Here is a 72,089-nt window from a genome sequence, read left to right as displayed (position 1 = left end):
AAATTGTCTCACATGACCATAATCACATGTGATCACAAATTTGATTCAAGTCCTCGGTTCCTTAGTTGTGCTCAGTTTTCCCCAGCCCCTTAGTTTTTCCTCAGTTTTCCCCAAGTCCTTGTTTGAAACCCGCAGAAGCAGCTCAGACGGCAGGATTCCCGTTAAGTTGACCGTTCCGTGCTGTGCTGACGTGTGGGGCCGCGTCGTGTGGGCCCTCGTCGCGTGGAGCTGGTAGAAAGGGACCGCGTGGGACAGGACAAGATAGCGTTTGGTTGCACGTGAGCAGGAGCTCAGTTTTGTCTCTCTCGGCCCAAATTGGCATTTTCCCTTTTAAGAGCACCTTTTCGCCTCTTTCTCTCTCTGTCTTTTTCACCAAATTAGTATCAAATCTAGAGAAGCTTCTCTATTTCTGCCTTTTGACCCTCGTTTTTTGCCCAATATGGCAGCAAATCTAGAAGCTAGTATATGATAAATTCACAGCAGCATAATCAGAAAACGTATAATACATAAACTGCATACAGCAGCCAAAAGCAGCTAATAACATTGTTAATGTTCACGACAAACTAAGATGAAAAAAAATACAAGACGCACGCAATGTATGGCCAGCTAGAAGATTCCTCATTGCTCATATATTTCTTCGTCGTCCCATCCGTGCATTATCCCAAGGAAATATTCATTGAACTCCTTCCGTCTGCAGTATGCGGCCAATACATCCTCCAGACGGTATGGCCTGTGTTCATTTCTCAGACCGTAGTTTCCCATTCTATTCACATATCGTGGCCACTCATCCCAGGCCTTTGTATCATGAATGTACTCTCTGATATAACCCAAATCGGCGTAGTAGATGCAGCCAGGTAGAAGTGTCGGGTGCACTGTGGTGTCGATGGAGATACACCGGATATAATGCACGAAGAAGGCATGACTGCCAATGTTACTGACCGGATGGAGAGAGCGGCTACGAGTGTCCACACGGTACACCAATGGTTGGTCCTCCAAAAGCATGTTGTCCAACAACACAAGCAGCAGATCACCATCCGACTTCACAAGATAGAACTTGTCATTTCCAAGTTGTGGAAATGAAATTAGTGTCTCCATCTTGACAGTGCTCGCGCGCTGCTGCAACTGTACATTGGTGCACACTATTCTTCCGGACTCAAAATTATCCACAACTATTGCATACAGTTCACCATTGAACGGGGTAATGCAACGCAAACTATGGTTCTCCATCGAAAAACTACCATCTCCCCAATCTTCAAATATATCCTTAGTTGGAGTGCTCTCATCGACCCAACTAATTTCGTTCGGGTAATGTGAGCAAACTAAAACCATAGTCGGGGATTTGATCACAGCGACTGAATTCACAAAAACAGATGGCATCTGCGCCTCAAACATAGTGTTCGATGCCTTTGTGAGTGGGTTCAGAAGCCGTATCTTGTGCGGCGGGTTCTTCTGGGCAAGCACGATGACACCACGGCAAAAGCCGACGAAGTAGTATCTAAAATATATTGATGAAGATAACATTCAACACTAAGATTGAAAATAAGAATATATTAACCCTATAGATATGGAGGAATTTGGAGGAATTTGAACCTTGCACGAACTTCCGATAGATCTATGGTGACATAGCGGGATGTGCCGAGTTGGAGGAAGGTGAACTCAGCGGCGCGTGGAAGGGCGTGGTCTACCATGATCCATTCGTGCAGGTGCACGTCGGGCTCAGGTAAACCTGAGCGCCAATTTCTACAGACTTGCCTCATAGCAGAGTAGGCGTCCACGTACTCCTCATTCGCCAGTAAGCATTCACCGATCTTGTGAAGTGGTCCGTCACCCACGAGAGAGGCCCAGCTCACGGAGGCGCCGCGCTTGGATGCGCCGCCCTCGGAGGCGACGGGCTCGGCGGCGACGGGTTCTGAGGCGTCGGGCTCGGCGGTGACGGGCTCGGCGGCGATGGGCTCGGCGGCGACGGGCTTGGAGGCGACGGGCTCGGCGGCTGATACGTCTCCGACGTATCGATAATTTCTTATGTTCCATGCCACATTATTGATGTTATCTACATGTTTTATGCACACTTTATGTCATATTCGTGCATTTTCTGGAACTAACCTATTAACAAGATGCCGAAGTGCCAGTTGCTGTTTTCTGCTGTTTTTGGTTTCAGAAATCCTAGTAAGGAAATATTCTCGGAATTAGACGAAATCAAAGCCCAGGGGCCTATTTTTCCACGAAGCTTCCAGAAGTCCGAAGACGAAACGACGAGGGGCCACGGGGGGGCCAAACCCTAGGGCGGCGCGGCCCCACCCCGGGCCGCGCCGGTCTGTGGTTTGGGCCCCCCGTGCCGCCTCTTGACTTGCCCTTCCGCCTACTTAAAGCCTCCGTGACGAAACCCCCTGCACCGAGAGCCACGATACGGAAAACCTTCCAGAGACGCCGCCAACGCCGATCCCATCTCGGGGGATCCAGGAGATCGCCTCCGGCACCCTGCCGGAGAGGGGAATCATCTCCCGGAGGACTCTACACCGCCATGGTCGCCTCCGGAGTGATGTGTGAGTAGTCTACCCCTGGACTATGGGTCCATAGCAGTAGCTAGATGGTTGTCTTCTCCCCATTGTGCTATCATTGTCGGATCTTGTGAGCTGCCTAACATGATCAAGATCATCTATCTGTAATTCTATATGTTGCGTTTGTTGGGATCCGATGAATAGAGAATACTTGTTATGTTGATTATCAAAGTTATATCTACGTGTTGTTTATGATCTTGCATGCTTTCCGTTACTAGTAGATGCTCTGGCCAAGTAGATGCTTGTAACTCCAAGAGGGAGTATTTATGCTCGATAGTGGGTTCATGCCTGCATTGACACCGGGACGATGTGAGAAAGTTCTAAGGTTGTGTTGTGCTGTTGCCACTAGGGATAAAACATTGATGCTATGTCTAAGGATGTAGTTGTTGATTACATTACGCACCATACTTAATGCAATTGTCTGTTGCTTTGCAACTTAATACTGGAAGGGGTTCGGATGATAACCTGAAGGTGGACTTTTTAGGCATAGATGCAGTTGGATGGCGGTCTATGTACTTTGTCGTAATGCCCAATTAAATCTCACTATACTCATCATGATATGTATGTGCATGGTCATGCCCTCTCTATTTGTCAATTGCCCAACTGTAATTTGTTCACCCAACATGCTATTTGTCTTATGGGAGAGACACCTCTAGTGAACTGTGGACCCCGGTCCAATTCTCTTTACTGAAATACAATCTACTGCAATACTTGTTTTACTGTTTTCTGCAAACAATCATCTTCCACACAATACGGTTAATCCTTTGTTACAGCAAGCCGGTGAGATTGACAACCTCACTATTTCGTTGGGGCAAAGTACTTTGGTTGTGTTGTGCAGGTTCCACGTTGGCGCCGGAATCCCTGGTGTTGCGCCGCACTACATCCCGCCGCCATCAACCTTCAACGTGCTTCTTGACTCCTACTGGTCCGATTAAACCTTGGTTTCTTACTGAGGGAAACTTGCCGCTGTGCGCATCACACCTTTCCCTTGGGGTTCCCAACGGACGTGCCAACCACACGCATCAAGCAAATTTCTGGCGCCGTTGCCGGGGAGATCAAGACACGCTGCAAGGGGAGTCTCCACTTCTCAATCTCTTTACTTTGTTTTTGTCTTGCTTAGTTTTATTTACTACTTTGTTTGCTGCACTAAATCAAAATACAAAAAAATTAGTTGCTAGTTTTACTTTATTTGCTATCTTGTTTGCTATATCAAAAACACAAAAAAATTAGTTTACTTGCATTTACTTTATCTAGTTTGCTTTATTTACTGTTGCTAAAATGGCCAACGCTGAAAATACTAAGTTGTGTGACTTCACAACCACAAATAATAATGATTTCTTATGCACACCTATTGCTCCACCTGCTACTACAGCAGAATTCTTTGAAATTAAACCTGCTTTACTGAATCTTGTTATGCGAGAGCAATTTTCTGGTGTTAGTTCTGATGATGCTGCTGCCCATCTTAATAATTTTGTTGAACTATGTGAAATGCAAAAATATAAAGATGTAGATGGTGACATTATAAAATTAAAATTGTTCCCTTTCTCATTAAGAGGAAGAGCTAAAGATTGGTTGCTATCTCTGCCTAAGAATAGTATTGATTCATGGACTAAATGCAAGGATGCTTTTATTGGTAGATATTATCCCCCTGCTAAAATTATATCTTTGAGGAGTAGCATAATGAATTTTAAACAATTAGATACTGAACATGTTGCTCAAGCTTGGGAAAGAATGAAATCTCTGGTTAAAAATTGCCCAACCCATGGACTGACTACTTGGATGATCATCCAAACCTTCTATGCAGGACTAAATTTTTCTTCGCAGAATTTATTGGATTCAGCTGCTGGAGGTACCTTTATGTCCATCACTCTTGGTGAAGCAACAAAGCTTCTTGATAATATGATGATCAATTACTCTGAATGGCACACGGAAAGAGCTCCACGAGGTAAGAAGGTAAATTCTGTCGAAGAAACCTCTTCCTTGAGTGATAAGATTGATGCTATTATGTCTATGCTTGTGAATGATAGGACTAATATTGATCCTAATAATGTTCCATTAGCTTCATTGGTTGCACAAGAAGAACATGTTGATGTAAACTTCATTAAAAATAATAATTTCAACAACAATGCTTACTGGAACAATTCTAGTAACAACTATAGGCCATATCCTTATAATAATGGCAACGGCTATGGTAATTCTTATGGGAATTCTTACAACAATAATAGGAATTCACCCCGTGGACTTGAAGCCATGCTTAAAGAATTTATTAGTACACAAACTACTTTTAACAAATCTGTTGAAGAAAAGCTCGGGAAAATTGATATACTTGCTTCTAAAGTCGATAGTCTTGCTGCTGATGTTGATCTTTTGAAATCGAAAGTTATGCCTAATGAAAATCATCATAATAAAATTGTTACTACAGCAAATGCCATCCAAGTTAGAATTAATGAGAATATAAGATTAATGGCTGAACTGTGTGCTAGGTGGGATAGAGAAGAAAATGAAAAACTAGCTAAAGAGAAGAATGTAGCTAAAGTTTGGACTATTACCACCACTAGTAATGCTAATGCTACACATGTTGCTGCACCTCCTACTAATACTAATAAAAGAATTGGTGTTAGCAATGTTTCCACTTCTAATGCAAAGCGCGAGAAACTGCCTGAAACTGCTAAACCTGCTGAAACTGCCTGTGATAAAGCTGCTGAAATTTTTTCCAACATTGGGGATGATGATCCCATTGCTTTAGATTATAATGGTTTGAATTTTGATGATTGTCACATCTCTGAAGTTATAAAGTTCTTGCAAAAACTTGCTAAAAGTCCTAATGCTAGTGCTATAAATTTGGCTTTCACGCATCATATTACAAATGCTCTCATAAAAGCTAGAGAAGAGAAACTAGAGCGTGAAGCCTCAATTCCTAAAAAGCTAGAGGATGGTTGGGAGCCCATCATTAAGATGAAGGTTAAAGATTTTGATTGTAATGCTTTATGTGATCTTGGTGCAAGTATTTCTGTTATGCCTAAGAAAATTTATAATATGCTTGACTTGCCACCGCTGAAAAATTGTTATTTGGATGTTAATCTTGCTGATCATTCTACAAAGAAACCTTTGGGTAAAGTTGATAATGTTCGCATTACCATTAACAATAATCTTGTCCCCGTTGATTTTGTTGTCTTGGATATTGAATGCAATGCATCTTGTCCCATTATATTGGGAAGACCTTTTTTTCGAACTGTTGGTGCTATCATTGATATGAAGGAAGGTAATATAAAATATCAATTTCCTCTCAAGAAAGGTATGGAACACTTCCCTAGAAAGAGAATGAAGGTACCTTTTGATTCTATTATGAGAACAAATTATGATGTTGACACTTCGTCTCTTGATAATACTTGATACACACTTTCTGCGCCTAGCTGAAAGGCGTTAAAGAAAAGCGCTTATGGGAGACAACCCATGTTTTTACCTACAGTACTTTGTTTTCATTTTGTGTCTTGGAAGTTGTTTACTACTGTAGCAACCTCTCCTTATCTTAGTTTTGTGTTTTGTTGTGCCAAGTTAAGCCGTTGATAGAAAAGTAAGTACTAGATTTGGATTACTGCGCAGTTCCAGATTTCTTTGCTGTCACGAATCTGGGTCCACCTCCCTGTAGGTAGCTCAGAAAATTAAGCCAATTTACGTGCATGATCCTCAGATATGTACGCAACTTTCATTCAATTTGAGTATTTTCATTTGAGCAAGTCTGGTGCCATTTTAAAATTCGTCAATACGAACTGTTCTGTTTTGACAGATTCTGCCTTTTATTTCGCATTGCCTCTTTTGCTATGTTGGATGAATTTCTTTGATCCACTAATGTCCAGTAGCATTATGCAATGTCCAGAAGTGTTAAGAATGATTGTGTCACCTCTGAATATATTAATTTATATTGTGCACTAACCCTCTAATGAGTTGTTTCGAGTTTGGTGTGGAGGAAGTTTTCAAGGATCAAGAGAGGAGTATGATGCAACATGATCAAGGAGAGTGAAAGCTCTAAGCTTGGGGATGCCCCGGTGGTTCACCCCTGCATATATTAAGAAGACTCAAGCGTCTAAGCTTGGGGATGCCCAAGGCATCCCCTTCTTCATCGACAACATTATCAGGTTCCTCCCCTGAAACTATATTTTTATTCCATCACATCTTATGTGCTTTTTCTTGGAGCGTCGGTTTGTTTTTGTTTTTTGTTTTGTTTGAATAAAATGGATCCTAGCATTCACTTTATGGGAGAGAGACACGCTCCGCTGTATCATATGGACAAGTATGTCCTTGGTTTCTACTCATAGTATTCATGGCGAAGTTTCTCCTTCGTTAAATTGTTATATGGTTGGAATTGGAAAATGATACATGTAGTAATTGCTATAAATGTCTTGGGTAATGTGATACTTGGCAATTGTTGTGCTCATGTTTAAGCTCTTGCATCATATGCTTTGCACCCATTAATGAAGAAATACATAGAGCATGCTAAAATTTGGTTTGCATATTTGGTTTCTCTAAGGTCTAGATAATTTCTAGTATTGAGTTTGAACAACAAGGAAGACGGTGTAGAGTCTTATAATGTTTTCAATATGTCTTTTATGTGAGTTTTGCTGCACCGGTTCATCCTTGTGTTTGTTTCAAATAAGCCTTGCTAGCCTAAACCTTGTATCGAGAGGGAATACTTCTCATGCATCCAAAATACTTGAGCCAACCACTATGCCATTTGTGTCCACCATACCTACCTACTACATGGTATTTTCCGCCATTCCAAAGTATATTGCTTGAGTGCTACCTTTAAAAATTCCATCATTCACCTTTGCAATATATAGCTCATGGGACAAATAGCTTAAAAACTATTGTGGTATTGAATATGTAATTATGCACTTTATCTCTTATTAAGTTGCTTGTTGTGCGATAACCATGTTTACTGGGGACGCCATCAACTTTTCATTGTTGAATTTCATGTGAGTTGCTATGCATGTTCGTCTTGTCTGAAGTAAGGGCGATCTACACTGATTTGAATGGTTTGAGCATGCATATTGTTAGAGAAGAACATTGGGCCGCTAACTAAAGCCATGATCCATGGTGGAAGTTTCAGTTTTGGACAAACATCCTCAAATATCTAATGAGAAAAGAATTAATTGTTGTTGAATGCTTAAAGCATTAAAAGAGGAGTCCATTATCTGTTGTCTATGTTGTCCCGGTATGGATGTCTAAGTTGAGAATAATCAAAAGCGAGAAATCCAAATGCGAGCTTTCTCCTTAGACCTTTGTACAGGCGACATAGAGGTACCCCTTTGTGATACTTGGTTAAAGCATATGTATTGCGGTGATAATCCAGGTAGTCCAAGCTAATTAGGACAAGGTGCGGGCACTATTAGTACACTATGCATGAGGCTTGCAACTTATAAGAAATAATTTACATGATGCATATGCTTTATTACTACCGTTGACAAAATTGTTTCATGTTTTCAAAATCAAAGCTCTAGCACAAATATAGCAATCGATGCTTTTCCTCTATGGAGGACCTTTCTTTTACTTTCAATGTTGAGTCAGTTCACCTATTTCTCTCCACCTCAAGAAGCAAACACTTGTGTGAACTGTGCATTGATTCCTACATACTTGCTTATTGCACTTATTATATTACTCTATGTTGACAATATCCATGAGATATACATGTTACAAGTTGAAAGCAACCGCTGAAACTTAATCTTCTTTTGTGTTGCTTCAATACCTTTACTTTGAATTATTGCTTTATGAGTTAACTCTTATGCAAGACTTATTGATGCTTGTCTTGAAGTGCTATTCATGAAAAGTCTTTGCTTTATGATTCACTTGTTTACTCATGTCATATACATTGTTTTGATCGCTGCATTCACTACATATGCTTTACAAATAGTATGATCAAGATTATGATGGCATGTCACTCCAGAAATTATCTGTGTTATCGTTTTACCTGCTCGGGACGAGCAGAACTAAGCTTGGGGATGCTGATACGTCTCCGACGTATCGATAATTTCTTATGTTCCATGCCACATTATTGATGTTATCTACATGTTTTATGCACACTTTATGTCATATTCGTGCATTTTCTGGAACTAACCTATTAACAAGATGCCGAAGTGCAGATTCTGTTTTACGCTGTTTTTGGTTTCAGAAATCCTAGTAAGGAAATATTCTCGGAATTGGACAAAATCAAAGCCCAGGGGCCTATTTTTCCACGAAGCTTCCAGAAGTCCGAAGACGAAACGAAGAGGGGCCACGGGGTGGCCAAACCCTAGGGCGGCACGGCCCCACCCCTGGCCACGCCGGCCTGTGGTTTGGGCCCCCCGTGCCGCCTCTTGACTTGCCCTTCCGCCTACTTAAAGCCTCTGTGACGAAACCCCCAGTACCGAGAGCCACGATACGGAAAACCTTCCAGAGACGCCGCCAACGCCGATCCCATCTCGGGGGATCCAGGAGATCGCCTCCGGCACCCTGCCGGAGATGGGAATCATCTCCCGGAGGACTCTACACCGCCATGGTCGCCTCCAGAGTGATGTGTGAGTAGTCTACCCCTGGACTATGGGTCCATAGCAGTAGCTAGATGGTTGTCTTCTCCCCATTGTGCTATCATTGTCGGATCTTGTGAGCTGCCTAACATGATCAAGATCATCTATCTGTAATTCTATATGTTGCGTTTGTTGGGATCCGATGAATAGAGAATACTTGTTATGTTGATTATCAAAGTTATATCTACGTGTTGTTTATGATCTTGCATGCTTTCCGTTACTAGTAGATGCTCTGGCCAAGTAGATGCTTGTAACTCCAAGAGGGAGTATTTATGCTCGATAGTGGGTTCATGCCTGCATTGACACCTGGGACAGTGACAGAAAGTTCTAAGATTGTGTTGTGCTGTTGCCACTAGGGATAAAACATTGATGCTATGTCTAAGGATGTAGTTGTTGATTACATTACGCACCATACTTAATGCAATTGTCTGTTGCTTTGCAACTTAATACTGGAAGGGGTTCGGATGATAACCTGAAGGTGGACTTTTTAGGCATAGATGCAGTTGGATGGCGGTCTATGTACTTTGTCGTAATGCCCAATTAAATCTCACTATACTCATCATGATATGTATGTGCATGGTCATGCCCTCTCTATTTGTCAATTGCCCAACTGTAATTTGTTCACCCAACATGCTATTTGTCTTATGGGAGAGACACCTCTAGTGAACTGTGGACCCCGGTCCAATTCTCTTTACTGAAATACAATCTACTGCAATACTTGTTTCTTGTTTCTGCAAACAATCATCTTCCACACAATACGGTTAATCCTTTGTTACAGCAAGCCGGTGAGATTGACAACCTCACTGTTTCGTTGGGGCAAAGTACTTTGGTTGTGTTGTGCAGGTTCCACGTTGGCGCCGGAATCCCTGGTGTTGCGCCGCACTACATCCCGCCGCCATCAACCTTCAACGTGCTTCTTGACTCCTACTGGTCCGATTAAACCTTGGTTTCTTACTGAGGGAAACTTGCCGCTGTGCGCATCACACCTTCCTCTTGGGGTTCCCAACGGACGTGCCAACCACACGCATCAGCGGCGACGGGCTCGGATGCGACGGGCTCAGATGCGACGGGCTCGGCGGCGACGGGCTCGGATGCGACGGGCTCGGAGGCGACGGGCTCGGGGCGATGGCCGCCGGCGCATTCTTCTTCTCCATCGCCGGCAGGGCTCGTACGGCGGTTGGGGTTTTTCCTTCGATTTGGAGAAGTTGATGGGACGTGAGAGGCGTGGTTTCGTGCGTGAGCGAGAATGAGACGTACTGTGTGCAGAGGGAGGGAGAGAGGGGCTTACGCGTCCTAAATGCGACCTGCGTCCACTAGTGCACGTTTGCACCGCGACACGCGTCAACAATGGCACGTCTTCCACTTCTGCACCGCAACACGTCCTCGAGTCTAACCTTGGAAATTTAGATATACTCAGGTATACCCTCGAGTCATATACAAGCATTTTTTGTGTGCTCAGTTTTCCCCTTGGGTGCTAATACTGGCTAGTGCAATATACTCAGTTTTACCCTCAAGTGGCTGGTCAACAGAGAGTCAACAAATGGGATTAACCAGTTAAATGAGTTATTTAATGTGCAAAAATTTACGAAAAAGAGTGGAACTTACTCATGGAGTCTTTACCACAAGTTGCCACTTCTCAAATCATAGATAAATCATAGATAATCAAGTTTTACCACAAATTGCCACTTCTCAAATCACCTAGTAGCTATGAAGGTGCATGGTTTTCCACAATAAGCCCTACCCAAAACAGCTTTCCCCAAAACATACTTTGTCTGAATGAGGCCATAATTTTCACACTCAGGTATATTTGTATTGCAAATAGTTTGAGGTAGGCCAAGATGGGTTTCATTGTACAAAACATGCATTTTTCATTTTTTAAATCTCATATTTGAATTCCTTAGTCTGTTTACTACTCACTTGCCCTTGGTTTCTTGATACTACTCAGTTTTGCCCTCTCCCTTCACAAATTCTCGCGTACGCCCAACATTGCCCTAATTGGTCTAGCCCATGTCACGCGGATCGTGCCCGCCGACCGTTGATCGTATGATTTAACGGGCAGGATAACCCCTATCTCTCTCTAGTCGGGGCCACCATCCTCTCTCTCTCTGTCGGCGGTTAGCTTCCACCCTCTATGTATGCTAAAGGGCGGTTACCCAGTACGCTAAAGTTTGGTTTTCTGTATTATTTTTCACGAGATAAATTATAAACTCTTTTAGGTATTATTTTTCACGCAAAAAAATGATAAACCATCACCGATTTGTACTTTTCACGCAAAAAATGATACACCATCACCCATTTGTTGTAGCCATTACTTTTCACGCAAAAAATGATACACCATCACCCATTTATTGTAGCCATTACTTTCCACGCAAAAAATGATACACCATCACCCATTTCTTGTAGCCATTACTTTCCACACAAAAAATGATGAACAATCACCGATTTCTTGTAGCCATTACGGTAAAATGATAAACTATCATGAATTACCATTTCTTTTAGCCATTACTTTTCACGGTAAAATGATGAACAATCACCCATTTCTTGTAACCATTACGGTAAAATGATAAACTATCATGAATTACCATTTCTTTTAGGCATTACTTTTCACGGTAAAATGATGAACAATCACCCATTTCTTGTAGCCATTATGGTAAAATGATAAACTATCATGAATTACCATTTGAAGGGATCTCGGGATACTAAATTAGTGTCATAAATGCTACTACTTTTTCCTATATATGTGGTCAAAGTTTAAAGGGAAGTTTGACTAAACACAAAACCTAGATGACTACCCCCACAACGATCATGTCCTCCTTAGGCTGGCCATAGTGCTAGTATCTAAATAGATCTTGTACACACATTTTGTATTGAGATTCTACAAAACAATAAATTTAGAAGATTATGATATTACCCTATAATACCACCCACTATAGTGATAGTATCATAGGAAAATATCATATGCATGATACAACAATATGATACTATGCACTATGACTAGCCTTAATTTATTGTGTAAACCCCCACAAGGCCACAACGGTCACCTCCTCCTTAATTTATTGTGTAAACCCCTACAACGGTCATCTCTCCCTTATAAACACCCACAACGGCCATCCCTTGTGTCAATAGGTTCTGCCTCTCTCTTCTTCGTTCACATACACTTGATCCATTGCCATGGCTTCCACGTGGATTATCATCATTGCCACCACCACCGTCAACACTGCCATTGATCATAGAGGAGTTCTCACATATATGATGCATGTGATTAATTATGGGGGCTACATGTATTTCGCCCTCCGTTTCGTTTCCAGACTATGTTACTATTGCATAATATCAGTGGCGGAGCTAATAACTAATATCTTGCATGAAAATTCCACCTAAATTTTTCCATGAAAGAATTAGGCAATAAATGGACTCTATTAATATTACATGTACTACTACTCGGACGACGAAGATACTGACGATGAAAGCGACGACGACGTGAAGCCATGCATCCATCCCCTTTAGATAAGGGAATTATGACCAAGAATATATATGTAGCTTCATATGCATCGATTTAGAGATCTAGCTATATATTATGCATTTAAAAAATTATATCGCAATTTCCACCATGATTCGAGCACCACAGCCTCCAAACGATGCCGATATCGGCATGGTCAGAACGGCTATGCTCGCCGCCACTGCTAGGTCACCGTCGGGAAGCACCATGTTTAGCATAAGATTCACTTTAGATTAAGCTGCGAAAATAGTCACTGCCATTACCGAGGCGGCCCCACAGAGCGGCTCTATATGATATTCTCTAAATAAATAGACGACCCCAGCGGTCATTGGCTGCGGAGGTCCCACAGAGCGGGAATATATAATTTTCTCTAAATAAATAGAAGACCCCACTGGTCATTGGCTACGGCAGCCCCACAGAGCGGTAATATATGTCTTTTCCTGAAAAATAGACGACCCCACTGGTCATTGGCTGCGGCAGCCACACAGAGCGGTTATATATGTATTTTCTTGAAAAATAGACGACCCCACTGGTCATTGGCTGCGGCAGCCCTATAGAGCGGCCCCATTTGTCATTGGCAGCACCGCGTATACAATCAGGAAATAAAACGGCCCACGCGTCAGCGACAAATGGATGGCTACCCGTCAGCACGAGACGGTCAGAGAGGAACTGCCCTCTGTGCAGCCCCACCTCGATCTGTGCAGCCCCACCCGTCAGATTAACGGTAACGGTAAGGCCTCTGACCTGACGGCAACCCTCCCGTCCGAGGGGTTTCAAACTAGAGGGAGGAGAAAACTGAGGAAAAGTTAAGAGGCTGGGGAAAACTGAGCACAACTAAGGAACCAGGGGCACGAAAATAGAAATCCCTTGATATAATGCCCGAAAGAAATTTATTTTTAAATTTTGCAATTCTTTTTGGTGGGTTGTAATCATATATTAAATGGAGTATAATGGTGGTGGTTTGGTTCAATTTGGAGTTGGTTTGCAAAATCTCAAAATGCACATAATCTTGGTTTTGTTTCAATGTCTCATCTTGGCTTGCTTGTAATTTGAAAACTAGGTAGAGTTTGAGGTGGGTGTCTTGAGCAAAGTTGTAGTCCTTGATGAGATCTTGGAAGAGGTACAAAGAGTTGGCCAAGTGTAGAAAGAGAAAATTGAAAACCAGGGGCTCAAAGTGGGTATCTTGCTGAAATTGTCTCACATGACCATAATCACATGTGATCACAAATTTGATTCAAATTTGATTTGAATTGAGTTTGATTGTTTCCGAAAGTGTTAATAAGTGTTTAGTATCCATTTACAACTAATGGTGTAAACCAAATTGGTCTAGATTAAAGATTTGTAAAAATGGCCTAGGCCATATGTGTGTGTGAATTTGATTTTTATAATTTCTTTTCTATTTTATTTTTATTTGACTATGGATGATCAAATGATTATTGTTAGGGTTTTAGAGTGAGAGTGAACACATAAGCAAGCATCATGGCAAAAGCATACTCAAATAAATTAATAAGGTGAGCTATATGCATAGTCCTATATGATGAGAAAAGTTTTTGTTGGCTCTGATTTTTGGATTCTTGAATTCTCTCTCTTGTTCCTTTTATTGAAACTTGGGATGTTACAAACCTGTTGGATTCAGCTGCTGGAGGTACTTTTATGTCCATCACTTTGGGTGCTGCAATAAAGCTTCTTGATGATATGATGATCAACTACTCTGAATGGCACACTGAAAGGACTCCTCAAGGAAGTTTTCAAGGATCAAGAGAGGAGGATGATATAATATGATCAAGAAGAGTGAAAAGTCTAAGCTTGGGGATGCCCCCATGGTTCATCCCTGCATATTTCAAGAAGACTCAAGCGTCTAAGCTTGGGGATGCCCAAGGCATCCCCTTCTTCATCAACCACTTATCAGGTCACCTCTAGTGAAACTATATTTTTATTCTGTCACATCTTATGTGCTTTACTTGGAGCGTCTGTGTTTTTTTTTGTTTTGTTATTTTCATTCTCTGAATAAATCGTATCCTAACATACTTGTGTGGGAGAGAGACACGCTCCGCTTTTTCATATTGAACACTGGTGTTCTTAGTTTTACTTTAATGTTCATGGCGAGAGTTGAAAGCCGCTTCATTTATTGCTATTTGGTTGGAAACAGAAAATGCTTCATGTGGTAATTGGTATATTGTCTTGAATAATTTGATACTTGGCAATTGTTTTGAGCTCTCAAGTAGATCATGTTTAAGCTCTTGCATCATGTGGTTTAAACCTATTAGTGGAGAACTACCGTAGAGCTTGTTGAAATTTGGTTTGCATGATTGGTCTCTCTAAAGTCTAGATATTTTCAGGTAAAAGTGTTTGAGCAACAAGGAAGACAGTGTAGAGTCTTATAATGCTTGCAGTATGTTCTTATGTAAGTTTTGCCGTACCGGTTCATACTTGTGTTTGCTTCAAACAACCTTGCTAGCAAAAGCCTTGTACTGAGAGGGAATGCTTCTCGTGCATCCAAAACCTTGAGCCAAAACCTATGCCATTTGTGTCCACCATAACTACCTACTGTGTGGTATTTTTCTGCCATTCCAAAGTAAATTGCTTGCGTGCTACCTTTAAAAAAATCATTCCTTGTCTTTGCAATACAAAGCTCATGGGGAAGTAGAATATGTCGCTTATGTATCTTAGTTCTTATAAGTTGCTTGTTGAGCGGTAACCATGTTTCTGGGGACGCCATCAACCTGTCACACCTTTGTTGAATATCATGTGAGTTGCTATGCATGTTCGTCTTGTCTGGAGTAAGGGAGATTTGCCATGAGTTAAATGGTTTGAGTATGCATATTGTTAGAGAAGAACTTTGGGCCGCCAACCAAAGCCATGTATCATGGTGGAAGTTTCATCTTGGACATTAATCCTCAAATCTCTTATGCGAATATTATCTGTTGTTGAATGCTTAAGGCATAAAAGAGGACTCCATTATCTGTTTTCTATGGTGTCCCGGTATGGATGTCCTCAAGTTGAAATCTATCAAAATTGAGAGATCAAATGCGATCTATATCCTTGGACCTTTGTACATGTGGCATAGAGGTACCCCTTTGTGACACTTGGTTGAAACATATGTAATGCAATGATAATCCATGGAAATCCGAGCTAACTAGGACAAGGAGCGGGCACTATTAGTATTCGATGCATGAGGCTTGCAACTTATAGGAGGTTTTATGCATAACACATATGAATTATTACTACCGTTGACAAAATTGTTTCCATGTTTTCAAAATAAAAAGCTCTAGCACATGAGTAATCCTTGCTTCCCTCTGCGAAGGGCCTTTCTTTTACTTTATGTTGAGTCAGTTTAACTACTTCTTTCTATCTTAGAAGCAAACACTTGTGTCAACTGTGTGCATTGATTCTTACATACTTGCTTATTTGCACTCATCATATTACTTTGTGTTGACAATTATCCATGAGATATACATGTTGAAAGTTGAAAGCAACTGTTGAAACTTAAATCTTCCTTTGTGTTGCTTCAAAACCTTCTATTAAGAATCTATTGCTTTATGAGTTAACTCTTATGCAAGACTTGTTGATGCTTGTCTTGAAAGTACTATTCATAAAAAGTCTTTGCTATATGATTCAGTTGTTTAGTCATTATCTCTTTATTAACAAACTATAGACCATTGCTTTGAATCACTTCATTCATCTCATATGCTTTACAATAGTATTGACCAAGATTATGATGGTAGCATGTCACTTCGGAAATTATCCTTTTTATCGTTTACCTACTCGAGGGCGAGTAGGAGCTAAGCTTGGGGATGCTTGATACGTCTCAAACGTATCTATAATTTCTTATGTTCCACGCTAGTTTTATGACAATACTCACATGTTTTATATACACTTTATATCATTTTTATGCATTTTCCGGCACTAACCTATTAACAAGATGCCAAAGCGCCAGTTCCTGTTTTCTGCTGTTTTTGGTTTCAGAAATCCTACACAGGAAATATTCTCGGAATTGGACGAAAAAAAAGCCCACGGTCTTATTTTCCACGGAGTCTTCCAGAACACCGAAGAGGAGACGAAGAGGGGCCACGAGGCGGCCACACCATAGGGGGGCGCGGCCCCACCCCTGGCCGCGCCGCCATATGGGGTGGGCCCCTCGGGCATCCCCCGACTCTGCCCCTTCGCCTATATAATCCTTCCATCGCGAAAACCCTAGTACCGGGAGCCACGATACAAAAGTTATTGAGACGCCGCCGCCGTCAATCCCATCTTGGGGGATTCTGAAGATCGCCTCCGGCACCCTGCCGGAGAGGGGAATCATCACCGGAGGGCTCTACATCACCATGCCCGCCTCCGGACTGATGCGTGAGTAGTTCATCCTTGGACTATGGGTCCATGGCAGTAGCTAGATGGTTGTCTTCTCCTATTGTGCCATCATGTTTAGATCTTGTGAGCTACCTATCATGATCAATATCATCTATTTGTAATTCTACATGTTTTGTTTGTTGGGATCCGATGAATATGGAATACTATGTCAAGTTGATTGTCGATCTATCATATATGTGTTGTTTATGATCTTGCATGCTCTCCGTTGCTAGTAGAGGCTCTGGCCAAGTTGATACTTGTAACTCCAAGAGGGAGTATTTATGCTCAATAGTGGGTTCATGCCTCCATTGAATCTGGGACAATGACAAAAAGTTCTAAGGTTATGGATGTGTTGTTGCCACTAGGGATAAAACATCAATGCTTTGTCTAAGGATATTTGTATTGTTTACATTACGCACAGTACTTAATGCAATTGTCTGTTGTTTGCAACTTAATACTAGAAGGGGTGCGGATGCTAACCCGAAGGTGGACTTTTTAGGCATAGATGCATGCTGGAAAGTGGTTTATGTTCTTTGTCGTAATGCCCTAAGTAAATCTCATAGTAGTCATCATGATATGTATGTGCATTGTTATGCCCTCTCTATTTGTTAATTGCTCAACTGTAATTTGTTCACCCAACATGTTATTTATATTATTGGAGAGACACCACTAGTGAACTGTGGACCCCGGTCCATTCTTTTACATCTGAAATACAACCTACTGCAATCATTGTCCTCTGTTGTTCTTTGCAAGCAAACATTATTCTCCACACCATATGTTTAATCCTTTGTTTACAGCAAGACGGTGAGATTGACAACCTCACTGTTAAGTTGGGGCAAAGTATCTTGATTGTGTTGTGCAGGTTCCACGTTTGCACCGGAATCCCTGGTGTTACGCCGCACTACACTCCTTCACCAACAACCTTCACGTGGCCTTCATCTCCTACTGGTTCGATAAACCTTGGTTTCTTACTGAGGAAAAACTTGCTGCTGTACGCATCACACCTTCCTCTTGGGGTTCCCAACGGACGTGTGCTTTATCGTCACAAGAAGCTACTTTCTGGCGCCGTTGCAATCCCTGTCGCACGCCAGCAGCCCCCTGCCTGGCCACGCCTAGGGGTGGTGTGGGCCCCTCGGGCGCTGTAATATCCCAGAACATACGACAAACGAAAGGTAGATTTAGAAATGGGATGTGCATTTCATTGCAAAACGGGGAAATTTCCGCGCCTTATTGCATAAAACTTAAGAGGGATTGAGGTTTCTCTCTCGTTGCTATTAGGGTTAGAGCAATGTGAGTGCTATAAATTTCGACGTGATCTCTTTTGAAACTTAGGGTTTTAGGAGGAAATTTGATTTGGCATTTCAAATTTGAATTCAAACAATAGAAGTATAAAGTAACCAATATATAAATGAATTATGAATTCATAATTCAAAACCACATCACATTTACACAAAAAATTCATAAATGAATCTCAAATAAATATAAAAGCTCTTAAGGAAACTTTGAGCTTTATTGATCATACACACACATATACATTGTATTTATAATATTTAATTATACAAGAATGGGCAACATATATAATAAAGAAAATAAAATAAGATTACAACTGTTGATCTATAACTATAAATCCTAAACTACAAGTCTTGATCTTCTTGTCCCTGGATCAAATGAAGTCTTGAACCTGCATACAAATGAAAACTAACAAGATTGTGATAATACATGTGGCAATGCCACTAGTCAGTGTCCAAAACCATGCCAAAGAGTGAGATAGACATCAGCAGACCAAGTTAGAGCAATGATGGGCTCAAGTTTCCACTTCAAGGACACACACAACTCACAAGATGCATTGCATGCCCAACAGCCAGGCAACCAAAGCCTAGTCATCACATTGCACATGCTTGTGCGTCAATGCAGGGAAGAACCACCAGACACTACAAATAGGCAGAGACAGCTGGTGTGGCCATCCCAGTCGACCATATCAACATCAGCAAACAACAAAGGTTGAACAATAGCAGTTCATAGCTGTTCTTGCTCAAGAACATAGCCAAACCCTAAAAACCATCCAGTTTCTCCAAACCAACCAAAGCCAATCCAACCAGAGACACGGTAACTTAAGCAATATCATCGAGGAGCAAGGAGGAGAAGGGCAAGTAAATCAAAACCATCAAGCAAAGCTCAACAACAACCAAACATGACCATCTAGGAGCTGGAACAAGGTATAACTTATACCTGGAGTGGATCCAGTGGATCCAATCCATCTATTAGCATACTCACACATCATATGCATGAGCAGATGCTCATGACAGGGTAACATCACTTGCTTTGACCAAGAGTTGCTGGAAGAAAGTGAGCAACGAAATCCAGATACTATCCAGAAGCTATTCTTGTGAAAATAGATAAATATAGATGCACAAATAGCAAACCAGTAGAGTAGTACGTAGATACTAGAGGCTACAGAGACCACCTAGCTATTCCTAGCCAATTAAACCATCAATTATGTATATTTTATTCACAAACAAGTCACAGTGGCATTCATATGAATATGATACCCTACTGTGCAAGATACAATGAGTTTAGCCAGCAAGTAATGATCCAATAGTGAGAGCAACCCAAGAAGTAGCTAGAGCTACTGTGGTCACATCAACCACAAGCCATCCAGCATCCAAAATTCATAAGTCATCATTATCCGGATGGATTCAAACCATATATATCTTCCAATTGATGTTGGAGATATCATTTAACACAAATCCATACATATAATCAACATTGCATAAGCAGTTCATATACAGATAATTAACCAATGCATGAATACAAGATAATTCATTGTTTAATAAGCAATAGCATTACAGTGAGGCAACCAATAGGATAATCAAAGGCATCCTAGCCATTGATTCATGATCAATGTGTTATGGAGAGCAACAACAACTCACCAACACATGGTCAGCAGCTAAATCAAGCTTAGACAATTACAATAGCTAGGAAAGCATCCAAATCATCCAAGAATTGAACCAGTAACCTAGTCACTAGCATAGAGTGATCCAAATGGATCAATTGGATCCAATACAGGTCACATGAGAGCACCACAGGCACCACAAGTGTCAGGCTGTTAGCCACTGCTAACAGCAAAGCAACTAGTAAGCAATTGAGCAGCACAGGAGCATGAACAAGTAGAACAGGGCTAGTACAATCATCCAGTAGGATCAAATAAGCATGGGCATAGCAGCAGCATGCCTAGAAAATCATGAGCATGGCAGGAGTAGGCTTAGGAGTGGCATCAGAATAGCATAGCATGCGCAACAGGCAACAGTAGCACATGCAATAGATGTACCAGTAGCCAGAGCTCGAGTAGATGGAGGAGATGGAGTAGAGAAAGGAGAAGAATGGGATACAGTAATACCTGGAGGCGTTCATGGTGGCTTCCATGGCAGCACGGTGGCACATGCCAGCCACGACGGTGCCAAACCACAGCCAGGCCGGTGCCAGCCACACACCACCACTGGAGAGAGCGGCGAACATCACGAGCGTGTCCAGGGAGCCCAGATCAACGGAGTTCGTCAATGAACCAGTGTTCTTTATTATATCTTTCATGTTTATTTTGACTTCACACATTGACTAGCATGCATAATGTGCTAGTCCCTAATATTGCAAAAAGAGCAGACGTAGGTGCCCAACCCACTAAAATATAAAATGAACCAATAATTGAAATCTCCTAACACTATGTACTTGAGAAATCATGAACTTAGCTAGCTTGTTCAAACAAAGTAGAAGAGGAACTTTATTGTTATCTCTATGAGAGCCGCTCTTGAAGCCATTAAACATGAAAGGATGATAGATTATTTGATGACATCCGTTAACATAGACATACATACCTCTCAACATATATTTTCGACACCTCTATTGTATTCAAAATAAAAAGCTCTGCCACACGAGTAATCTTGCTTCCCTCTATGCAGGGCCTTTCTTTTACTTTTATGTTGAGTCTTCATCTTCTTACTTTTTGCACCAATTAAGAGAGCATAGTTGTCATTCTGAGTATAATGCGCATAGTCCCAAAATTTATTATTGATTGATCATGATTATGTTATTGCTTGTTCTCAAACTACACGTATCTAGTCACCCTTTAAACTCTAAAGGTGTCCTGTCATTTATGTTTTGCTACTCCATAAAGGACAAGCTGAGTACCACTTTGCTATGTTTTCTCTATGCTAAAAAACAAACAGTTGCTTTCAGTGCACTATTATTCATGATCTTTTGTTTGAATTACTTCTCATGTTGTAACATAGTTGCTAAGTTCTGTTGTTAGAATTATATCTATCATGCCTATGTTTAGAGTACTTTGATCCCATCTCATAATGCTTTTACAATAACTTGATCAAGATTGTGTTGGCTTCATGTCACCTTAATTTTTTTTTGTTATCACTTACCTACTCGAGGACGAGCAGGAGTTAAGCTTGGAGATGCTGATACATTGCAAACGTATCTATAATTTTTGATGCTCCATGTTTTTTACACCAGTTTCTATATGTTTTGTTTACAATTCGTGGCATTTTTATGCATTTTCTGGAACTAACCTATTGACAAGATGCCACAGTGCCAGTTCCTATTTTCTGTTGTTTTTGTATTTCAGAAAAGTTGTATTAGAAATATTCTCGGAATTGAACGAAACAAAAGCCAAAGTTCATATTTTCCCGACCCGAAGACGGAGTCCAAAGCAGAGACGGAGGAGGGCACCGAGGCAGCCACATCATACCTGGGCGCGCCCCCTCCCTGGCCGCGCCTAGTGGTGTTGTGGGCCCCTCGGGCGCCCATCGACCTCGCCCTTCCGCGTATAAGTTGCCTCCCGATGCGAAAACCCTAAATCAACCAGCCTCCATCCACGAAAAGTTCTGTAGCTCCGCCGCCGTCGAAGACAAGTTTCGGGGGACATAAGTCTCTGTTCCGGCACCCTGCCAGGATGGGAAATTGTCCCCGGATCCATCTTCATCAACTCCACCGCCATCTTCATCGATGTTTGCTGACTCCCATGATGAGGAGGGAGTAGTTATCCCCCGAGGTTGAGGGCTTTACCGATAGCTATGTGGTATATCTCTCTCTCCCATGGTATGATCTTTATGTGATCATGAGCTTTGTAGTCTAATTGAATAAGTAGATGCTATTCATCATCTATTATGCTACTCAAGTGGTTTTACTATGTGATCTCCGGAGACACCTTGTCCCATGGTGTGAAGGTGACTGTGTACACCGTGTGTGTCTCTTAGGCTAAACTTTACGGAAATACTTATAAATTGTGGTGTTTTGTTAGTACTACCTTTGGATGCTCAAAGTGACAGCGTGGGGCATCCCTATATTTGGAACACGAACTTTAAGGAGTGCTTTTGTAGCCCTACACGGTGAATTCGTGTTCATTATCCAACCGAGAGTGGTTCAGAGTAGCATAGTGAAGAGACGATATTTATGTATTCAATTATGATATCATTGTTGAGAGTGTCCCCTAGTGAAAGTAAGATTCCTAGGCCTTGTTTCTAAGCACTGAAACACCGTTTACAACCAGTTTTGCTACATGTTTGCGTGCTGCCATTTTTATTTCAGATTGCAATTACCACTCATAATCATCCATATTACTTGTATTTCACTATCTTTTCGCCGAACTAGTGCACATATACACCTGACAAGTGTATTGGGTGTGTTGGGGACACAAAAGACTCTTGTATCGTAATTGCAAGGTTGCTTGAGAGTGATATCTTTGACCTCTACCTCCTTGAGTTCGATAAACCTTGGGTGATTCACTTAAGGTAAACTTGCTGATGTTCTACAAACCTCTGCACTTGGAGGCCCAACACTGTCTACAAGAATAGAAGCGTGCATAGACATCAATGACTCATCTTGAACTTGCATATCGTTTCTATTTCTTCATCTTGTTGATATTTCTTGAAGAAAAACATGAGAGCTCACTCAATCTTCCTCTTCAAGAAATACCTATCACATGATCTTCTTCATTTTTTATTATGCAACCATGAAGCCAACATATGGTTCAAGCATCGCCTATGGACAACTCCTACAAATATATAAATTAATGCAAATATTAGTCCATAGGGATTGTCATTAATTACCAAACCACACATGTGTCTTTAGTGTTGCAATAAGAAGAAAATTAAGATGATCAAGTGATGAGTATGCCTTGAAGAAGAAGATTCAGTGAGCTCTAATGTGTATTGATAACCCACAAGTATAGGGGATCGCAGCAGTCTTCGCGGGAAGTAAAACCCAAATTTATTGATTCGACACAAGGGGAGGTAAAGAATACTTATAAGCCTTAACAACTGAGTTGTCAATTCAGCTGCACCTGGAAAAGCACTAGCAACAGGGGTGATGTGAAAGCAGCAGTAATATGAGAGCAATAGTAACAAGATAACACAGCAAAGAGTAGCAATAACACAGAGGCGATGGCACCAGAAAATAGTTGATACTACTTCCAATGACATATAGAACGAGTATATGATGATGAGAGATGGACCGGGGTTCCCAGCGATCTACACTAGTGGTAACTCTCCAATAACAAGTGACAAGTGTTGGGTGAACAAATTACAGTTGGGCAATTGAAATAGCATTAAGACAGAACATCAAGATTATTAATTATGTAGGCATGTTTTCCATATATAGTCATACGTGCTCGCAATGAGAAACTTGTACAACATCTTTTGTCCTACCAGCCGGTGGCAGCCGGGCCTCAAGGGAATCTACTAGATATTAAGGTACTCCTTTTAATAGAGTACCGGAGCAAAGCATTAACACTTGGTGAAAACATGTGATCCTCATACCTACGCCTTCCCCTCCGGTTGTCCCAATTTCTGTCACTTTGGGGCCTTTGGTTCCGGACATAGACATGTGCATACAACTTGTAGATACAATCTAAGCAATAATTATAGAGCTTAAATCTAAGATCATGCCACTCGGGCCCTAGTGACAAGCATTAAGCATAACAAGATTGCAGCAACAATAACTTCACAAACTTTATAGATAGACTAATCATAATGTATCATCCATCGGATCCCAACAAACACAACACCGATTACATCAGATGGATCTCAATCATGTAAGGCAGCTCATGAGATCATTGTATTGAAGTACATGGAGGAGAGAATACCAACTAGCTACTGCTAGAACCCGTAGTCCATGGGGGAACTACTCACGGAGCATGATGGAGGCGGTGGCGTCGATGGAGATGGCTTCCGGGGGCACTTCCCCGTCCCGGCAGGGTGCCGGAACAGAGACTTCTGTCCCCCGAATTGGAGTTTCGCGATGGCGGCGGCGCCCCTGGAGTCTTTCTGGAGTTTCGTCCAAAGGTATCGCGTTTTTAGGTCGAAGGGGCTTATATAGGCGAAGAGACGGAGTCGGAGGGTGCCTGGGCCCCCCTCACAGTAGGCCGGCGCGGCCAGGCCTGGGGCCACGCCGCCATGTTGTGTGGTGGCCCCCTGGCCCCTCTCCGACTCTCCTTTGGTGTTCTGGATGCTTCCGGGAAAAATAAGATGTTTGGCGTTGATTTCATCCAATTCCGAGAATATTGCCCGAACAGCCTTTCTGGAACCAAAAACAGCAGAAAACAGGAACTGGCACTGTGGCATCTTGTTAATAGGTTAGTTCCAGAAAACGCATGAAATCATCATAAAGTGCAAGCAAAACATGTAAGTATTGTCATAAAACAAGCATGGAACGTCAGAAATTATGGATACGTTGGAGACGTATCATGTATCTTCTAAATATTCAACCATGCACAAAGTACCTATTATAAATACTTTTGTTCTTATTTTCCCTAAGGCGTCCCTAGGTCGGTTTATAAAGGCACAAAGACCTAGGGTTTTGATAGAGGCGAATCCTAACTGACTATGGAGTCCTAGTCCAACTCGACAAGTATGTAAAGTCTTGGAGTACAAGTCTTCCGTATCCCTAGACTTTCTGGAATCCAGATTGGGCCTCTCGTAGTTGGATGGGCCTCCATCTTCTAGCAACTCGGGCGCCCGACAGTCTTGATAATCTTCTCCACCCAAGTGGGCCACCTGGTCTTGCTAGCATAAAAACCTACCGTGATATACCCTATCCGACAAATCCCAGATAGTAGCCCCTAGAACTCTTTATGCGCTTGAAATGGGGCTACTGCGGACCGAAATGACACTACAAACAATTCACTAATCCATAACGATTTTAGTTCGTCGGCGAATGTCAAAAATGCGTCACAGACACGTGATGCACATCGGCACCCTCGTCCTCCTCTTCATTGCCGCCATCTTCATCGTCATCGTCGTCGACCCCTCCCCCTCCTCCTCGTCGTCCTCCTCCCCCTCCTCCTCCCCAACACCGGCCCCTGTAGCTAGTAAACGGGGAGCCGTCCGGACCGGGTCCTGGCTCGCGCTGGGGCGCTTGCTCGTACGCCGGCGACTAGAAGAGGGAGTTGGGGTTGAAGCCGCTGATACGTCCATTTTGCATCACTATTTTATATCATAATTTACTGTTATTCATTGATATATTTCACATTTAGAGGTGATACTCATGTTATTTCATCTATTTTGCATGTTTCATGATTGTTGGAGAATCGCGCACCGGAGTCAGGATTCTGCTGGAAAAAAGCACCGTCAGCATGCAATATTTCGGAAGATCAACAATTGACAGAAATTACACTGAAAATCCTATTTTTCCAGAAGACGAAGATATCCAAAAGGAGGAGCCGAGGAGGGCCGCCATGGCCCCCCCATAGGCCGGCGTAGGCCCAGGCCTGGCCGCGCCGCCTTGTGGGGAGGGGGCCCACAGCCCCCTCTGGCCTCCTCTCCTTCGCGTACTTCTTCGTCCCGAAAACCTAAGCTCCAGAGGATAGTCGCGAGGAGTCACAGCCGCCTCTGCGGGGCGGAAAACACCAGAGAGAAAAGAGCTCTCCGGCAGGCTGAAATCTGTCGGGGAAATTCCCTCCCGGAGGGGGAAATCGACGCCATCATCACCGTCATCGAGTTGGACATCATCTCCATCATCATCACCATCATCTCCATCATCATCACCGCCATCTCCACCGCTGCACCTCGTCACCGTTGTAACAATTAGGGTTGGATCTTGATTGTTTGATAGGGGAAACTCTCCCGATATTGATTTCTACTTGTTATTGATGCTATTGAGTGAAACCATTGAACCAAGGTTTATGTTCAGATTGTTATTCATCATCATATCACCTCTGATCATGTTCCATATGATGTCTCGTGAGTAGTTCGTTTAGTTCTTGAGGACATGGGTGAAGTCTAAATGTTAGTAGTGAATTATGTTGGGTAATATTCAATGTTATGATATTTAAGTTGTGGTGTTATTCTTCTAGTGGTGTCATGTGAACGTCGACTACATGATACTTCACCTTTATGGGCCTAGGGGAATACATCTTGTACTCGTTTGCCAATTGTGGGGTTGCCGGAGTGACATAAACCTAAACCCCCGTTGGTATATCGATGCAGGAGGGATAGCGGGATCTCAGAGTTTAAGGCTGTGGTTAGATTTATCTTAATTACTTTCTTGTAGTTGCGGATGCTTGCAAGGGGTATAATCACAAGTATGTATTAGTCCTAGGAAGAGCGGTGCATTAGCATAGGTTCACCCACGCAACACTTATCAAAGCAATAAAGATTAATCAGCTATATGAAGCGAAAGCACTAGACTAAATTCCCGTGTGTCCTCAAGAACGTTTGGTCATTATAAGTAAACAACCCGGCTTGTCCTTTGTGCTAAAAAGGATTGGGCCACTCGCTGCAATTACTTCTCTCGCATTTTACTTACTCGTACTTTATTTATCTGCTATATCAAAAACCCCTGAACACTTGTCTGTGAGCATTTACAGTGAATCCTACATCGAAACTACTTGTCAACACCTTCTGCTCCTTGTTGGGTTTGACACTCTTATTTATCGAAAATACTACGATACACCCCCTATACTTGTGGGTCATCAAGACTATTTTCTGGCGCCGTTGCCGGGGAGTGAAGCGCTATTGGTAAGTGGAATTGGTAAGGGAAACTTTTACTGTTCGTGCTGATTTTATTTCTGCATGCTGCTATAATTCATTATGGAGAGATCTTCTCTTGAATTTTTATTTGGAAAATCTACTACTACTGCAAAGGTAGTGGATGAGGCGCCAGGTGAGAAAGAGGTTCCATACAAAATACCTATGAAAATTATTGAACGTGTTGTGGATAACCGCTATGAAGGGGATGGAACTGTCCATCCTGGAGATCATTTACTATTCTTACATGAATTATGCGGTTTATTCAAGTGTGCAGGTATTGCTATGGATGAAGTTAGGAAGAAACTATTCTCTATATCGCTGTCTGGTAAAGCGGCGCATTGGTATAAATTACTGAAGAATGGGGATTCTCTTGATTGGAATGATATTGTGCCACTATTTTATTCTAAATTCTATCCTCCAAGTGAAATTCACAAAGACCGGAACCACATATATAATTTCTGGCGTCATGATGGAGAGAGTATTGCCCAAGCGTGGGGGAGATTGAAGTCTTTAATGCTCAAATGCCCCATTCATGAGCTTCCTGGTAATATTATCATTGATAATTTCTATGCAAGACTTTCTTTTCAAGATAAGACCTTGCTGGATACTTTTTGTTCTGGATCATTTACACGCAACAAAGAAGAATTTAAAAGGGACCTTCTTGATCGGATTCAGGAGAATACTGAAGGATGGGAGAACGACAAAGATAGAGAGTCAGGTATAAATTATGATTATAAATGCATTGAAGCTTTTATGGACACTGATAAATTTTGTAATATGAGTGCTACTTATGGTCTTGATTCTCAAGTCGTTGCAAATCTTTATAAAGCTTTTGCCTCTCATTTTGAATTGCCTAGGAAGAATTTTGATAAGTATCATGAACCATATAAAGATAAAATTGATTCATCTATAAATAAATGTGTTGTAATTGAAACTGTAGATCATATTCTTCCTGAAGCTTATATTGAAAAAACTCCTTTCCGTGCTAAAATGAAGGAGTATTCTATTATAAATAGTGCGGTTACTAAAAGTGCAAAGAAACCTATAGAACCTGAAGAGCAAATAAAGGTTGAACCTGCTATTGCAATAGTTAAAGATCTTGTGACTGAAAATGTGGAAGATGGTCATATTATTTTCTGTGAAGATGCTTCTAATATTGTTTCACATCCTAATAAGTCTAGGAAAACTAGTGTTCCTATGCTATCTGTTAGAATTGGTGATCATTGTTATTATGGTTTATGCGATATTGGTGCAAGTGTTAGTGCTATTCCTTATGAGCTTTACACGGAGATCATGCATGAAATTGGTTCTTGTGAACTTGAAGATATTGATGTGGTTATTCGGCTAGCTAATAGAGAAACTATCTCTCCAATTGGTATTGTTTGAGATGTGGAAGTTCTATGTGGTAAGATTAAATATCTTGCTGACTTTTTGGTACTTGGTTCTGCTGCTAGTAAGTCTTGTCCTATCATTTTTGGTAGACCTTTTCTGAATACTTGTGGAGCTTTTATAGATTGCAAGAAAGAGAAAATTGTGACTAAATTTGCTGGTGAATCTTATGAGTTTAATTTCTCTAAATTTGCCAAAACTCCTTATAAAGCTGATTTGCCTAATAATGATTTTAGAGTTGAACAGTGTGCATCTATTGCTCTTGCTCCTAGTAATCCTTTGCAACAACATTTGGAGAATAGTGAGAGTGAAGTCTTTAGGGAAGAAATAAATGAGCTTGATGAAATTTTCCTTCGTCAACCTATTCTTAAGCATGATTTACCGGTAGAAGATCTAGGTACAACACCACCACCAAAGGAAGATCCTGTTTTTGATTTAAAACCATTGCCTGATAATCTTAAATATGCTCATATTGATGATAAGAAAATATATCCTGTTATTATTAGTTCTAAGCTTTCAGAGTTCGAGGAAGAAAGGTTATTGGAAATATTAAAGAAACACCGAGGAGCTATTGGCTACACTCTTGATGACTTGAAGGGGATTTCTCCCTCTATTTGCCAACATGCCATTAATGTGGAAGATGATGCAAAGCCTGTTGTTGAACATCAGCGTCGTCTAATTCCTAAGATGAAGGATATGGTAAGAAATGAGGTATTAAAACTTCTTGAAGCTGGTATTATATATCCTATTGCTGATAGTAGATGGGTTAGTCATGTGCATTGTGTTCCTAAGAAAGGAGGAATGACTGTTGTACCTAATGATAATGATGAGCTCATCCCTCAAAGAGTAGTTGTAGGGTTAGAATGTGCATTGATTATCGAAAAGTTAATAAGGTTACTAAGAAAGATCATTATCCTTTGCCTTTTATTGATCAAATGTTAGAAAGGTTATCTAAAAATACTCATTTTTGCTTTCTTGGTGGTTATTCTGGGTTTTCACAAATTGCTGTTAAAACTAAGGATCAAGAGAAAACCACTTTCACTTGTCCCTATGGATCTTATGCTTATAGACGTATGCTTTTTGGTTTATGTAATGCTCCTGCTACTTTTCAAAGATGCATGTCTGCTATTTTTCATGGCTTTTGCGAGAATATTGTAGGGGTATTCATGGATGATTTTTCTATCTATGGGAATTCTTTTGATAATTGCTTGCGGAACCTTGATAAAGTTTTGCAGAGATGTGAAGAAACTAACCTTGTTCTTAATTGGGAGAAATTCCACTTTATGGTTAATGAAGGAATTGTATTGGGACATAAAATTTCCGAGAGAGGTATTGAAGTTGATAGAGCTAAAGTTGAAGCAATTGAGAAGATGCCCTATCCAAGGGATGTTAAAGGTATTCGTAGTGTTCTTGGTCATGCTGGGTTTTATAGGAGATTTATTAAAGACTTTTCCAAGATTTCAAAACCTCTTACTAATCTTCTTCAAAAAGATGTACCTTTTGTTTTTGATGATGATTGTAAGGAAGCTTTTGAAACTCTAAAGAAAGCCTTAACAACTGCTCCTATAGTTGAACCTCCTGATTGGAACTTACCTTTTAAAATTATGTGTGATGCTAGTGATTTTGCTGTAGGCGCTGTTCTTGGACAGCGATTAGATAAAAAATTAAATGTTATTAATTATGCTAGTAAAACCCTTGATGCTGCTCAAAGAAATTATGCTACTACTGAAAAAGAATTGTTAGCTGTAGTCTTTGCTTGTGACAAATTTAGATCCTATATTGTTGATTCAAAAGTTACAATCCATACTGATCACGCTGCAATTAGATACCTTATGCAAAATAAAGATGCTAAGCCAAGGCTTATTAGATGGGTGCTTCCGTTGCAAGAATTTGATTTGCATATTATTGATAGGAAAGGTGCTGATAATCCTGTTGCTGCTAATTTGTCTAGATTGGAAAATATTTCTTATGATCCTGTTCCTGTTAATGATAGTTTTCCAAATGAACAATTGGTTGTAATAAAGGTGAGCTCGCGAGATAGTCCTTGGTATGATGATTATGCTAACTTTATTGTTTCCAAGTACTTGCCTCCAACCTTTTCAGCCCAGCAAAGGAGGAAATTCTTTTATGACTTGAGGCATTATTTTTGGGATGACCCACACTTATATAAAGAAGGAGTGGATGGTATTCTGCGAAGATGTGTTCCCGAATACGAACAACAAGAGATATTGAGTAAGTGTCATGGTAGTGCTTATGGAGGACATCACGCCGGAGATAGAACCGCGCAAAAGGTTCTACAATCAGGTTTTTATTGGCCAACTCTCTTCAAAGATGCAAGAAGGTTTATTTTATCTTGTGATGAATGTCAAAGGGTTGGTAATATCTCCAGACGCAATGAAATGCCTATGAACTATACTCTTTTTATTGAACCATTCGATTGTTGGTGATTTGACTTCATGGGACCTTTCCCCTCTTCAGAAGGTAACACTCATATACTTGTTGCTGTTGATTATGTTACTAAATGGGTGGAAGCCATACCCACAAAAAGTGCTGATGGTGAGACCTCTTTAAGAATGCTTTTAGATATTATTTTTCCTAGATTTGGAGGTCCTAGATATCTTATGACTGATGGAGGTTCTCATTTTATTCATGGTGGTTTCAGAAAAACTCTTGCTAAATATGGTATTAATCATAGGATTGCTTCCGCTAATCATCCTCAAACTAGCGGGCAAGTAGAATTATCAAATAGAGAGATTAAATCTATCTTGCAAAAGACTGTTAATAAATCTAGAAAGAATTGGGCTAGTAAATTGAAGGAAGCACTATGGGCTTATAGAACTGCTTACAAAAATCCCATGGGTATGTCACCGTATAAAATGGTTTATGGAAAAGCTTGTCATTTACCTTTAGAACTAGAGCACAAAGCTTATTGGGCTGTAAGAGAACTAAATAAAGATCCTAAACTTGCCAGTAAGAAGAGATTGCTACAATTGAGCACTCTAGATGAATGGAGAAGTGAAGCTTATGAAAATGCTAAATTCTTTAAAGAGAAAGTTAAGAAATGGCATGATAGAAGAATTATCAAAAGAGAATTTAATGTTGGGGATAAAGTCCTATTGCATCGGTCTCGTCTCAGATTCTTTGCAGGAAAATTACTCTCAAAATGGGAAGGACCATATGTCATTGTGGAGGTGTATCGTTCAGGAGCAATTAAAATTAGTTCTCTCCAAGGCGATGCCACACAAGTGGTGAATGGACAAAGACTCAAGCATTATATCTCAGGTGATTCTTACAATGAAGATGTTGGTGTTATTCGAGTGGTAACTCCGGAAGCTTTCATCAAAGGTCAAATTGACAGTCCGGCAGAGTTCGACTTTAAATAGGTAACAGTACTGGTAATAAAAACTTCGTGTTTTACTTCCCGAACAATGTTTTTGCTATTTTTGGAAAATATGAAAAATTACGAGATCGAAACGGAGTGGAGGAGACGCACGAGGGCGTGCCCCCATAGGCCGGCGCGGGCCCCAGCCTGGCCGCGCCGCCCTATGAGGAGGGCCCCTCGTTGCCCCTCTCCGACTCTGGTTCGACCTGGTACTTTCCTTTTGTCGCAAAAAAATATTCTATATAATCCCCCGGACCCCTGGAGGTCCGTATATCGTTTTCTCGACGTGTTTTGTTTCGAGCTGTTTTCTGCCAGGATCTGTCTTTGATCTAGAAGCACCATGGTCTCCAACAACAAGGGCAAGGGGCTTTCGGATGAAGATATTCAAGATCCCGAGTGGAAAGAGGTCGACGAGAGTGTCAAGGAAGAAGATGAAGAAGAAGTAAAGGAAGACTCGCGTGCATACCCGCGTGCTACCATCGCAAGCATCGAGGTGGTGGAGAACCCTTTCAGTATCAAGAAGAGCGCGAGAATTCGCACCGGAGGAAAGGTTCCACGTCACTACTTAGCTCCAAAGACATCTCCTCCAGGCACCTACAACCCCTTCCGCAATCTAATTTACAATAGTCAAATTGAAAGGATTCCCAAGGCAGTATTGCCTAGCAATTGGGATATAGATCGTTTTAACACTGGAGGAAGGATGAAGCCTGAAGCTGAAGAGTGGGGAAACAACTCTAAGAGTTGGGACTCGCTATCGGACATACTTCTTAACCGCTTCGAGCACAATTCGGAGATGATCCGCAATCTCATGTACAAGATTGATGAGCTTCAGGAGCTTGTTGAGAAGCTTATCAAGAATTCATCACCACCACCGCCGAAGGAGTAATTCATCATCGGTATTGGCATCCCCTTGGTTTGTTCCAAGCTTGGGGGAGTGTCGCGGTATCACATCATCACTATCTTTTACTTTTTATTATCAAGTAGTGTCATATCATGAGTAGGGAAGTTATCTTATAGGGATTTCTATTTTTGTGCCCCTGGCTCCTTAGTTGTGCTCAGTTTTCCCCAGCCCCTTAGTTTTTCCTCAGTTTTCCCCAAGACCTTGTCTGAAACCCGCAGAAGGAGCTCGGGCGGAAGGAATCCCGTTTAGTTGACGTTGGTTGGTGCTGACAAGTGGGGCCGCTGTTGGTGTCCCGCAGTGGACACGTCTTCACTTATCCAGATCATCGTGGGACCCACAACTTGTCCACGTTAAGTGCGTCGGACCCACAGCTTACCCAGGTGACCGTTGCAAAACGGGAGCCCGAGCCAGCCCCGTGCCCGTGCCCGTGCCCGTGCCATTGCTTCCCCTTTCTTTCCCCGCGCCCCATTGTTCTTCTTCTCCGCTAGCGGCAGCCCTTCTCCGGCAGGCGGGTGATGTCTAGTTTCTCTTCGACCTCCCGTTCTTCATGGCCGCAGTATGGACCCGTGCCTTTGATAAGATGCCCTGACTGCCCACGCCAGGAGCCTCTGAAGCGGTCGATCTGTAAGACGGACGAGAACGGCAACCGTGGACGTGAGTTCCTTGCATGCGAGAGCTTGCCATATAGAGAGGGGGATAAGGTTAGATCTCGCTCCAATTTCTCTGTTTTCTCTCGATTTTCTTGCTATTCCCTCGAATTTGGAATTTAGGGTTCCCATTGTTGTTTTCAGATCCTGAAGAAATGCAGGCATTTTGAGTGGATCGATGTGTACGTTCAGAGGCTTCAATTGCAGGAATCAATTGGCGCTATTGGGGAGCGCAATTTGGGAGGGGTACTTGCTGTAGAGAATGCGGCGGAGAGAGGAGCCGTTCCGATTATGCCTAATGCTCCCAATGTAGGACTGGTGGAAGTGAAGGGAGAACTGAAGAAAATGAACAAGCAGTTAAGGCAGCTGATCGCGTTGAAGAAGCAAGCTAATCTGATAGCTGGTTGTTTTTTCTGTTGTATAATTGCGATCGGATTCTTATCATTGCTCACCAGGCGCTAGAAGTTGTTACAAGGGATACCTTGTTACAAATTCATTATTCAGTTACATGTACTTGTAGTTGTTTTCATGGTTAGTGTGTGCATTCACCGAAATTACCAACTATATTGGAATGCTTTATGTATGCCTCATGTTTATACAAGGGATTCTTATCATTGCTCACCGAACTATATTAGTGTGTGCCGTTTCAAATTACCGAAACTATATGCCAAAACTATATCCCCTAAAAGAAAAAGGAAAGCGAAAGATAGTTGATAATTGTTAGAGGGGTGACAATAATGCATTCACCGAAATCCGCAAATATGTATGCCTCATGTTTATACCGAAATTATACCACTTTTGGGCCGTTTCAAATTACCGAAACTATATGCCAAAACTATATCCCCTAAAAGAAAAAGGAAAGCGAAAGATAGTTGATAATTGTTAGAGGGATGAAAATAATGCATTCACCGAAATCCGCAAATATGTATGCCTCATGTTTATACCAAAATTATACCACTTTTGGGCCGTTTCAAATTACCGAAACTATATGCCAAAACTATATCCCCTAAAAGAAAAAGGAAAGCGAAAGATAGTTGATAATTGTTTGGGGGGTGACAATAATGCATTCACCGAAATCCGCAAATATGTATGCCTCATGTTTATACCAAAATTATACCACTTTTGGGCCGTTTCAAATTACTAAAACTATATGCCAAAACTATATCCCCTAAAAGAAAAAGGAAAGCGAAAGATAGTTGATAATTGTTAGAGGGGTGACAATAATGCATCCACCGACAGAGAGAGGGAGAGGGGTGGCCACGAAGAGAGAGAGAGGGGTGGCCACGAAGAGACGGGGAGGGGTATACTGCCCGTTAGATCAGTTGATCAACGGTTCGTGGAGTCGATCCGTGTGACAACGGCTCAACCAATCAGGATAAGTTTGGGCTTCTGAGAGCATTTGTGACAGAACTTGAGGGCAAAACTGAGTAGTACTAACAATCCAAGGGCACATAAATAGTAAATAGACTAAGGGATTCAAACAAAAAGAATTAAAAATGAAAAATGCATGTTTTGTACAATATAATTCATATTGGGCTACATCAAATTATTTGCAATTCAAATATACATGAGTGTGACAATTATGGCATCATTTAGACAAACTATGTTTTTGGGGAAGATGTTTTGCAAAGGGGTTTGAGTGGAAAACCATGCATCTTCATAGCTACACTAGTGATTCTGAGAAGTGGCAATTTGTGGTAAAACTTGATTTATATATGTTTGTTAAGGTTTTCTTGGTGGCAGGTTGCGTAGGAAGACTCCATGAGTAGGTGCCACTATGTTTTTATTTTTTTGAATTTTTTTGCGCATGAAATGCCTCAATTAGATATGTTAATCTCATTTGTTGACTCTCTGTTGACTAGCTACTTGAGGGTAAAACTGAGTATATTGCACTTGCCAGTCTAAGTACTCGAGGGGAAAACTGAGTACAGATAAAATTTCTGTATAAGGCCCGAGGTTATAACTGAGTACACCAAACATCCCAGGGTTAGACTCGTGTCGCGGTGCACGCTGCAGCCGTGCATAGCGGACGCGTGTTGCGGTACACGCCACCTTCGTCTTTATAGAGCCTTTTTCCTCTCCCTCGACGCACGTTCTCACTGCAACCGCCTCTCCTGTCCCATCATCTTCTCCACAACCGAAGAAAAAACCCCGAAGAAAACCGCCGGCGATGGAGAATAATGAGATGCCCATTGTCGGCGCATCAGCCGCCGGCGCATCGGCCACTGCCCCGTCTGTGCCCTGTCGCTGCTTCCAACGTAGCAGCCGGCGCATCGGCCGCCGGCGCATCGGCCGCTGCCACCGTCCAGGCCCCCGTCCAGGCCCCCGTCGCTTGGGACCCGTACGGACCAGTGTTGTACGTCGCGCTGGAGAACCCCTACGACACCAGCATCGTCGACGACGAGCCGGAGGTAACCCTTTGCTCGCTTGTTCTTATCCCATTTCAATCCTTTTGTGTTAGATCTAGCGTTATTAGGGTTCATCTGTTCCTAGTTCAGTCCATTTGTGTTAGATCTAGCGTTATTAGGGTGCGTCTGTTCCTAGTTCAATCCTTTTGTGTTAGATCTTGCGTTATTAGTGCTTGTGATTTGCTTTTGTTTAAGATTTGTACCGATGATGATGAATATTTGGGCACAAATTGATTCAGGGTTTGGTCAGTAAACAATTGGTGTGTTCAAATTTGTTGTGCATGATCTTTGGTTTACTGACTCAAATCCTGGATATAAGTGTGTCCAATGTAACTGAGGCTACCTCTTTTTTTCGAGCCCATATTATCATGCATGATCTTTGTTCACTCTCTGTTTGTGGTGACCCTGCATACCACTGCATGTTGTAGTATGCCAGTCGTTGATATAACATTCACGAAGTACCATTCCGCAAATATTACATCCCTCAGAGTAGTACAACAGAACATAGCAGGTCCATAACTCATTCATTTATTATTACAAGCATAAAACACATATCGTCTCGGAGCTCCTCTTGGGTCCTAAGAGGGATACTCCTGGGTTCGAGGCGAACCCAACTTAACTTACAATATAGAAGTTTCACTAGGTTATACATTTATTACCTCGAGCAGCTAAATACTAAGAGTTCACACTGCTCGGCTACTACTACTACTCGGTGCTTCTAGGCTTGATCTCCTCCGGAAGCCTCCCCGGTTTCGTAGACTATGAGGTAGTCTACGCCTTCAATACCTCCAGAGAGGTCTGGTGCTTCATAGCCGATGATCTCGGCTCCTTCAGGGTTGTCGTAGTCCTCCTCCGCGATTTATCGGACAATCTAAGCAAGGGATTTAAGAGTGGGATGAGTACGAGCGTACTCAACAAGTTCATTATAGATAAGAGGTGTTTAATGCACTAACTACGATATTAGACCAGAAAGTCTAATACCAATGCAGGTTTTGATAAACATTTCTTCAAGAGATTGCTTTTATTTCAAAGAGCTATGTCCGTCAGCCTTCACCGGTTTACTAGAACTTCATGGAGCTCCTTTCCGGCCGCGTTCGCAGTTCCATATCCCGGAACAGGGAGTGACAGGTCGCGGTTCTTTACACTATGCAGAGGTGTGTTGCTTTACCCATAAGAGATCTTAACCTTGGTGCCAACCGGGCAGCTTTCCCGTCCACACTTCCTATGGTGTGAGGCCCGGTATAAGGTCTAGCCAATCATGTTCCTCCTCTACCTCGCACACCCACCCTTTGTTGCATACCCCGACCCTGGGTCCTCGCCGGTCCCATTATTCCCACTCACGGGTGGACCCCGACCACGACAACAGTTTGGGACTCGTTAACCAAACTCCTTCGCCGGTAGCTGCAACCCATCATAGACCGCAATACCGTGGGGACTTAAGGCTTCCCCAGCCAACCGCTTGTTCTTCGGGCGACAAGTGTCTACGGACTATGCCGTGGGGACTTAAGGCTTCCCCAGCCAACCGCTCGCCCCCGACAGATACAAGTGTCTACGGTAGAGCACATCCGTTGATGTACGAGAGGTGGAAACACTTTTGACTACTCCGTCCCACTCCGGATCTTATGGTTAACACGGGTATTACGGCACAAGAATCACTAGATGACATTTGTTGTTAATCCTAGATGGATATTAACCCTTGCAATGGAACCTCCACCATATCCACACAATCCATGGTTCCATTGCCCACCACATAGTCATATTCATAGTTATGAAAATAGTGGTTTTGGTTTTTTATGCAATAGTGATAATCATAGTACTTTGCAAGTAATTTGATAAAGATACTCAAATGGTATGAGCAAGCGATGAACTTGCCTGAACACTGCAAATATTTGCAGTTGGATGGTGTGGACTGACCCTTGTCCTCTGTTTCTGAAAAAATAGCATCATTGTCCCCCCTTCCGACGACATTATTATTTCATGTAAGAGGTTAATACTAAGATTGATTTGGAGATACTCTATTTAGGGTAAATACAACCTTGAAATGTTGTCAAGGTGTTTTAAAGTCCAAATGCATTAATGGACTTATTTTCATTATTGAAAATAATATGTGTGATTTAAATGATTATTTAAATCATCAAATTAAGACTTATTCTTAGTTGTCTTCAAAAATTCCCTTTTGTATTTTATTATGATAGAGAATTTTATGCTGATCAATTTTCATATTTTTAATTATTTTTAAACATTTCTTATGAAATTTCAAAGTTTCTGTATTTAAGTGATTTTGTGAAATGACCATAATGCCCCTGGGCCCCACCTGTCAGGGTGGCCCAGTGGGTTAGGTCGCACCCGAGCCACTCTTTCGGCTCGGTCGGCCCACTCGTCCTCTCCTCTCTCCTCGCGCCGAAACCCTAATCCCCTCGCGTCTCTCTGGCGATGCCGTGGTCGCCGCCGCCTTCGCCGAGATTCTCCGGCCATCTCCGGCCAACTCCAGCGACGAGATGCGGCGGATCTGAACCGCCTCACAACGGTGCATCAGGTCCACCGGCTCGATCTGGACCTCGTCTTCTCCTTCGTCTGCTCCCATCGCGTTCGCCCGCACGGTGATGCGTTGCTCACCGGCGCTTCTGGTGCCGTGACGCCGCCGTGGATGTTGCCGTGGCGGTGCTGGGGCGCTCTCGCTCGGCGACGCTAGGCCAGGCGCGGCTTGGCGCTGCCGTGGGTGGCCCGTGCCGCCGTGCCGCCATGGCACGTCGGGTGCTCCGCTCCAGGTACACGCCTCCATTATTCCCCTCCTTCTTCCTTCTCTGCGCTCTGCTCCAGTGATTGGCCTGCCTCTCCCCATGGAGATGCTGTGTCGTGCCCACTGCTTGCGCTTGCTGTGCATGCGTGTGTGCTGCTGCTGCTCTTCTGGCTAGCTGCTGCTCTTGCTCTGTTGTTATGGCCTAAGCTGTGTTGCTGCCGTTCTCGCTATTAGCCTTACTGGCCTTGGCCAGTGTTGCCCAGGCCATGCTAGTGCTTGCTATTCTTCCTGAATTCCTGTTCTGTGCCTCTATTCTAGTTGCTATTCTTGCCAGAGTTCAAGTGTATTCATGTGTGATACCCTGGCTTGATTACAGTGTGCCATTTCTTGCAATTATGCAAGTGCCAGAGCCATAGTGGCTTATTCTGGTGCTCAGATTTATGATTGTGCTCAATTGAGCATTACTGTGGCTTAACAATGTTATTTAATAATAAGTTGATGTGTGCCTTGCTTGTGCATCTTGATCCAGTGGCTCATCATGCCTTTGATGTGCTCTGGATACATTCATGAATTATTATTTGATTATCTGTGAAGCATCTATTGATTAACTGTGGCTGTTTAATTCATAAAATTTCTGTGTGATGCTAGTGATTGATTCTAGCATGCGTTGGTATGCTCTAGCAGGCTCTGGTGATCAATTGATCACCACTTGCTTGTTGATTGCATGCTTGCTAGCTGCCTGTGCTTATCTGGTGCTCCCTCTGGTGTCTGTGTGACACACATGCTTGTGCTGATGTGTGTTGATGCTTGCTCAAGCATCATCTGATGCTTGCAGTGAGCCATTGGGTCACTGGCAAGATGTTGGTGCTTTTGTTACTGGACTGTTTCATTTATCTGTAATTCCTTGCTTTACTAGATGGATAAATGATGTGAACTGTTTAACAGTAATGATCATATGGATGAATTTGATGTAGCTAGAGGGATGCCAACATCTGTTGGGTACCCTAGCTCATACTGAACCCTCTTGGGTAATGATGTGATGGCTGGAAATGTTGGCTGTGGGTTGAGGTGGCCTTGACAACCACTTGGTGCTGTCATGGTAGCTCCCCCTTTATCTGTGGCTTACTGTGGTGAATTGTTGCTCACTGGCTTGACCATGTTTGGTTGCCAGATGCTTTTGATGTTGACAAACCTGGATAGACACATGATAGTCTAATCCTGTCTGATGGTGTAGTGGCCATAGGTGCTAAGTAAATCTGGTAGCTAGATAGGATCATCCCTTGTTGGATTTCTTTGATTATGTCACTGGTTTGGCATAGCCAATGTTCCCAGGGTGCCTTCCTATTGGTTTTCCTCTTGTTTTTCTTGCACCAATTTGGCTAGTAGCCAGATGATGACTCACATATAGGGTATCTACCCACTTTGCTTTCTGTGACTTGTGCAAATGATGGATTTGTATGAGCAAAACCCTGCTTGCTCATGATTTGTGGTATACCTCACTCCAGCTCCTAGAAATGGTTGTTGATGTAGAGGTTCAGCTGCTGGTTGAGTTCTTGGCTTGCCCTGCTCCTCCTTGCAAGCTTGATATGCTTGGTTTATTTTCTGGTAATTTGGGAATAGATGAAACAGCTCTAGCTGTTCACCTGTTCTTGGTGTTCTTGAGCTGTGCTTGGTTTCTGATGGCTTACCCTGCTGCCTTGTCGATGAATGATCTAGGGTTTACTGTGAAAAAGGTTTTATATGTCTAGCCCTTGCTTCTCTGGTCGACAGCACTGCCTGGCATGTTTGGGTGACTCCTCACTGTGCTGTATGTGTGTGCTGCATGCACACAGCCTTGTGAGCAGGCTGTATGTGTAGCCTGATGCTGTGCACTTGGACTTGGAGAGGATCAGCTCGGCTGATCTTTGTTCATATCCTCTCTATTTCATTTCTTTGCTAACCTGCCAAGTGGCATTGCCACTTGGCATAATGTTGTGTTGGTTTTGTATGTGTGCAGGTTTCAAGCAATTGATCAAGATGATCCAGAAGATCATCAAGTCCAAGATCAAGTGAAGATGATCTTGTAGTATTTAGGATAGAATCTATCCTTGTACCTTTCTTTTTATTTTATTTTCTATTTTCCCAATTTGTGTAATGTGTTGTAATATATCATATTTCTATTCTGGATATTGTAAATGACATTGTATTATGTGTGATTATCAATAAAGCTCAAGTTTTACTTAATGAGCTTTGTATAAGTGTTATATTATTTATATTCTTGATTACTTTTAATTATTTATTGAATTATCTCAAGTTTGAATTATGTGATATCAATTTGTTGTTTGAATTTGAAATTCAAATTCAAATTTGGGTTGAATTCAATCATGCAACTTAATTTTGAATTCAATCATGCAACTTAAGATTGCAATGTAATCTCTCTTCTCTCTTCTCAAAACCCTAATCTAGTTAAGTAGGAACAAGTTTGTCGCACTCTCGAAACCCTAACCCTGTAAGATGTCGAGAGAGAAACCTGTCCCCCTTTGTGGTGACCCTGCATACCACTGCATGTTGTAGTATGCCAGTCGTTGATATAACATTCACGAAGTACCATTCCGCAAATGTTACATCCCTCAGAGTAGTACAACAGAACATAGCAGGTCCATAACTCATTCACATATTATTACAAGTAACATACACATATCGTCTCGGAGCTCCTCTTGGGTCCTAAGAGGATCACTCCTGGGTTCGAGGCGAACCCAACTTAACTTACAATACAAGAGTCTCATTAAACTAAACATTTATTTCATCGAGCAGCTAAATACTAAGAGTTCGGGCTGCTCGGTTACTACTACTCATCAGATATCTCTAGGCTTGTTCTCCTCCTAAGCCTCCTGGATCCGTAGACTATGAGATAGTCTACGCCTTCAACTCCTCCTGAGAGGTCTGGTTCCTCGTAGCCGATGATCTCGGCTCCTTCATTGCTGTCGTAGTCCTCCTCCAGACGATTCAGACAATCTAAGCATGGGATTTAAGAGTGGTATGAGTACGAGCGTACTCAACAAGTTCATTATAGATAAGAGGTGTTTAATGCACTAGCTACGATATTAGACCAGAAAGTCTAATACCAATGCAAGTTTTGATAAACATTTCTTCAAGAGATTGCTTTTATTTCAAAGAGCTATGTCCGTCCGCCTTCACCGGTTTACTAGAACTTCATGGAGCTCCTTTCCGCGTTGTCAGCTTCCTCAATCCCGAACAGGGAGTGACAGTCACGATTCTTACACTGCAGAGGTGTGTTGCTTTACCCATAAGAGATCTTAACCTTGGTGCCAACCGGGCAGCTTTCCCGTCCACACTTCCTTTGGTGTGAGGCCCGGTATAAGGTCTAGCCAATCATGTTCCTCCGCTACCTCGAACACCCACCCTTTGTTGCATGCCCCGACCCTGGGTCCACGTCGGTCCCATTATTCCTGTAGATTTCAAGGTGGACCCCGACCACGACGTCAGTGCTGGGCTCTACCATACACTCCTACGCCGGTAGCTGCAACCCATCCTAGACCGCAATACCGTGGGGACTTAGGACTCCCCAGCCTCACCATCTTGCTCCTTCGGGCGACAAGTGTACTACGGACTATGCCGTGGGGACTTAGGACTCCCCAGCCTCACCAGCTTGCCCCCTTGGATTACAAGTGTACTACGGTAAAGCGCATCCGTTGATGAACGAGAGGTGGAAACACTTTTGACTACTCCGTCCCACTCCGGATCTTATGGTTAACACGGGTATTACGGCACAAGAATCACTGGCGACATTTGTTGTTTAATCCTAGATGGATATAAACCCGTGCAATGGAACCTCCACCATATCAACACAATCCATGGTTCCATTGCCCACCACATAGTCATATTCATAGTTATGAAAGTAGTGGTTTTGATTTTTGTGCAATAGTGATAACCATAATACTTTGCAAGTAATTTGATAAAAATACTCAAATGACATGAGCAAGTGATGAACTTGCCTGAACACTGCAAAGTTTTGCAGTTGGAAGGTGTGGACTGACCCTTGTCCTCTGCCTCTGAAAAATAGCATCATTGTCCGATAAGGGCAATGGTTAAAGAAGCAATTATGCATGATTCCAATTTTAGGGTTTGTTCCCCCCTTCCGATGTTGTTATTATTTCATGTAAGAGGTTAATACTAAGAATAATTTGAGGATACTTGATTTAAAGTAAAATACAACCTTGAAATGTTGTCAAGGTGTTTTTAAAGTCCAAATGCATTAATGGACTTATTTTCATTATTGAAAATAATACGTGTGATTTAAATCATTATTTAAATCATCAAATTAAGACTTATTCTTAGTTGTCTTCAAATATTCTCTTTGATATTTTATTTAGATAGAGAATTTTATGCTGATTAATTTTCATATTTTTACTTATTTTTTTAGAGCTGTATTTTATTTTATAAAATTCTTGGAAATTCTCATTTAAATGGGTATTTTGGAAATGTCCAAAATACCCCTCGGGCCCACCTGTCAGGCGGCCGAGCTGGTTAGGTTGGACCAGCCCAGTGGGCTCGGTCCGACCGACCCAGTCGCTTCGTCGTCCTCCTCCCCGTAACCCTAATCCCCTTTCGGGCTCCCGCGACACCAAAATCGCCTCCGCCGTCGCCGCCTTGCTCCGGCCGCCTTCGGCCATCATCGGCGACGAACTGGTGCGGATCTGGACCGCCTCTCGACGGCGGACATGGTGGTCCGCGTCGATTTGACGCTCGTGTCCACCTCGACTCTCCTCCAACGCGCCTGCGCCTCGGCCGCACGGATCCGTGAAGGTCCGCCGTTCATCGGCGTCCCTGGCGCCGTGGTGATGCCGTGGAGATGCCGGCGTTGCGGTGATGTGGCGACCAGGCTTGGCTTGGCCTGGCGCCGCCGTCGCCCGGCGTGTGCCGCCGTGCCGCCACGGTCGTGCTCATCTGCTTCGCCTGTAAGTTTCTCCTCCTCTTTCCTCCTCTGCTACCTGTTCTATCTTCTTCTCTTCTCCTCTTCTTCGTCTAGCTCGGCCACTGGCCGACTTCTCCCTGTGGAGATGCTTGCCTTGACGAAGTGCTGCTGCTGCTACACTTCTATGGCTTGTGCTTTGCCAGCCCAGGTGCTGTGCTAGCTGCTGCGTTGTGCTGGGCTAGGCATGCTGCTGCGCTAGTGCTACTGCCATGCTTGCTCTAGCCTATGTGCTTGTGTGAATCGTGCTGTGGCTTGTGCTTCCTTTGATTCATGTCTCTGCTCACCCTTGGTTATATATGTTATTATCCGGTTAGATGTTCATCTGAACACCACTAGCCTTTGCTGTTGCTTGCTTGCTTATGCTGTAGCAAGCTCTAGCTCCCCTGGTTCATTACTGTGAGTAGTTATGGCTGTTTTAGCAAGAGGCAGTGTTATTTATGTGATGATTATTGAGTTCTGGCTCACAGTAGGTTTGGCTTGGCTTAATTGTTGTCCACATACATCAATTCCTTGATGATATGCTTCTGGGTACAATCATAAAAATGGTTTATGTGCTAGTCTGTGATCTAATTGTTGATAATCTTTGGCTGTTTAATTCATATAATTCATGTGTGATACTAGTGGTTGATTCTAGCCTGCCTTGGCATGCTTTAGCAGGCCCTGATGATCAAATGATCATCCCTTGCTTGTTGTCTGTGCCTTTCTGGTACTTCACCTGGTGTCTGTGTGACACTTATACTTGTGCTGGTGTGTGTTAATGCTTACTCAAGCATCATCTGATGCTTGCAGTGGGCCATTGGTTCACTGGCAAGATGTTGGTGCTTTAGTTACTTAACTGTTTCATTTATCTGTAATACCTTGCTTTACTAGATAGATAAATGATGTGAACTGTTTATCAGTAATGATCATATGGATGAATTTGATGTAGCTAGAGGGATGCCAACCACTGGTTGGGTACCCTAGCTCATACTGAATCCTACTGGATAATGATGTGATGCTTTGGTGAATTTCCTATGTGGTTGGGTAGCTGTTGTGACCCTAGCAGGCTCTGTCTGCTTAGAAATGGTTGCTCCTACCTCATGGATGCTTCTGTGCACTAATCTTGGTAGTCCTTCATAGGCTGCCAGATCATTTGATGTTGAAATCATACTGGACATATATCTGTCCATTAATCTGATGGCTTTGCTAGCCGTGTGTTGCTAGGTGAATCTGGGTAGCTAAATAGGGATTAGTTCCTTGCTGGATTTCCCTGGTTAAGTCCTTTTTTAATACTGTTGGCTTGATCAGTGTTCCCTTGGATCCATTCCTAATAGTTTTACCCTGGTTTTGCTTGCATCATATGGCTGATAGCCAAATGATGATACAAACAGGGTATTCTACCCTTCTGTGCTCCTGTGATGCATGGTATGCTTATTTATGAGCAAAACTTGGTTTTGCTCAGGTTGATTTGGTGTATACCTCACTCCAGCTCCTAGATTGTTTGTTGGTGTAGAGGATTGCTTCAGGGTTGAGCTTGTGCTTGCCCTGCTCCTCCTTGCAATCTTGTGTGGCTTGATTCAGTACTGTGGTGAATTAGCAGATTGAACAGCAGTGGCTGTTCTTGTGTTCTTGTGTTCTTGGTGACTTACCCTGTGAAGCTTGTCGATGGATATGGCCTAGGGTTTACTGTGGAGGCTTTTATGTGGCCTTCTCCTTCCTCTCTGGTCGACAGCAAGGTCTGCAGCTTGTGGTGACTCAACGGCTTCGTGTGTGCGGTTGAGCATGCACACTTTGCACAGTGAGCAGTTTGGCTGTGTGTATGTGCACCTGATACTCTGAACTTGGTTTGGAGATGATCAGCTCGGCAGAGCTGATCCATATCCACAATTTTTCATTTCTTTCTAACCTGCCAAGTGGCTATGCCACTTGGCATAACTTCTATTTGTTGTGTTTATGTGCAGGGATCAACAATTGATCAAAATGGATCTGAGGTTCATCAAATCCAAGATCAAGTGAAGATGATCTTGTAGTATTTAGACTAGGATCCATCCATGTACTTTCCTTTTTATTTTCTTTTATTTTTTTCAATTTCTCCAATTCTTGTAATGTAATGTAATATTCATTTATTTCTATTATGAATATTGTAAAGACAATGTAAATTGTGTGATGATCAATAAAGCTCAAAGTTTTCCTTAATGAGCTTTACTTTAGTATAATTGTTCATATTGTTTATTATTTATTATGTACTTAATGAATTTCCTCTCAATTGAATTATTTAGGGTAATTATTTAATGTTTGAATTTGAAATTCAAATTCAACATTGGTTTGAATTCAACCATGCCACTTTATTTAGAATTCAATCATGCAAACTCTCCCCTCTCTTCTCAAAACCCTAAACTAGTGAAGTGAGATGCAAGTTTGTCGCACTCTCGAAACCCTAACCCTGTAAGGTGTCGAGAGAGAAACTTGTCCCCCTTCGATGCAGTTTTTGTTTAAAAGCGCGAAATTTCCCCAGAATTTACCATGCAATGCACATCCCTTTCTAAAATCTACCCCTCGATCGTCTCTAAACCTGGGACATTACACCCTTCGATGCAGTTTTGTTTTAAAAGCGCGAAATTTCCCCGTAATTTTTGATGCAATGCACATCCCTTTCTAAAATCTACCCCTCGATCATCTCTAAACCTGGGACATTACACTGTTCCATCATCGTTGCAACTGACTCCATTTTTTTTGCACGATCTTTGGTGCTACGTGACAGGTGCAGAGCAGCGATGTCGACAGCGACGACGAGTCCTTCCACACCAAGACTCGTCACGTCCTCAGGAGGCTGCAGTCCGGCCATTACGATGGCCCCTTTGCTCGAGGCATTTACAAGTGCCCCTTCTGCAACAGGAAGCTCCGCGCCACCGACTTCAACTGCCTGGTGAACCATGCTGAATCCATTGGCAGATGCGGCGCTAGAGTTGGAACGACGGTGAACGTGCATGCGTTCATGTCCAAACACAAAGCACTTGGGATTCACCTGCGCAACCTCCAGGCGAGTCACATGCGCAACCTGGAGGCGTTGAACATGCCTACTGCACTCTCTGTATGTGACTGCTCTATCTGTAGAGCAGCTTAAATTCATGTAAAATGTAGCTTATGTTGTAGGGTTCTATCGGTACTACTGTTGGATCTGTCGTGAATATATCTATGCTATGTTGGCTGCTCTATGCAAGCTTATCCTATATTTTCTCTGGATTTGTGCCCTAGATTTCCTACCTGATTGGGTAAAAACGAAGGCATAAAGAAATAAATGGCGTTAAAAAACAGAAGGAGAAGCTGCTCTAGATTTGCTACCAATTTGGGCTATCAAATAGGAATGAGATCGAGCGAGAGAGAGGAAAAAGGTACATTGAAAACTGCTAATCTAGGCGAAAGAGACAGAAACCACTCGTGCCCACGTCCCGGACCCACACGGCTCCACACGCTACGGCCCCACACGCTACGGCCACACAAACATGGTCTCGTCCTGTCCCACGCGGTTCCTTCCTACTAGCCCCACACGACGCGACCCCACAAACAACACGACCCCACTCGTCAGCACAGAACGGTCAAACAAGGACTTGGGGAAAACCGAGGAAAAACTAAGGAGCTGGGGAAAACTGAGCACAACTAAGGAACCGAGGGCACGAAAATAGAAATCCCTATCTTATAAGATGGGTTGCAGTGTGGAAGTATCTCTCTTTTAGTTGCTATGTATCCCTTGGTGTGAGTTATCGTTATGGAATATTAATGAGAAGTCTTATCATTTACATATTGCACATCTCATTTTAGTTTGCAATCTCTATTATATGATTCATCTTGTTGTTAGTATTGGTATCACTTCGGGAGCATTGAGTAAATCTATTTGGTTTTGGCAAACTTAGCATTGGTCAATAGCAACAACAACTTTGAGGTTTAAGTAGAAAAGAGAAATACATGTAGATATGTTATTTCATTGTCTTTCTTTCTTGTTAGCTCTTAGCTTATTATTCTGATGTTAAAATTGTTTGTGCTTACAAGGAAGATGCATGATTGTTTCTATCACATGTATATTTGTTTGTTTCCCTCAACTCTTATGCTTGCTAATCAACCTTGCTAGCCAAAAACCTGTACTGAGAGGGAATGCTTCTCGTGCATCCAAACTTTAACCCAAACCTACGCCATCAGTGTCCACCATAACTACCTACTACATGGTATTTCCTGCCATTCCAAGTAAATACTTCGTGTGCTACCTTTAAACAATTCAAAAGTTATTACCTCTTATTTGTGTCAATGTTTTATAGCTCATGAGGAAGTATGTGGTGTTTTATCTTTCAATCTTGTTGGGCAACTTTCACCAATGGACTAGTGGCTTCATCCACTTATCCAATAATTTTGCAAAAAGAGCTGGCAACGGGGTTCCCAGCCCCGATTAATTAACCTTCATAATTTTACAAATAGACACTCCTCCATGGTATGTGATTGTTGGAAGGCACCCGAGGATTCGGTTAGCCATGGCTTGAGAAAGCAAAGTGGGGAGGAGTGTCATCTAAATAAAACTAAAATAAAAAGACACTCCTTCATGGTATGAGATTGATGGAAGGCACCCGAGGATTCGATTAGCCATGGTTTGTGAAAGCAAAGGTTGGAAGGAGTGTCAACCAAAAATAAAATTTTATGGGAGCCGCTCTTCGAGAGTTTGTCTGGCAAGGGGGGTTAGAGTACCCACTACCATTCGTTGACAACAACAAACGCCTCTCAAAATTTTAATTTTATTCTCTTTATGTGATTTCAAAACTGAAAAAGCTCTAGCACATGATTTAATCCCTGCTTCCCTCTGCGAAGGGCATGTCTTTTACTTTATGTTGAGTCAGTAAACCTATTTCCCTCCATCTTAAGCAAGCATTTGAGTTGTTGTGATCAAATCATTTATATTGTGATCTGCTTAATCATGCCTTTTATTCTTCCTTGTTTAGTACAAGTTTTATCTGAATGAATATAGCTTTGAAAGTTATCAATGATTATGAGGAGATTATTATAATTGAGTATGCAAGTAGTGCCATATAAGTTTTAACATAAGGGCGCTGCTCGATAGATAAGTACAATCTGTTAATTGTTCTCTGACCAAGAACGAAGTTTGCCATCACCAATTACGATTTCTTATGCACCTTTATTTGTGATTACCTTCTACTTGTTTCAAGTTGAATTATATGAGGAAGTTGTTCACTAGAATGTCTTGTGTGAATTAATATGATGCTTCTTGTCCGTATTTCGTTTATCGACTCTTCACTCCATAAACATGTGGTCCTGTTTACTGAGTTCAGTTTCGCTTGGGGACAAGCGAAGTCTAAGCTTGGGGGGAGTTGATACGTCCATTTTGCATCACTATTTTATATCATAATTTACTGTTATTCATTGATATATTTCATATTTAGAGGTGATACTTATGTTATGTCATCTATTTTGCATGTTTCATGATTGTTGGAGAATCGCGCACCGGAGTCAGGATTCTGCTGGAAAAAGCACCGTCAGAATGCAATATTTCGGAAGATCAACAATTGACAGAAATTACACTGAAAATCCTATTTTTCCAGAAGACGAAGATAGCCAAAAGGAGGACCCGAGGAGGGCCGCCATGGCCCCCCCATAGGCCGGCGCGGGCCCAGGCCTGGCCGCGCCGCCTTGTGGGGAGGGGGCCCACATCCCCCTCTGGCCTCCTCTCCTTCGCGTACTTCTTCGTCCCGAAAACCTAAGCTCCAGAGGATAGTCGCGAGGAGTCACAGCCGCCTCTGCGGGGCGGAAAACACCAGAGAGAAAAGAGCTCTCCGGTAGGCTGAAATCTGCCGGGGAAATTCCCTCCCGGAGGGGAAAATCGACGCCATCGTCACCGTCATCGAGCTGGACATCATCTCCATCATCATCACCATCATCTCCATCATCATCACCGCCATCTCCACCGATGCACCTCGTCAGCGCTGTAACAATTAGGGTTGGATCTTGATTGTTTGATAGGGGAAACTCTCCCGGTATTGATTTCTACTTGTTATTGATGCTATTGAGTGAAACCATTGAACCAAGGTTTATGTTCAGATTGTTATTCATCATCATATCACCTCTGATCATGTTCCATATGATATCTCGTGAGTAGTTCGTTTAGTTCTTGAGGACATGGGTGAAGTCTAAATGTTAGTAGTGAATTATGTTGGGTAATATTCAATGTTATGATATTTAAGTTGTGGTGTTATTCTTCTAGTGGTGTCATGTGAACGTCGACTACATGATACTTCACCTTTATGGGCCTAGGGGAATACATCTTGTACTCGTTTGCCAATTGCGGGGTTGCCGGAGTGACAGAAACCTAAACCCCCGTTGGTATATCGATGCAGGAGGGATAGCAGGATCTCAGAGTTTAAGGCTGTGGTTAGATTTATCTTAATTACTTTCTTGTAGTTGCGGATGCTTGCAAGGGGTATAATCACAAGTATGTATTAGTCCTAGGAAGAGCGGTGCATTAGCATAGGTTCACCCACACAACACTTATCAAAGCAATAAAGATTAATCAGCTATATGAAGCGAAATCACTAGACTAAATTCCCGTGTGTCCTTAAGAATGTTTGGTCATTATAAGTAAACAAACCGGCTTGTCCTTTGTGCTAAAAAGGATTGGGCCACTCGCTGCAATTACTTCTCTCGCATTTTACTTACTCGTACTTTATTTATCTGCTATATCAAAAACGCCCTGAACACTTGTCTGTGAGCATTTATAGTGAATCCTTCATCGAAACTGCTTGTCAACACCTTCTGCTCCTCGTTGGGTTCGACACTCTTATTTATCGAAAATACTACGATACACCCCCTATACTTGTGGGTCATCAGCCGCCATGCGGCAGCGTATCTTGGTAGTGCGGCGACAAGTTTGGAGTCACGCACCCGGGAGTGGCGGAGGGGCCATCGTTGTAGAACCCGGATGCCGACGGAGAGAGCACTCCCAGAACGTACTCCGACACCGCCGTACTCCATGGGCTCGCGTTGGTGGCAGCGATACACCCGGCCAGCGCGTGCTGGTGTGCGCGCCGCCAACGCCTTCTTCTCCTGCTGCGCCGCCCTCCATCCTTTCCGCTTCGCCGTCGATAACTTCCGGCGCAGATAGTCTTGATGCTACTGATCATCGGTCCAGCCTTCCGGCTTCTTCTTCGGAGCCGGCGCCTTCCGCGGCTTCGCGAAGGGCGCCTTCGCTCCTTTCGTCTCATTTCCCGACAACTTCTTGACCGCTTTTTTGGCCATTCTTTTTGGGGCTGTCGGCGGCGCCATGGATGGGAAGAGGGTAGCGGTGGCGGGAGGAACAGAGCAGCGACGGCCTGAGAGAGAAATAAATCGGCGGGATATGAGGTCAAATGTGTTAGGAGGGCAGAAATGCGCGGCGGGAGAGACGCGATTTGACGGGAGTGGGGGACGAATTTTTACTGTGCCGCTGTCGCGTCGGTCCCGCCACTCCCTGCCTCGTTTTTCCTTGTGTCCGGCGTGCCCGGAGCGTCCCCTGTGTAGCGGGAACAGACTCGAGATGCCGATGGAAAAGTTTTTTTTGTCCAATGCATCTCAAATATCTTTGGAGAACGGTTTAGGGGACGCCGACTCGAGATGCTCTTAGGAGTATGCAGAAGATTAGCGAGCATCATTATTGTTGGATGTAGCACGTTTGCAGTTTGCTCACCGGCGAAGAAACAACACCGACAGGTGGCCCCTGAGAAATATAGCACGCACGTGACCGGTCCTCCGTTTCCCCCAAGCCGCCCGCGAAAAGTCCGAGACGAAAATCTCACCTCTCCCGCCCACGGTCCCCTCGCGCCGCTTCCGGATCCAAATCCCCGAGTCTCCGCCCCTCTCATCCGCCGTACAATACTACGCATCCGACGGTCCAAAACCGCGATCCGCGTGATCGGCTCCCATTGGCTGCCGCCCCGTCACCTCCCTCCTATATATTCTCGCCCGCGCCCACCGATTCCCCCCACCTCCGTTTCCCTCGCTCCCGCCGCCGCAGCCTCCTCGCTCCCGTCGTTCACCTCCCACCTCCGTCGCTCAGATGGCCGGCCGCGGGAAGGCAATCGGCGCCGGCGCCGCCAAGAAGGCCACGTCCAGGAGCTCCAAGGCCGGCCTCCAGTTCCCCGTCGGCAGGATCGCCAGGTTCCTCAAGGCCGGCAAGTACGCCGAGCGCGTCGGCGCCGGCGCCCCCGTCTACCTCGCCGCCGTCCTCGAGTACCTCGCCGCTGAGGTGCGCATCTCCCGGATCTCACCCCTCTCCTCCTTTATCCGGCTCTCTTGACCAGGTTTCTCCGTGGGTTTCGGCGTCTGGGCGTTCTCAGATCTGATTCGATCTGTTCTAATCTCGTTGTCATCTGATGAATACAGGTCCTTGAGCTGGCCGGCAACGCCGCGAGGGACAACAAGAAGACCCGCATCGTGCCGCGCCACATCCAGCTCGCCGTCCGCAACGACGAGGAGCTCACGAAGCTGCTCGGCGGCGCCACCATCGCCAGCGGCGGCGTCATGCCCAACATCCACCAGCACCTGCTCCCCAAGAAGGCTTCTTCCTCCAAGGCATCCAACGTCGATGACGACGACAACTGAAGCCACCCCCACCCTTGCCATGGACTGCGTCTCATCAGAAGAGGAATCTCGTTCGGTAGGATTTAGTGTCGTGGTTCTCAGCCTAGTCCTGATGTCTTCCGGCGTCTAGGGAGCTCTAGTTGTTGGTTGGATTGTTTGGGGCCCTGATGGCTGTGAATATGGCAAACAAAATTTTCGGGTGCTTATCTCGGATGTAAGCCTGGTTGTTTATTTTGCATCTGTTTCAATGTGCTCAAGAAATGACAAGGAGCTCTACTCTTTAAGCTTATTACAGTTTGTCCTGTCACTCTTCTTTCATCGACTTACCATTCTTCGATTTGGAATCCGTTACGGCTGGGTTACACGAACTCATAATTTATTCGATTTGCTTGCAAGATGCCAGTTAGGAAATTCGTTCTGGCTGGGTAGTTAACTTGCCAAATAATGTGCCTGTTCTAATTCTGAACTTTAAAGCATCTGTACTCATCTGTGTCGGTGTTCTGATTAAGTTGAAAGCCTATTGCTTCTGTACAGCTCAACTTTTACCAGGAGCTGCAGAAGAGAAATCTGGTATGCAAATTAAGCTGTCGATGAGCTTGATAGGTTCGAGTTAGGAAATTCGTTGTGCTCGCGTTGATTGCTTCCCAAATAGTTTCTCAGTTTGGCAAACAAATAATGTTGGTGTTCACCCAGTTCAACTTTGAAGCTACTACACTGATCTGTGAGCTTCCCAATCTATGCATTGCAGAAGAGAACGCTGGTTCTTGCCAAACTTGTTCAGTAAGGAACTGGAGAAAGCAATGCTTCCATACCGCACATAGTATTCCAGCAAAATAAGAACAGCTAGATTTCCACTACCCGCTAAAGATCGTCGCGTAGGAATCTTCAGATACCGTCGTATATTGAGGAACTGGTCTCTGTTTTAGAACAAGCCATGACGTGCCAGGCCTTCTCGTGGAGCAGCGTGAGTGTATGGATGCCTTTTGCTTGCACAATCCCAACAATGAAAGTGCCTGTGCAGCGTGCACGCAAGTCACAGGTCTGATGTCAACGAGCCAGAATACCACAGATGAGAGGAGTATTTCCGAACCAGATTAACCCGTCTTGCCGTTACTTTCGAATCGGAAATAGTCGCTATGTTTCATAAAAGATTATCCAAGATTTGTTAAAATTTAAATATATTTAGATGTTATCATCTAAGTTTTAATAAATTTTAGACAACCTTTGTGGGACGGAGGGACTACAATTGTCGCCACAAATATGGCTAACCGAAATACTACACGCAGAGAAGGCGAGGACATTTCGTTGAGGATAATCTTTTGGTGGAAGCTTTTCGTTAACAAAAAAAATCACTTTGGTGGTCGTTCTACAGGGAGCCCCTTCTTAAAACTACGAAATTTTGAATTCATAGTTCACAACATTCCGAAAAAAACATGGCTGTAGCTAATACTCTATACTATCAGCATGTAAATTTTGATATGAAACACCTTATATTTTGGGCTCTCCGAAAAGGACGTATCAAGATTTTATCATCGGTGAACAGTTGTAATTAAACAGTGCAGCGAAGTGTAGATTGTGAGATTTTGTCAATTTCGTATGAAAACATACTCACAGGATCTTTTATAGGCCCATGTGAGGCTGAAGCTTCTTCTACTTGTCATTCTCATGCAGGATGGCTAGCTCCGTGGGCAACTCCAGTACCGGGGAAGGCTAAGAGCATCTTCAGTCGCCTCCCCTAAACCGTCTCTCAAAGAGATTTGGACGCGCTGTAGAAAACCCGTTCCCAGCAGCGTCTTCTAAAGCCGTTTTTTTTGTCCGGTGTGGCCCGATACGGTGTCCGGTGCCCCGAGCCCGTCCCAGCTACACAGGGGATGCTCCGGGGACGTCTGACACACCGAAAAGCGAGGCGGAGAGTGGCGGGACCGACGCGTCAGCGGCACGTTGAATTTTAACCTAACCGTCGCCTACCTCGCGACGAAAGTTATTGGCGCGCAGCGACGGTGCAGTTCCCGCAGAGGCGCAACGAAGCGTCTCGTCGCGCCTAGCTCTGCGTGCTGGCGTTAATGAGCGCCACCGCTCCCCTGCCTCCCTCCGGCCTATAAAAAGGGCCGCCTCTCATCGTCTCTCTCACGCAAAACCTAGCGCCTCTCTTCCCAACCCTAGCTGGCACCATCACAAGAGTCGACGCCATGTATGGTAGAGGCGGAGGCCGAGCTCGCGGCCGTGGTCGTGGTCGTGGCCGTGGCAGATCTGCACGCTCGCCGTCGCCTGCGACGCCGTCGTTCTCATCGTCAGACATGCAAGATGAGGAGGGGCCCGTGCTGTTCGAGTTTTTCGTCGTCCTCAAGGGCGACCCACATGCCATCCAGAGGCTGCCGGGCACCTTCACCGACTTCGTCTCTGGCGACGGGCGCCCGGGGTCGCTGCATCTGCAGGAGGCTGCCTGCGGTGGCTGCCGGTGGATCGTCGGCGTGATCTACGATGCGCGCCGCAAGATGTACCTCCACATCGGCTGGGAGAAGTTCGCGCGCTACCACCGCCTCGAAGCCGACTTCGTGCTCGTGTTCTCCTACTTTGGCGAGAGGGACGTGAGCGTCAAGGTGTTCGACGAGACGCCTTGCCGCCGGCACTACCACTGCGACATCACCGAGGAGGACGACGACTGATGTGTGTTGTTTCTTCGCAGCGAAAATATGCACAGAGGTTTCTGGTTGTTCTTCCTCGAAAGAACCAACAGAGCAGCCTCAACAACTGGATTTTTCAGTTTGGGTGACTGGGTGTGCCCTCGAGTGTTCTTTCTTGGCAGCGACACACGGAACCTTCGATGCCCGGTCTAGTTAGGTTTAGTTATTTTGCAATGTTTTATATTTGTGTCAACCATTCACCGAAATCCCTAAAATATGTATGCCTCATGTTTATACCAAAATTATACCACGTTTGGGCCGTTTCAAATCACCAAAACTATATCCCAAACTATATTCCCTAAAAAAAAGGAATGCTAAAGAGAGTTGATAATTGTTAGAGGGGTGACAAATAATGCATTCGCCGAAATCCGCAAATATGTATGTCTCTTGTTTACACCAAAATTATACCACTTTTTAGTTTAACATTTTTAGATCGTGGAAAATAATGCATACATGGAGGGAATATAGTTACGTGGCAAACTCGTTATTGCACATAAATAGGGGGGTGACACTGTCCACCGACAGAGGAAGAGAGGGGTGGCCACGAAGAGAGAGAGAGAGGGGTGGCCACGAAGAGACGGAGAGGCGTATACTGCCCGTTAGATTAGTGGATCAACGGTTGGTAGAGTCGATCCGTGTGACAACGGTTCAACCAATCAGGATAAGTTTGGGCTTCTGTGAGCATTTGTGACAGTACTTGAGAGCAAAACTGAGTAGTACTAAAAAACCAAGGGCACATAAATAGTAAATAGACTAAGGGATTCAAACAAAAGAATTACAAAATGAAAAATGCGTGTTTTGTATAATATAATTCATATTGGGCTACATCAAATTATTTGCAATTCAAATATACATGAGTGTGATAATTACGGCCTCATTTGAAAAAACTATGTTTTGGGGAAGATGTTTTGCAAAGGGGTTTGAGTGGAAAACCATGCATCTTCATAGGTACTAGTGATTCTGTGAAGTGGTAATTTGTGGTAAAACTTGATTTATCTATGTTTGTTAAGGTTTCCTAGGTGGCAGATTGCGTAGGAAGACTCCATGAGTAGGTGCCACTATGTTTTGATTTTTTTTAGATTTTTCTGCGCATGAAATGACTTAATTAGCTATGTTAATCTCATTTGTTTACTCTTTGTTAACCAGCTACTTGAGGGTAAAACTGAGTAAATTGCACTTGCCAGTCTAAGTACTCGAGGGGAAAACTGAGTACAAATAATTTTTTTGTATAAGGCCCGAGGTTATAACTGCGTACACCAAACGTCCCATGGTTAGCCTCGTGTCGTGGTGCACGCTGCAGGCGTGCATAGCGGACGCGTGTTGCGGTACACGCCACCTTCGTCTTTATAAAGTCCTTTTTTCTCTCCCTCGACGCAACCGCCTCTCCTGTCCCATCGTCTTCTCCACAGCCGAAAAAACCTAGAAGAAAACCGCCGGCGACGGAGAAGAATGAGATGCCCATTATCGGCGCTTCCGACGTAGCCGTCGGCGCATCAGCCGCCGGCGCATCGGCCGCCACCTCCGTCCAGGCCCCCATCGCTGCTTCCAACGTAGCCGCCGACGCATCAGCCGCCGCCCTCGTCCAGGCCCCCGTCGCTGCTTCCAACGTAGCCGCCGGCGCATCGGCCGCCGCCCCCATCCAGGCCCTCGTCGCTGCTTCCAACATAGCCGCCGGCGCATCGGCCGCCGCCCCCGTCGCTTGGGACCCGTACGAACCAGTGCCGTACTTCGCGCCGGAGAACCCCTACGACACCAGCATCATCGATGACGAGCCGGAGGTAACCCTTTGCTCCCTTGTTCTTATCCCATTTCAATCCTTTTGTGTTAGATATAGCGTTATTAGGGTTCGTCTGTTCCTATTTCAATCCTTTTGTGTTAGATCTTGCATTATTAGGTTAATTTGTGCTGATGATGATGAATATTTGGGCACAAATTGATTCAGGGTTTGGTTAGTGAATAATTGGTGTGTACAAATTTGTTGTGCATGATCTTTGGTTCATTGACTCAAATCCTGGATGTAAGTGTGTCCAATGTAACTGAGGCTACCTCTTTTTTTCGTGCCCATATTATCATGCATGATCTTTTGTTCACTCTTTGTTCCATCATCGTTGCAATTGACTCCGTGTTTTTTGCAATATCTTTGGTGCTACGTGACAGGTGCAAAGTAGCAACGTCGACAATGACGACGAGTCCTTCCACACCAAGACTCGTCACGTCCTCACGAGGCTGCAGTTCGGATATTACGATGGCCACTTTGCTCGAGGCGTTTCCAGGTGCCCCTTCTGCAACAGGAAGCTCCACGCCACCGACTTCAACTACCTGGTGAACCATGTTGAATCCATTGGCAGATGCGGCGCTAGAGTTGGAACGACCGTGAACGTGAATGCGTTCATGGACCAACATAAAGCACTTGGGATTCACCTACGCAGCCTCCAAGCGAGTCACATGCGCTACCTGGAGGCGTTGAACGTGCCTATGATACGTCTCCAACGTATCGATAATTTCTTATGTTCCATGCTTCTTTTATGACAATACCTACATGTTTTGTTCACACTTTATATCGTTTTTATGCGTTTTCCGGAACTAACCTATTGACGAGATGCCGAAGGGCCAGTTCCTGTTTTCTGCTGTTTTTGGTTTCAGAAATCCTAGTAAGGAAATATTCTCGGAATTGAACGAAATCAACGCCCAGAGTCTTAGAATTGGACGAAGCTTCCAGAACACCCGAGAGCCGCCAGAGAGGGGCCACAGTGGGCCCACACATGGTGGCGGCGCGGCCCAGGGGGGGCGCCGCCCTAGTGTCTGGTGGCCCCAGACCCCTTCTGATGCCGCCTCTTCGCCTATAAGAAGCCCCTGACCTAAGTCTTCGATACGAAAAAAGCCACGGTACGAGAAACCATCCAGAGCCGCCGCCATCGCGAAGCCAAGATCTGGGGGACAGGAGTCTCTGTTCCGGCACACCGCCGGGATGGGGAAGTGCCCCCGGAAGGCTTCTCCATCGACACCGCTGCCATCTCCACCGCTATCTTCATTACCGCTGCTGTCTCCCATGAGGAGGGAGTAGTTCTCCATCGAGGCTAAGGGCTGTACCGGTAGCTATGTGGTTAATCTCTCTCCTATGTACTTCAATACAATGATCTCATGAGCTGCCTTACATGATTGAGATTCATATGAGTTTTGTATCACTATTCATCTATGTGCTACTCTAGTGATGTTATTAAAGTACTCTATTCCTCCTGCATGGTGTAATGGTGACAGTGTGTGCATCGTGTAGTACTTGGCGTAGGTTATGATTGTGATCTCTTGTAGATTATGAAGTTAACTATTACTATGATAGTATTGATGTGATCTATTCCTCCTTTCGTAGCGTGAAGGTGATAGTGTGCATGCTATGTTAGTACTTGGTTTGGTTGTGTTGATCTGTCATGCACTCTAAGGTTATTTAAACATGAATATCGAATGTTGTGGAGCTTGTTAACTCCGGCATTGAGGGTTCTTGTAGCCCTACACAATTAGTGGTGTTCATCATCCAACAAGAGAGTGTAGAGTATATCATTTATCTATTCTGTTATGTGATCAATGTTGAGAGTGTCCACTAGTGAAAGTATGATCCCTAGGCCTTGTTCCTCAATACTGCTATCGCTGCTTGTTTACTGTTCTACTGCATCTGTACTGTCTGCAATATTACCACCATCAAGCACACGCCAGTCCTGAACAGCAAAGCACTTTTCTGGCGCCTTTACTACTGCTCATACTTATTCATACCACCTGTATTTCACTATCTCTTCGCCGAACTAGTGCACCTATTAGGTGTGTTGGGGACACAAGAGACTTCTTGCTTTGTGGTTGCAGGGTTGCATGAGAGGGATATCTTTGACCTCTTCCTCCCTGAGTTTGATAAACCTTGGGTGATCCACTTAAGGGAAACTTGCTGCTGTTCTACAAACCTCTGCTCTTGGAGGCCCAATACTGTCTACAAGAATAGAAGCACCCGTAGACATCAAGCACTTTTCTGGCGCCGTTGCCGGGGAGGAAAGGTAAAAGGTACTCACACTCCGGATCTCGGCTACTAAGCTATTTTCACCGTTGTAAGTACTCGAAGCTATTTCCTTTAGATCCTGCAATTGCATCTTTTTGTTTCTTGTTTACACTAGTTAGGCATAATGGAAAACAACAAAAATATGAGAGATCTTTATGAACTTTATCTTGAATTAGGACATGATGTGTTTGAAGAGAGAATTAAAAAACCCATGGAACTTTATATGCATGCTAATGGGAATGTTATTAATATGAATGCTTTGAACACTATTGTTGCTAATGCTATGAAAAATTCTAAGCTTGGAGAAGCTGGTTTTGATGAGCATGATCTTTTTAGTCCCCCAAGCATTGAGGAGAAAATTTACTTTGATGATACTTTGCCTCCTATTTATGATGATTATAATGATAGTAGTCTTTTGGTACCGCCTGTTATGGAGGATAAATTTGATTATGATTACAATATGTCTCCTATATTTGATGATAGCTACTTTGTTGAATTTGCTCCCACTACAACTAATAAAATTGATTATGCTTATGTTGGGAGTAGTAATAATTTTATGCATGAGACTCATGATAAGAATGTTTCATTTGATAGTTATATTGTTGAGTTTGCTCATGATGCTACTGAAAGTTATTATGAGAGAGGAAAATATGGTTGTAGAAATTTTCATGTTACTAAAACACCTCTCTATGTGCTGAAATTTTTGAAGCTACACTTGTTCTATCTTCCTATGCTTGTTACTTTGTTCTTCATGAACTTGTTTATTTACAAGATTCCTATGCATAGGAAGCATGTTAGGCTTAAATGTGTTTTGAATTTGCTTCTTGATGCTCTCTTTTGCTTCAACTACTATTTCTTGCGAGTGCATCATTAAAACTGCTGAGCCCATCTTAACGGCTATAAAGAAAGAACTTCTTGGGAGATAACCCATGTGTTTTTTTACTACAGTACTTTGTTTTATATTTGAGTCTTGGAAGTTGTTACTACTGTAGCAACCTCTCCTTATTTTAGTTTTTTTGCATTTGTTGTGCCAAGTAAAGTCTTTGGTAGTAAGGTTCATACTAGATTTGGATTACTGCGCAGAAACAGATTTCTTGCTGTCACGAATCTGGGCCTAATTCTCTGTAGGTAACTCAGAAAATTATGCCAATTTACGTGAGTGATCCTCAGATATGTACGCAACTTTCATTCAATTTGAGCATTTTCATTTGAGCAAGTCTGGTGCCTCTTAGAAATTCGTCTTTACGGACTGTTCTGTTTTGACAGATTCTGCCTTTTATTTCGCATTGCCTCTTTTGCTGTGTTAGATGGATTTCTTTGTTCCATTACCTTCCAGTAGCTTTATGCAATGTACAGAAGTGTTAAGAATGATTGTGTCACCTCTGAACATGTGAATTTTTGATTATGCACTAACCCTCTAATGAGTTTGTTTCGAGTTTGGTGTGGAGGAAGTTTTCAAGGGTCAAGAGAGGAGGATGATATAATGTGATCAAGAAGAGTGAAAGCTCTAAGCTTGGGGATGCCCCGGTGGTTCATCCCTGCATATTTCAAGAAGACTCAAGCATCTAAGCTTGGGGATGCCCAAGGCATCCCCTTCTTCATCGACAAATTATCAGGTTCCTTCTCTTGAAACTATATTTTTATTCGGTCACATCTTATGTACTTTACTTGGAGCGTCTGTTTGTTTTTGTTTTTGTTTTTGTTTGAATAAATAAATGCTTATGTGGGAGAGAGACACGCTCCGCTGGTTCATATGAACACATGTGTTCTTAGCTTTTAATTTTCATGGCGAAGGTTGAAACTGCTTCGTTAATTGTTATATGGTTGGAAACGGAAAATGATACATGTAGTAATTGGTAAAATGTCTTGGATAATGTGATACTTGGAAATTGTTGTGCTCATGTTTAAGCTCTTGCATCATATACTTTGCACCTATTAATGAAGAAATACATAGAGCTTGCTAAAATTTGGTTTGCATAATTGGTCTCTCTAAGGTATAGATAATTCCTAGTAAGAGTTTGAACAACAAGGAAGACGGTGTAGAGTCTTATAATATTTACAATATGTCTTTTATGTGAGTTTTGCTGCACCGCTTCATACTTGTGTTTGTTTCAAATAACCTTGCTAGCCTAAGCCTTGTATCGAGAGGGAATACTTCTCATGCATCCAAAATCCTTGAGCCAACCACTATGCCATTTGTGTCCACCATACCTACCTACTACATGGTATTTTCTGCCATTCCAAAGTAAATTGCTTGAGTGCTATCTTTAAACACTTCAAAAGTTATTACCTCTTATTTGTGTCAATGTTTTATAGCTCATGAGGAAGTATGTGGTGTTTATCTTTCAATCTTGTTGGGCAACTTTCACCAATGGACTAGTGGCTTCATCCGCTTATCCAATAATTTTGCAAAAAGAGCTGGCAATGGGATTCCCAGTCCCAAATTAATTAACAAAAAATAGACACTCCTCCATGGTATGTGATTGTTGGACGGCACCCGAAGGATTCGGTTAGCCATGGCTTGAGAAAGCAAAGGTGGGGAGGAGTTTCATCATAATAAAACTAAAATAAAAGGCACTCCTTCATGGTATGAGATTGTTGGCATGCACCCGAGGATTCGGTTAGCCATGGTTTGTGAAAGAAAGGTTGGAAGGAGTGCCACACAAAAATAAAATAAAATGGGAGCCGCTCTTTGAAGGTTTGTCTGGCAAGGGGGTTAGAGTGCCCACTACCATTCGTTGACAACAACAAACACCTCTCAAAACTTTACTTTTACGCTCTCTATATGTTTTCAAAACCAAAGCTCTAGCACAAATATAGCAATCAATGCTTCCCTCTGCGAAGGGCCATTCTTTTACTTTTATATTGAGTCAGTTCACCTATTTCTCTCTACCTCAAGAAGCAAACACTTGTGTGAACTGTGCATTGATTCCTACATACTTGCATATTGCACTTGTTATATTACTTTACATTGACAACTATCCATGAGATATACATGTTACAAGTTGAAAGCAACCGCTGAAACTTAATCTTCCTTTGTGTTGCTTCAATACCTCTACTTTGAATTATTGCTTTATGAGTTAACTCTTATGCAAGACTTATTGATGCTTGTCTTGAAGTACTATTCATGAAAAGTCTTTGCTTTATGATTCATTTGTTTACTCATGTCATTTACCATTGTTTTGATCGCTGCATTCATTACATATGCTTACAATAGTATGATCAAGGTTATAATGGCATGTCACTCCAGAAATTATCTTTGTTATCGTTTACCTGCTCGGGACGAGCAGAAACTAAGCTTGGGGATGCTGATACGTCTCCGACGTATCGATAATTTCTTATGTTCCATGCTTGTTTTATGACAATACCTACATGTTTTGTTCACACTTTATATCGTTTTTATGCGTTTTTCGGAACTAACCTATTGACGAGATGCCGAAGGGCCAGATCATGTTTTCTGCTGTTTTTGGTTTCAGAAATCCTAGTAAGGAAATATTCTCGGAATTGAACGAAATCAACGCCCAGAGTCTTAGAATTGGACGAAGCTTCCAGAACACCCGAGAGCCGCCAGAGAGGGGCCACAGGGGGCCCACACATGGTGGCGGCGCGGCCCAGGGGGGGCGCCGCCCTAGTGTCTGGTGGCCCTAGACCCCTTCTGACGCCGCCTCTTCGCCTATAAGAAGCCCCTGACCTAAGTCTTCGATACGAAAAAAGCCACGGTACGAGAAACCATCCAGAGCCTCCGCCATCGCGAAGCCAAGATCTGGGGGACAGGAGTCTCTGTTCCGGCATGCCGCCGGGACGGGGAAGTGCCCCCGGAAGGCTTATCCATCGACACCGCTGCCATCTCCACCGCCATCTTCATCACCGCTGCTGTCTCCCATGAGGAGGGAGTAGTTCTCCATCGAGGCTAAGGGCTGTACCGGTAGCTATGTGGTTAATCTCTCTCCTATGTACTTCAATACAATGATCTCATGAGCTGCCTTACATGATTGAGATTCATATGAGTTTTGTATCACTATTCATCTATGTGCTACTCTAGTGATGTTATTAAAGTACTCTATTCCTCCTGCACGGTGTAATGGTGACAGTGTGTGCATTGTGTAGTACTTGGCGTAGGTTATGATTGTGATCTCTTGTAGATTATGAAGTTAACTATTACTATGATAGTATTGATGTGATCTATTCCTCCTTTCGTAGCGTGAAGGTGACAGTGTGCATGCTATGTTAGTACTTGGTTTGGTTGTGTTGATCTGTCATGCACTCTAAGGTTATTTAAACATGAATATCGAATGTTGTGGAGCTTGTTAACTCCGGCATTGAGGGTTCTTGTAGCCCTACACAATTAGTGGTGTTCATCATCCAACAAGAGAGTGTAGAGTATAGCATTTATCTATTCTGTTATGTGATCAATGTTGAGAGTGTCCACTAGTGAAAGTATGATCCCTAGGCCTTGTTCCTAAATACTGCTATCGCTGCTTGTTTACTGTTCTACTACATCTGTACTGTCTGCAATATTACCACCATCAACCACACGCCAGTCCTGGACAGCAAAGCACTTTTCTGGCGCCTTTACTACTGCTCATACTTATTCATACCACCTGTATTTCACTATCTCTTCGCCGAACTAGTGCACCTATTAGGTGTGTTGGGGACACAAGACACTTCTTGCTTTGTGGTTGCAGGGTTGCATGAGAGGGATATCTTTGACCTCTTCCTCCCTGAGTTCGATAAACCTTGGGTGATCCACTTAAGGGAAACTTGCTGCTGTTCTACAAACCTCTGCTCTTGGAGGCCCAACACTGTCTACAAGAATAGAAGCACCCGTAGACATCAGCCTACTGCACTCTGTATGTGACTGCTCTTTCTGTAGAGCAGCTTAAATTCATGTAAAATGTAGCTTATGTTGGATCTATCGGTAGTACTGTTGGATCTGTCGTGAATATATCTATGCTATGTTGGCTGTTGTATGCAGCTTATCCTATATTTTCTCTGGATTTGTGCCCTAGATTTCCAACCTGATTGGGTAAAAACGAAGGCATAAAAAAATTAAAGGCGTTAAAAAACAGAAGGAGTAGCTACTCTAGACTTTCTACCAATTTGGACAGTCAAGAATGAATGAGATCGAGCGAGAGAGAGGAAAAAGGTGCATTGAAAACTGCTAATATGGGGGAAAGAGACAGAAACCACTCGCGCCCACGTCCCGGACCCACCCGGCTCCACACGCTACGGCCCCCGCTCCGCTCGTATGACCAAACGCGGTCTCGTCCTGTCCCACACGGTCCCTTTCTACCAGCCCCACGCGACGCGGCCCCACATGTCAGCACGGAACGGTCAACTAGACGGGAATCCTCCAGTCCAAGCTCCTTCTGCGGGTTTCAGACTAGGGCTTGCAGAAAACTGAGAAAAAACTAAGGAGCTGGGGAAAACTGAGTACAACTAAGGACCGTAGGGCACGAAAATAGAAATCCCAAAAAAAATTATCACGAAAGACACCATAAATAACCCTAGGATTTCCATCTGAAACTCATAACACGATAAACAAGCAGAAATCAACAACATGCCGCGTATTTGAGTAGCCACCATCCACGACGTCCCCTGCAAGGCTACAAGGCCACTTTACGGTTGGGTGCCTCAACGACGGATGCAAGCAAACTGCCGGCTCTGCCGTTCACCGCAGCCGTCGTCAGCTCCCATGCCTCAAGCTTGGACACTTTTATGGCATAATTTTCATTGTTGAAAACGTACAAGCGGCTACTGCCCGTCGCAACATCCTCCGGCCCTCCGGGTACACTCAAGCTGTCATGCAGTGTCGGATCTGGGGATCACAGGATCCACCTGGACCCCTCCCTTATAGCCCGTACTCCCCTTATACATCTATAAGAAAGTAATATTCGCTATAGCCCTATCTCTTCTCTTCTCCACAAGCACTCAATCCTTATTTGAGACCACAAAACTTATCTATTATTTATTGGCACTTCCCGATATCAAAAGGTTCTTACTTACCTTTGATCAGTAAGACACGAAATATCTACTCATCAAGGGATGTGATGGCCCATCAGGGAAAACCAGCTATATCCGATCTTGGTTGGCCTTTCACCCCTAGCCACAAGTCATCCCTGTATTTTGCCACATACGTGTGTTCGGTCCTCCAAGGCTTGTTAGAGCTCTCTTCAACCTGCTCATGGCTAGATCGATCGGTTTCGGGTCAAATAGGAAGAACGTAAATCTTCCACCTCTGGAAAGCGCCTACACCTAATGGCTTAAGCTGTTGTTCCCATTTCCTCGCTGACGTCCTCGCTGGCCGGGATCACAACCTACCCCTCAACCCCGGTGGGTTTGCATGGCCCATGATTAATTCCTGTCGCGCATAATTCAAGTGTTAGGTTACGCCCGTGGGGGTTCCAGCCCGACGCAAACCCTCCCGATCCCAGTCATTCTAGCGGGGACAAAATAATCGTGTCATGACATGTGGAATGATTATTCAAGTAAGGAAGACTTCCTCCCTCTTCTCTCACGACACAAAGGCGAGCATGCTAAACATTCAATAGTTTTTGTCCACTACAGCAACACATTTCATCTTCTGCAACCATTCATGTGTGATAAAAAGGAGAGAAGTCTTTGCTCGAGGCATTCCTGTAAACTACGGCGCACGCGTGTCGTGACGAGGCGGGTGGCGAAGGAGGAGGAGCGGGAGCGCGGGTGTAGGAGATCTCTTCTCATGCTTATACCACAAGTGGAGCATCCCCTTATTAGGAGGTCCAACTCTCTCTAAACTAACAAGGTGGAACTAAATTTTTGTTCCACCCCTTGCCATGCATGAATGGGCCAATTGGGCCTTTGAGATTTTTAGGAACTCTAGACTAAATAAAAAGGGCTAGGAACCTAGGCCTATATTAGGCAAAGTCCAGCAGGTGCCTTGGTGAGAAGATTTCCAATACCTTGAGGATTAAATGTCGGGAAATAATCCAACTTTTAATGGAAAGTTCATCACAACAGCATGATGCACCGCTCTTATTAAGTTTGCATCCTTATCCATATACCCCTTGACCCCTCTCGGGGTTCCCCAACACTACACATAACATGAATAAAATTGAATGTGCTTGCTTATGGACACACAACGACAATGTTTCCGGGGGCCAATGCAAAGTCAATTGGGACCCGGTGTCTAGAGTGTAAATCTTGGTGGCCTCGGTGTCCTCAACACTAACTTCTTTGCAAAAGCCCTCCGGTAGAGATGGCCTTGGCAAGAGCGGAAAGACCCGGAGAATGTTTGGGTGAGATTGGGCAACCCTTGCAACGAGGTGGACATGATCATATTTTATGATGTCACATAAGGATGGCAATGGGCAGGGTATGGGCAGGGGAGAACAATACCATACCCATACCCGTATAGTCAATGGGTACAAACTTCTACCTATACCCGTACCCATGGGTATAAAAATTTACCCATACCCATACCCGGCGGGTACCCGTACCCATTGGGTACCCGATGGGTACTTTAAATTGTACACAAGTCAATCACAATTTTACATTTATCGATAACAATTTTGATAAAAAAATAATTATCTCAACTCAAAAAAAGGTAGTTGAGTACATAACAATTAACATAATATAAAATTCTCATTCTCATATTCTAACTCATAAGTCAACAAAAGTAGACGTGTCACGTAAGAATTTAACAATAAGCGGGCAGGGTATGGGTATACCCGCGGGTACGAGGCTATACCCATGCCCTGCCCATGACTTAACGGGCAGGGTATGGGTACTACCCATGGGCATAAAAGTCTACCCATACCCTGCTCATGCGGGTACGGTACCGGCGGGTACCCGTACCTGTGGGTAAAATTTTCATCCTTAATGTCACAACAATCACTTTTAATAATGGTGAGAAAATCCATTTTGGGAGGTGATACGTTGCAAACGTATCTATAATTTTTGATGCTCCATGCTTGTTTTACACCAATTTCTATATGATTTGTTTACACTCTGTGGTATTTTTATGCATTTTGTGGAACTAACCTATTGACAAGATGCCACAGTGCCAGTTCCTGTTTTCTGCTATTTTGGTATTTCAGAAAAGTTGTACAGGAAATATTCTTGGAATTAGACGAAACGAAAGTCAAAGTTCCTATTTTACTGTAACGAAGACGAAGTCTAGATGAGAGACGGAGAAGATCCAGGACGCGTCCGCACCACGCCTAGGCGTGGGCCACCCCCTGGCCGCGCCTAGGGGTGGTGTGGGCCCCTCGGACGCCCACCGACCTCGCCCTTCTGCCTATATATTCATCTGTTCGGGAAAAACCTAAATACCCGAACCTCCATCCACGAAAAGTTCCGTCGCCACCGTCATCATGACCCTAGCTCGGGAGGGTTCTGAAGCTCTTCCCGGCACCTGATGTCTACGCACGCTTCTTTTCCTGTAGACAGTGTTGGGCCTCCAAGAGCAGAGGTTTGTAGAACAGCATCAAGTTTTCCCTTAAGTGGATCACCCAAGGTTTATCGAACTCAGGGAGGAAGAGGTCAAAGATATTCCTCTCAAGCAACCCTGCAATCACAAAGCAAGAAGTCTCTTGTGTCCCCAACACACCCAATACACTTGTCAGATGTATAGGTGCACTAGTTCGGCGAAGAGATAGTGAAATACAGGTGGTATGAATGAATATGAGCAGTAGTAACGGCACCAGAAAATAGCTTGCTGCTACAACTGGCGTGTGGTTGATGGTGGTAATATTGCAGGAAGTACAGATGCAGTAGAACAGTAAACAAGCGATGATTGCAGTATTTGGAAACAAGGCCTAGGGATAATACTTTCACTAGTGGACACTCTCAACATTGATCACATAATAAAACCACTCTACACTCTCTTGTTGGATGATGAACACCACTAATTGTGTAGGGCTACAAGAGCACCTCAATGTCGGAGTTAACAAGCTCCACAATATTCGATATTCATGTTTAAATAACCTTAGAGTGCATGATAGATCAACACAACTATACCAAGTACTAACATAGCATGCACACTGTCACCATCAAACTATGAAAGGAGGAATAGATCACATCAATACCATCATAGTAAGAGTTAACTTCATAATCTACAAGAGATCACAATCATAAACTACGCCAAGTACTACATGATGCACACACTGTCACCATTACATCATGAAGGAGGAATAGAGTACTTTAATAACATCACTAGAGTAGCACATAGATTAATAGAGATACAAAGCTCATCATATGAATCTCAATCATGTAAGGCAACTCATGAGATCATTGTATTGAAGTACATGGGAGAGAGATTAACCACATAGCTACCGGTACAACCCTTAGCCTCGATGGAGAACTACTCCCTCCTCATGGGAGACAGCAGCGGTGATGAAGATGGCGGTGGAGATAGCGGTGGTGTCGATGGAGATGCCTTCCGGGGGCACTTCCCCGTCCCGGCGGCGTGCCGGAACAGAGACTTCTGTCCCCCAGATCTTGGCTTCGCGATGGCGGCGGCTCTGGAAGGTTTCTCGTACCGTGGCTTTTTTGTCTCGAAGATTTAGGTCAGGGACCTTTAAATAGGCGAAGAGGCGGAGTCGGAAGGCTGACGGGGCTGCCACACAATAGGGGGGGAGCGGCCCCCCCTCTGGCCACGCCAGCCTAGCGTCTGGTGGCCCTGTGGCCCCCCTCTGGTGCCTCTCGGGTGTTCTGGAACCTTCGTGGAATTATAAGATGCTGGGCGTTGATTTCATCCAATTCCGAGAATATTTCCTTACTAGGATTTCTGAAACCAAAAACAGCAGAAAACAGGAACTGGCACTTCGGCATCTCGTTAATAGGTTAGTTCCGGAAAACGCATAATAATGACATAAAGTGTGTATAAAACATGTAGGTATTGTCATAAAACAATCATGGAACATAAGAAATTATCGATACGTTGGAGACGTATCAGCATCCCCAAGCTTAGTTCCTACTCGTCCCGAGTAGGTAAACGATAACAAAGATAATTTCTGAAGTGACATGCCATCATAATCTTGATCAATACTATTGTAAGCATATGTAATGAATGCAGCGATCCAAAGCAATGGTAAAGACAATGGTTAAACAATTGAATCATATAGCAAAGACTTTTCATGAATTGTACTTTCAAGACAAGCATCAATAAGTCTTGCATAAGAGTTAACTCATAAAGCAATAAATTCAAAGTAAAGGCGTTGAAGCAACACAAAGGAAGATTAAGTTTCAGCGGTTGCTTTCAACTTGTAACATATATATCTCATGGATAGTTGTCAACATAAAGTAATATGATGAATGCAAATATGCAAGTATGTAAGAATCAATGCACAGTTAACACAAGTGTTTGCTTCTAAGGTGGAAGGAAATGGGTAAACTGACTCAACATAAAAGTAAAAGAAAGGCCCTTCGCAGAGGGAAGCATCGATTGCTATATTTGTGCTAGAGCTTTTATTTTGAAAACAAGAAACAATTTTGTCAACGGTAGTAATAAAGCATATGTGTTATGTAAATTATATCCTACAAGTTGCAAGCCTCATGCATAGATTACCAATAGTGCCCGCACCTTGTCCTAATTAGCTCGGATTACCTGGATTATCACCGCAATACATATGTTTTAACCAAGTATCACAAAGGGGTACCTCTATGCCGCCTGTACAAAGGTCTAAGGAGAAAGCTCGCATTGGATTTCTCTCTTTTGATTATTCTCAACTTAGACATCCATACCGGGACAACATAGACAACAGATAATGGACTCCTCTTTAATGCTTAAGCATTCAACAACAAATAATATTCTCATAAGAGATTGAGGATTGTTGTCCAAAACTGAAACTTCCACCATGGATCATGGCTTTAGTTAGCGGCCCAATGTTCTTCTCTAACAATATGCATGCTCAAACCATTCAACTCATGGTAAATCACCCTTACTTCAGACAAGACGAACATGCATAGCAACTCACATGATATTCAACAAAGGGTAGTTGATGGCGTCCCCAGGAACGTGGTTATCGCACAACAAGCAACTTAATAAGAAATAAGATACATAAGTACATATTCAATACCACAATAGTTTTTAGGCTATTTTTCCCATGAGCTATATATTGCAAAGACAAAGGATAGAATTTTAAAGGTAGAACTCAAGCAATTTACTTTGGAATGGCAGAGAAATACCATGTAGTAGGTAGGTATGGTGGACACAAATGGCATAGTTTTTGGCTCAAGGATTTTGGATGCATGAGAAGTAATCCCTCTCAATACAAGGCTTAGGCTAGCAAGGTTGTTTGAAGCAAACACAAGTATGAACCGGTACAACAAAACTCACATAAGAACATATTGCAGGCATTATAAGACTCTACACTGTCCTCCTTGTTGCTCAAACCCTTACTAGAAAATATCTTGACCTTAGAGAGACCAATCATGCAAACCAAATGTCAACAAGCTCTACATTATTTCTTCACTAATAGGTGCAAAGTATATGATGCAAGAGCTTAATCATGAGCACAACAATTGCCAAGTATCAATTTATTCAAGATATCATACCAATTACCACATGTAGCATTTTCTGTTTCCAACCATATAACAATTAACGAAGCAGTTTCAACCTTCGCCATAAACATTAAAAGCTAAGAACACGTGTGTTCATATGAACCAGCGGAGCGTGTCTCTCTCCCACAAAAGGATGAACTTATTCAAACAAAACAAGAAACAAAAACAAACAGACGCTCCAAGTAAATTACATAAGATGTGACGGAATAAAAATATAGTTTCAATAGAAGAAACCTGATAAATTGTTGATGAAGAAGGGGATGCCTTGGGCATCCCCAAGCTTAGATGCTCGAGTCTTCTTGAAATATGCAGGGATGAACCACGGGGGCATCCCCAAGCTTAGACTTTTCACTCTTCTTGATCATATATCATCCTCCTCTCTTGACCCTTGAAAACTTCCTCCACACCAAACTCAAAACAAACTCATTAGAGGGTTAGTGCATAATCAAAAATTCACATGTTCAGAGGTTACACAATCATTCTTAACACTTCTGGACATTACCCAAATCTTCCGAGGGTTAATGGAACAAAGAAATCCATCAAGCATAGCAAAACAGGCAATGTGAAATAAAAGGCAGAATCTGTCAAAACAGAACAGTCCGTAAAGACGAATTTCTAAGAGGCACCAGACTTGCTCAAATGAAAATTCTCAAATTGAATGAAAGTTGCGTACATATCTGAGGATCACTCACGTAAATTGGCAGAATTTTCTGAGTTACGTACAGAGAATTCAACCCAGATTCGTGACAACAAGAAATCTGTTTCTGCGCAGTAATCCAAATCTAGTATGAACCTTACTATCAAAGACTTTACTTGGCACAACAATGCAACAAAATTAAGATAAGGAGAGGTTGCTACAGTAGTAACAACTTCCAAGACACAAAAAAACAGTAGCAAAATAAAGACATGGGTTATCTCCCAAGAAGTGCTTTCTTTATAGCCATTAAGATGGGCTCAGCAATTTTAATGATGCACTCGCAAGAAATAAGAGTTGGAACAAAAGAGAGCATCAAAAAGCAAATGTGAAACAAATTTAAGCCTAACATGCTTCCTATGCATAGGAATCTTGTAAATAAACAAGTTCATGAAGCATAATGCAACAAGCATAGAAAGATAAAACAAGTGCAGCTTCAAGATTTTCAGCAATGCATCTTGTCCCATTATATTGGGAAGACCTTTTCTTCGAACTGTTGGTGCTATTATTGATATGAAGGAAGGTAATATTAAATATAAATTTCCTCTCAAGAAAGGTATGGAACACTTCCCTAGAAAGAGAATGAAGTTACCTTTTGATTCTATCATTAGAATAAATTATGATGTTGATGCTTCGTCTCTTGAGAATACTTGATATACACTTTCTGCGCCTAGCTGAAAGGCGTTAAAGAAAACCGCTTATGGGAGACAACCCATGATTTTACTACTGTACCTTTATTTTATATTTGAGTCTTGGAAGTTGTTACTACTGTAGCAACCTCTCCTTATCTTAGTTTTGTTGCATTGTTGTGCCAAGTAAAGTCTTTGATAGTAAGGTTCATACTAGATTTGGATTACTGCGCAGAAACAGATTTCTTTGCTGTCACGAATCTGGGACTAATTCTCTGTAGGTACCTCAGAAAATTATTCCAATTTACGTGAGTGATCCTCAGATATGTACGCAACTTTCATTCAATTTGAGCATTTTCATTTGAGCAAGTCTGGTGCCTCTTAGAAATTCGTCTTTACTGACTGTTCTGTTTTTGACAGATTCTGCCTTTTATTTCGCATTGCCTGTTTTGCTATGCTTGATGGATTTTTCGATTCCA

At 43.1% G+C, this 72,089-nt stretch overlaps 1 protein-coding gene across 1 annotated transcript; it reads left to right on the top strand.

The window, feature by feature from the left end:
* Window positions 1-51,432: 51,432 nt before the first annotated feature.
* LOC127333205 (histone H2A.4) lies at window positions 51,433-52,309 on the top strand. The gene is made up of 2 exons (XM_051359547.2): window positions 51,433-51,685; window positions 51,823-52,309. Exons 1-2 carry the CDS (start codon window positions 51,497-51,499, stop codon window positions 52,039-52,041), a joined length of 408 nt encoding a protein of 135 aa, XP_051215507.1. The 5' UTR covers window positions 51,433-51,496; the 3' UTR covers window positions 52,042-52,309.
* The last annotated feature ends 19,780 nt before the right edge of the window (window positions 52,310-72,089 follow it).

The sequence above is a fragment of the Lolium perenne genome, chromosome 2, assembly GCF_019359855.2.
Source record: "Lolium perenne isolate Kyuss_39 chromosome 2, Kyuss_2.0, whole genome shotgun sequence".
Taxonomy (NCBI): Eukaryota; Viridiplantae; Streptophyta; class Magnoliopsida; order Poales; family Poaceae; genus Lolium; species Lolium perenne.
Note: the sequence above shows the minus strand (reverse complement) of the source record. Positions and strands in the feature narration are given on the sequence as shown.

Coding starts and splice junctions, on each gene's coding strand:
- LOC127333205 (XM_051359547.2), top strand. CDS start 51,497: ATGGCCGGCCGCGGGAAGGCAATCGGCGCCGGCGCCGCCAAGAAGGCC. Junction 51,686..51,822: donor TCGAGTACCTCGCCGCTGAG/GTGCGCATCTCC, acceptor TGATGAATACAG/GTCCTTGAGCTGGCCGGCAA.